Source organism: Gastrolobium bilobum, unplaced genomic scaffold, assembly GCF_033153095.1.
Source record: "Gastrolobium bilobum isolate Gb01-03AN ecotype WA unplaced genomic scaffold, APGP_CSIRO_Gbil_v1 utg21709, whole genome shotgun sequence".
Lineage (NCBI taxonomy): Eukaryota > Viridiplantae > Streptophyta > Magnoliopsida > Fabales > Fabaceae > Gastrolobium > Gastrolobium bilobum.
In genome coordinates this window covers 399,376-470,836 of record NW_026898833.1, presented here as the reverse complement: position 1 = coordinate 470,836, position 71,461 = coordinate 399,376, and the positions used below count along the sequence as shown (strand labels likewise).

Below are 71,461 nucleotides of genomic sequence, written 5' to 3'. Positions count from 1 at the left end.
TCCATGATGCTACTTCTTCAATCCTAGAAGCATCGAGACATCCAATCAGAGATTGATGTGTTTTTATAGAATTTAAGTGCCATTTCTCAAGTACTTATAAGAAAAGTATTTTAGAGAGTAGTAAATCACAGTGCATTATAATAATAGCATAGTCAAAGAATTGGGTGTGTGCAAGTAACAACTTAAAAAGAGAGTCAAGAAGTGTCTCATATCTGTAGACGGTAAGTTTTATTTCTTATTTATAGAATTTACCTAATTTGAACCTTTGATCTGTCGTACAATGATTAATATAATTAAGAAATCTTTCTTTAATTTTTCTTTTAACTGTTTGTCTTTCTTAGATCCTCTAGAATATGACTCTTTAGATCAAGTTCATAACACTCTTGAGATGTGAAGATGTGGTTGCTGGAACTTAATGTCTATTTGCTCTTATTTTTATTTTTTTCTTCTCCTTAAAAGTAGAAGTTTAACCAAACATAAATGCTATTATTATACAAAAAAAAAATATATATATATATAATATGAAAAAAGCTAAAAAAAAAAAAAAGCTTTCAAAAGAAGTTTTTTTAAGATGTATGCTAGCTTTTTGGAATCCTTATATTTATTTATAGTTTTACCCTTATTTAAAACTTGTATTTATAAATTTTATCATTTACTCTAATAATCTATCCTAATAACAAATTATTTTATTTTCCTCCCTCAAAACTATCAGAAACCCATCAAATAGTTTTTACCTTTATTTTTTTTACTTTTTTCCCCTTAACTTTAGCTTAAAAATAGCTTTTAGCATAAAAAATTAGGGAAATGTTATATTTACAAACTTTTTGTTTACAAATTGTACTATGTCTGACCGCTCATACACTAATCAAGAGTGTATGACCGGTCATACTTAATGTAATTTATAAAAAAAAGTTTGTAAACGGATCATTCTGCAAAAAAATTATATATGCCAGACATGTTCTTAATTATTAGCAGGTTTGCTTTTCTTTTCTTTTTGGTTATGTGAGGGTTCAATTAACTGATAAAACCAAATAACTATGACAAATAGGTTTTTGACTTGATTTTTGCCGATTGGCTTGTTGTATGTTCCAATTTTAAAATGGAACAACATCCCCCTATTTCTAAACTTTTTTACAAAAAAAAACATATAAATCCACATTAGTAATAAATGAATATATTTCCAAATATATGTTTTTTTATATTATCCATTGATTTATCGATTACTCGACTAATCCGATTTGAGTCGGGTAAGAACACATGAGAACGTAAATACAAGTTCAATGCGTGAGTTAAATTTGTTTTAAAATAGTTAACTTATAGCAAGTAAATAAATTCAAAATAACTATAAATATTGCATTTGTGATTTAGATGTTTATCTTTTTTCATGTAAAATTTTTATTTTTCGAGTAATGCAAATATTTACTCATTTGATTTAGATACTAATATACCTTCATGTAAAATTTCCTTTCACGTGTAACATAAATATTTATTTATATAATCTAGATATTATTGGGCATAGAATTTATATTTCTTGCTATGCAAATATTTATGCTATAATTTGGATATTAATGTAATTTATATTATAAAGTTTTCATCCTTTATAATCAAATATTTATTCATATTATTTATATATTAATACACTTCATCTAAAATCTTCATCAGTATGTGATGTAAATATTTATCTATGTGATTTAGATATTAATATGATTTTGAATAAAGTTTTTCATTCGCAGTGTGTGATGCAAATATTTGCCCTTGCAATTCGATATTATAATACGCTTCTGTGCAAAGTTTTCATCCTCATTTTATGTATATATATTTAGCCGTAATTTAGATATAAATACGTTTTCATGTAAAGCTTCCATCTTAATTTGTGATACAAATACTTATCCTATGATTTAATTATTAATACAATTTATCTAAAGTTTTCATTCATTTGTTATGGAAATATTTTTCCCCTGAAAATCATATTTTAATACACTTCGGAGTAAAGTTTTCATTCTCATGTGATTGAAACAAAAATTTACACCTGCAATTTAGATATTAAATGCTTTCATGTAAAAGTTTCATCTTAATACAATGCAAATATTTACACATGCAATTAGGGATGGCAAAGTGGGCACCCCGCCGGCCAAAAAATGAGTCAGTCTGCCCCGCTTTTGAAAGTGGGCTGAAAAAATCAGTCTGTTCCGTCCCGTTTGGCGGGTTGGTCCGCCATCCCGAGCTTATTTTACACTGACCTGCCTCGGCTCACCTATGTCCGCCATCAACCCGCCAAAAAATGAGTCTGCTCCGCTTTTCAGATGGGTTGAAAAATTCAGCCCATCCCACCCCGTTTAGCGGGTGGGGCGGGTTGGCCCGCCAAGCCGAGCTCGTTTTGCCATCTCTACATGCAATTTAGATATAAAATGCTTTCATGAAAATAAAATTACCTTAATACGAGGCAAATATTTACCTTTCTGATTTAAATATAATACATTTTCGGTATTCAAAAAAAAAAATATAATACATTTTCATAAAAAGTTTTCATTTTCATGTAATTGATGAAATATTTACCCATGTGATTTAGATATTAACAGGATTTCATATAAAAATATTTGTCCCTAGCTAAATCTCAAGGGGTGGTACAACTGATAAGTGAATTGTGCCTAAGGGAGATGGAAGGGCTCTCGTGTGAAGGGGCGTGTTGAGATATATAATCTCACATTTGTAAAGAATCTTGGGATACACCACCCTAAAAGCTAGCTCAAAAGGTGGGAGTGCCCAAGGCCTTATAAACTCCACATTAGTTGCTCATACAACCAAGATGGGATTATATATCTCAACACGCTCCCTCACACGAGAGCTCATTGGGCTTGAAGAGTGGATGATGCAACAGGCCCAACCTACCTGTGCTAAAAAATTCCACAAGAGAAAGTAGGGGGCGGCGTGGCTCAGATACATGTAAAGAACCTTGGGATACATTATCCCAAAAGCTAGCTCAATGGATGAGAGTGCCCAAGCCGTTATAAACTCCACATTAGTTGCTCATACAACCAATGTGAGATTATATATCTCAACACATGAAATTGTTTTCATCACCATATAATGTATATATTTTGTGGAGATTTAAATATTAATATACTTTCATATAAAAAATTTATTAACATATAATAAAAAAATTTCTTGCTATGATTTAAAGATTAATACTCTTTCCCTTTAATTTAGAGGAAATACGATTTAATGTTATTGTAACATCACTCGTGATGTTCACTTTACTCGTTATGTTCACTTTACTCGTTACGTGAATAATGTGGCCTAACACGTAACAAGTTGTTTAACTCGTTTTGATCCGATATTTAATATGACCATGGGCTCATTATCTAATGGCTCACGAAAACAATATGCCCGTGATTGCGGGTGCGACTATGGGCTGGGTTGCGTAGCCGTACAGGTATCTGTGTGACTTTTAAGTTGCTTTAGTGCAACAAAGTTATGGGTCTAAGTTTGATAATAAAGTTACGGGTCTTAATAATAAGTTATAGCTAGCTGATTTAAAATCAACCTATGCAAGAGAACCTAGCTAGCTGCGCAACCTAAGCAGAATAATAAGTTAAAGTGCCGATTAAAAATAAGTTAAAATGCAAGAGACTCCCTTTAAATTTAAGTCAATCATAGAAAATTTATGTGCTTCAAAATCTAGCAATTCAACTATTTGAATTTATTAAACTATATAGAATAATATAAATTTAACTTCTCCGTTAGAAACCTTGTAGTGAGAGTCAATTTCGAAAAAAAGATTTGTTATCAATTAACTTAAGTTGTAGTACTACTGCCTTGCACCCTAGACACTAATTCTAAAAATACATACAAAAGGTTGGGCTTTAATATTTGATATGGACCCTCTCAGGCCCGGAACCATAGGCCCAACACAGAAAGGCCCAGTTAACATTATTTAATCGGAAAGAAAAATACATCTCATTTGAAGTATCGGCATAAACCTGTTGATCTCCAAGGCTACAAATGACGCTATTGACTGTCATGGGTAGGCATGTTTGAAAGATTAGGAAATATGAAATATCACATTCATATAAGATCTTAGTACCATTGATATTCGTTTCTCAGTATTAATCCATTATTTTCACTTGCATTGAATTCTTGCATCACCATATCAAAAACTCGTCATTTACATTAATTCGCAGGGCTCAATCGTGTGTGATCTAGCCCAATATTTATTGGACTGATCAATATTAGTATAAGGAAAATAGATATGTTAAATTTTTGATAAACTTGTGAAGTACAATTTTTATAATTACCTATATTTTTAAAGACATTAAATGTTGGGGCCAAATAAATAGATGAAATGTAATTTAAAGTAAATAATTTAGAAAAATAAATCAAGACCAACATCAACACAATTGACAAGACTCTTGACATGGAAAATTCAATATTGAAGAAAAACAAGAAACCTATTTAGATTAGAACTCATTTTCATAAAATTTTACCATTGGATTCACTAAAGAATGTTTTCTTTCTTTTTCTCTCTCTTTCCTCTATTTTTTCTTTTTAAATTCTTGCTTCATTCAAAATGAAGCATTAGGACAACTGAAAATAATGGCATGGGCCCAAGAATGGGTCACGCACCCAACATTAAATTGGCGATCCAATCAAATTAAAAGGGCCATGTATTAAAGTTTTTGTTTTTTTAATTTCTATTTACATGACATAGTCTGTTAGGTAAAGCTTGTGTTCTTTGGAATTGCTACAACAAGCTTTTTGTTAAGTGTAAAGAACCACTTCAACCCAAAACCTTAAGGTGTTGGGTGAGGGTCTTTTTAAATGATTTATCTAACACACTCCCTCGCGCAAGAGCCTTTTGGATTTGAAGCGTGGATATGGCACAAGCTCATTATTGGTCTGCCTTGTGCTGCACAAATCTATTTTTTTGGTCTGTCTTGTGCTTTTCGTAATTCCACCTGAAAGTGGGAGGCGGTGAGGATCGAACTCGTGACATCATGGTCACTTAAGCTCTGATACTATGTAAAAGAACCACTTCAACCCAAAACCTTAAGGTGTTGGGTGAGGGCCTTTTTAAATGATTTATATTATATTCTCTAACATTAAGAGTTAAAATATCCAATGCTTTGTTGGTAGAGACAAATCCACTCCGGTGATCTTTATGTCTCGAAGGAATTAGTCTTATGCTGACGATGGGGAGATATCCTGAGTTATACAAAAAATTAAATATATCAAATGCTGCAATGGGGTTTCATTTGATACAAACTGCTAGTTCCAATCAAACTTGTATCTTGATCCATTTCTTCATGACTTCCTGTGGCTGTTGTTGATGCAAGAATTAAAACGGGTCCAGTTGAACCTTATCTAAAGGGAAGCAAACCTGACAACACTCTACTTGGGGAGGATAGCACCTTTATATAACCTCAACTCTCAAGCACTGAAATCTGCATACCTTTTGAAAATTGGAATATGTTCCATTCGGTATTTTTTAGCATTCTAGTTGTTGATTAAATCTTTGGTACTACTGCTGTACCAAAGATTCAGTACATCTCACCAATAAAAATATTACACGTTAGTTAAAATTCTGTTTTTTCTGTCAGAATTTTTCTCTCTCCTCTGATGTGTAATGCTCTCATTGATGAGATGCACTGAATCTAGGTACAACAGTAGTACCAAAGATTTATTCCTGGTTGTTTAGCAAATGGTGATAGTTCAATTGGTGTATAGAAACTGAATAGGTAGTGAAAAGACCTCAGTTTGATCCCCACCAATACCATATTTGGGAGGGACATAAAATCTTAATCTCTAACCTGCTTGACACTCGAGATTAGTTTCATAAAACCGAAGTTATCTTAAAAAAAATTCTTCTTGTTTAATGAAGCTTGCTTTACCTGGGAAAATTCATTAATTAAATCTTTGTTTGAAAGAAAACAGAAACTAACTTTTATTTTTTCTATTTACTTTTTTTTGCTGGTTCTGAACATAAACTATGTTTAAAGTTGAAATCAGGATGCAGGCCAACATCGATTGCAAATTAGTAATGGTGACCAACCATGTTACACTTTCCAAGCTCAATCGTTCAAATGACATTTGGGAGGATGAATCATGCCTTAACATATTATTTATAACATCTAAATTTTACTAAGCTTAGTATAATCAACTGTTGTCATAGACATTTAAGTTTACCAGAATTGGTGACAAAAACAAGGCAAATGGTGTCAATTGCTAGATACCAAATTCAACATTTGTGAAAATACTTGTAACAAACCAATTATAATTAAATAATAAAACTATATAATTAAATACAAAAGTAATAAAGTATATATAAACGCGTGTTTAATGTTTCATAGAACCTAAGAATAGATAATTGCAGTCCAATTAAAAAGGAAATCAGAGACCATTATGAGCATAATTGTCAATGATTGGATTTACTTTGACTCTATGCCTGCATAATTCTCTTCTCCTCTGAATCAACAGAGAAAGGGAGCCTCTTACTGTAATATAACTTTTCAATACAATAATACAAAAACCATGCACTTAACAAACAAGAAAGTAAAATAAAAAAAAGAATCTAAATATGGTAAATTAGAGAAATGAAAAAAAATTCATTTCCTCTCATCTTCCCCTTTGAAGTGCTTTCGCTGCAGTGTCCACCTCTTCCAAAATCCTTGCCTTTCGTTTTGCAGGAATAGGAGCAGTTGGTCCAAAACTAATATAATGCCCCGAAACTGCATTGATTGCAGAGTAAATGTCCCTAAAGGAAGCCCTTCCTAGAAGTGCTTTCTCCCTTCTGTACTTTGCCACCCACGAGTTTGAGGTATCTCTTAACTCAGCCACCGCAGCAGCAACATTGGGGTCATTCTTGTCCATTGTTATTGCTGTCTTAACCTTGTTGATGACTTCCTCAGTGTCTTTTACATATTCTTCGTCTGCAGCAGCCAGTGCAGGGTTCAGAGGAACAAGCCATGTGCTAGAGACAACAGAGGCAGTGATTATGGACAAGAACTCACGGCGGCGTGGGAGTGTGGTTGTGTTAGTGTTAGTGTTAGTGTTAGCGGCGGGTGTGAGGGTGGCAGCAATGGTGGTGATTTTGGTTTTGATGGGTGGAAGTGATTTGGGTGTGGATGTTGGAGTTATTAGTGTTGGGGAGGCCATTGTGTTGGGTGGGATAAGGATGTTGGATTAGGAGAGGAAGAAAAGTTTTGAGATTTTGTTGTGTTTGTATAACAAAGAAAGAAAGAAGCATTGGGTTTTTGCCACGTGGCCTTATCGTCTTATCTTTGTTTTGGTTTTTGGATGAGAAAGCAACCAATGATTTGTGAGATATAGATACACATCATCACGTGTCATCAAAGAATTCCAACTAGAAATTTCAATATAGAAAGATTCTATTTCGTTCACATGTATTGCTTTGTGTAATGTAATGCAACAAATGAATGAACCAAAAGGAGTTGAGCATTGTGAAACAAACGGTGGTAGTTCAGTTGGCGTATAGGAGTTGAGCATGTTGAGGGTGAGAATATGTGTTTGATTTTCTCCATTACTATCTTTGGGAGGAGTTTAAAGTCTTAATCTTGGACCCACCTCGAATCGGACTAATCACGAAGTTATGAATCAATTGAAATATTTTCAATAAAAAGAGAGAGAGGATTATGTATTTATTTATATTTTTTTAATTTTTTCTTACAAAATTTTTAACACAATGTGTATCCAATTTGAGAATCCACTAATTAAGCTAGAATAATTCATTTTTCAGTTGATCGGTGTAATTGGTGGCAAGATGGTAGAGGATTGTGAAACAAACGGTGGTAGTTAAGTTGGCGTATAGGAGTTGAGCATGTTAAGGGTAAGAGTATGTGTTCGATTTTCCTCATTATTATCTTTGGGAGAAGTTTAAAGTCTTAATCTTGGACCCGCCTCGAATCGGACTAATCGCGAAGTTATGAATCAATTGGAATATTTTCAACAAAGAGAGAGAGAGAGAGAGAGGATTATGTATTTATTTATATATTTTTAATTTTTTCTTAAAAAAATTTTAACACAATGTGTATCCAAATTGAGAATCCACTAATTAAGCTAGAATAATTCATTTTTCAGTTGATCGGTGTAATTGGTGGCAAGATGGTGTATTTCTCAAATCATTGATGTCCAAGAAATTTTGTTCAAACCTTTCTCTTTAGCTTTTTTTGGGGGGTCATCTTTCCAAACCAAGGATAAATTTTGGAAGTCAATAATGCATTTCTTCTTATTAGGGCCTGATGATAGGCCAGTGTTCTTTTTTTGGTCCTTGAATTATGGTCAAGTCTGTTAAGATGTTCCCTCGCCCTATATGTTATGGGAGAAACTAAACATGCTATAGGCTGAAGGCCCAAATAGGCTTGTTGCTTCCCCGTTAAACTTGTTGGGTCCATTCTGGAAGCACCACAAGACCCACAAACATCAGCTAAAGGATGGAAGGAGGTGTACTAAAAAAAAAAAAACAGTGGTCATGGTGGAGAAATCATATAAAACAAAATTGATTGTTCGACTATGCCTGCAATTTTTAAAATCGTGCAACTGGAATTATGAAAAAAAATTGAAATAAAGAGATTTTGAATAATTATGAAATTTAGTTTCCTATTATGATAAACAAGTTATTATTGATTTGACATGATTATATTTTGTAAAAAAATTAGTCATATTTTTTAAAAATATAAAGGGATATAATTTATGATGGTTCAAGTACAAGAGATTAGGGTTGTTTTAGCATGTGGTTCTGAATTTGATGTGCATAAAAAATATCCTTAGGAGGAGTTTTCACTAAAAAAAAATTCTACAAACACACCGAATTTTCTTAAATTCAAACTCAAATTATTCAATATGTTTTTTTTTTTTTCCATCGTAAGCAGCTCGCAGATAAGTCCTAACATAATCGATAGTTCCGATTATTTATTTGTTTTTAAGTATAGAAAGCCCTATGGTTAATTAAACTAAGACCTAAACTAGGACTCGTGAGCTCATATTAATTGATATGGCTGACCTGAACGAGACCATCTTAATTTCATTCCCCAATCCCCACTTCTCAAGTTCTATGGAGTATTATATATCACATCACCATTTATCTCATTATAAATATGTAAATGAGGTTGATGACTTCCCTTTTCTGCTACAAGCAATTATAAAAAAAAAAAACTAATTAAGGCTTGGTTTATCGGTAATGGAGCACTAACCGGATAAGGATTGTGACCAAGCAGTGACACACCCAATCTACTTAATTTCATTAAATTTCATGCTTATTTCTACTTTTCCTGATATTAAATAAGTGACGATGTATCATAAGTTCATAACAAATGAAAAGTAGATAAGAAAACATAATAAAGTTATGTGAAATTCTAATATAAAAGTATCCATTATCATATAAGAAGATCCATCATCATACCATTATCGTACGCATAGATAGTATCTCATTTATTCCGTATTCCTTATACGGTGCTAATCCTTTGCTTTTCCACTCTTGAAGTCAATATCTAAAGCTTATAGTATCACACTGGGGGAAAAAAAATTAGTATGTCATTATAAGTTCATCTTTTAGAATTACTAATGTGATTTTTAAATTAATGAATTGAATTGTTGTGTTATTATCCACACTTAAAATATGAAAACTTGAAGAGTTATGGTGGGTTTAACAAAGAAGATCAGAATCCAAATCTACCTTTATCTTTAAATTTTATTCTGAGGTTTTTTTTCAAAAATATATTGTTTATTTTTAATCTTACTATAAGAACTCGCACCGTTAATTAAAAAATTTAATTAATAAATTATGAGAAAATAGGAAATGATTTCATAATTGACTCTAATAATTATTATGAGGCTTTAATAATTATAGTAAGTGAGTAATAATGCTGAAAGTCTCTTTTCGGAAGAAAAGTGCAGATACCGGTTCTGCTAGTCGGTATAAATGCGTACCGAAAAAGTATCCCGGAAAATTAATGCAAGTGCATGATAATTACTAGAATAATATGTAGGACTTGTAAAACGAGTTTCAAGTCCAAATAATGAGAAATGGTGCTAGAAACCGGTACTGGCTTGGAAAAGCGCGTACCGGAAAGGTGCTTAGAAAATTATAAGAAAAATATGATAATTCTTGGAAAAATATGTAGTTTCAGAATCCAAAGTTTGGGATTAAAATGCTAAGCGTAGCAATTAAAGTTAATACTGTGTGTTTAATTGTTAAGTGGCTATATATAGGCTTGTTAGCACAAAGCCCTAGGCCATAACTCATCTCTACGTGAGTCTTGGGGCTGGCTAACTGCTGAGTACTGTTCCATTGTGTTCCTCTTCCATTTCTTGAGCTTCGAGGCAACTTCCTTCACAAATCCTTCTTCTAAACACTTGGTGTGGGGTAAGAGTAGCTTTGGGGCTGTGTTGTTGACCCTGTTCTATGTTGGGGTTGCTGTTTGTAAGTGTTGGAGGGGCTGTCCTCTTGAGTTGAGGTGGTGAGAGTCTTGTTCTTGGCTTGTGAAGCTCCAAGGAGCTTCCTTTGTGTGGAAAGGGCCAAGCTTTGGTAGAATTTTCGAGTACCCTTCAAGTCAGACTTGGAGAGGCAGAGTGTGGAGCTCCTAGAGCCTTTACTTCTGAGTTTTGAGCCTTGGTATGTTGTACCAACTTTTAACTTGAGTTTTAAGGCTTAAAAACGGTACCTTGATGCATCTAATGGCTAAAAGATGATAACTTGTTGTTGGGTAATGTTGAACACACCTAGAAATGCATGTTTAGGTGTTTAAAATTGGTAAAAACCCAACCTTGGAAGGATATCTTCACGAAATGCAGTTTCTGCATTCTGTCGTGAAATATCTGGATATGTGCCCGAACAATATCCGGATTTTGGATATCCGGATATGGGATTTGGACATCCGGATATGGGATTCTGGATATCCGGATATTGCATATGCGGATATGTCCAGTGAGATATCCGGATATGGCATATCCGGATATGGTCCCGAGGAATATCCGGATATTCTGGGATTTCGTAGAACAGTAGCTGTGCTGTGTGTACAGTAGGCTATTGGGGGTTTGTGAACCCTAGATTGATGAAGTTGAACTTCTGTAATTAATGAACTAAGTCAGAATCGTTGTGATTAAGGACTTATGGCTTGGTATGGAGCCTTAAGACGTAAAACGTAAGGAAAGGCGTTGTCTTTAATTTATAGGCTTGTGTTGCATTATTATTGATATAGTATTGGTCCATAACAGATTGTGAATCTACTGTGTTTGAACTTTGAGCTGTGGACTCTTGGCTTTTGGAGTTAGCTTGCAAGGTAAGCTTTCGTGTCCTCGGTTTAGCCATGTTGTGGTTCCACCATGTCTCATGGGGGTATGGTTGTATGCATGCTGTGTTACATGCTTTGTACATTTGAAATGCTGTTGAGCTTTATGTGTGATAGCTTTTAATATGCATGTGTTGTTTCATCTTGACGGTAACCTGAGTATGTAGCGTCATACGAGATGGTGATCCGGGGTGAATGCAAGTAGCGTCTTGCACTAATGTGGGTATTTAGCGTATGTAAATTCTGCATTTCTCTGGCCAGTAGAATAGAATTGACACACATGGCATGATTATCTGCTGCATTGCACTGTTTTAGAACTGATGATGATATCTGCTTTTAAACTTATATTGCACATGTAAGTGAGCTTGGGGTGGAAGATCCTTGAGGACCCCTTATCTTACTGAGATTTCTTGTTTAGAGATCTCACCCCACGTTTGGGGAATGCTTATTTCAGGTTCTGGTAGTTTGGTGACTGATGCCTCTGGTGGCAGGAGGCCAGAGCTTAGTTGATGATAGTATGTTGTTTGCTGCCATAACTGGATATGGATGCTGATTATGTTTTTCGCTATTTATGTTTATATTGTTATTAAGACTGATGTTGGGCATGTTTCCTTATTTGAGTGAGCATGGGGATTGTCCATGACACTGTATGTTAGTGGTTTTGATTTGGAGTTGTATAAACTGTTAGATGGTCCGGTCTATTTTGTTGTAGTTCCGTGACTAGAGCCACACTTTTATTATCTATGATTATGAGGTATTTCAGTTAGCTGTTTTATTGCAATTACATACAGGCGATGTTTTATTAATTGATTAATAAGCAAGTTAGTAATAATAAGGACATCATAATTGAAAAGAAAAAGATATTCCGCAATTTTAATTAAGCGCTGCTTAATACGATAGTATGATAACATTACCGAATATATACGGGGTGTTACATTTATGGTATCAGAGCAATGGTTCGAGGGAAAAGCCTGTATGTATTGCAATAGCTAGGATGTTGGGTTGTGTCTGTCTTGTGTGTTTACTCCGTCGAATTTTATTATGATAATGCATATGTAATCACACTGCGTGGGCCTGATCAACTCATAATTTGTGTAACTTGTGCAGAGTCATGGTAAGGTCCGGGAGAACACGGGAGACTTCTGAGGATCAATCCGATCCTATCCTGACTGCATTGGCTGAGATGCAGGCGGCTAGGTTAGCCAATCAGGAGGCCACTAGATTGGCCAACGCGGCAATGATGGATGTTGTTCGCGAGGAGAACTGGATAGCCGCAGAGGAGGTTCGTGAAGCGAACCGGAGGACCACTGAGGATGTCCTCGAGGCGAACAGTATGGCGAACATGACGATGATGAGAGTCATGTTGGACGAGATGAGGGCTGGTCCTGCTGTAGGCCATGCACCACCGCCACCACCGCCATCGACGCCGCTACCGCCTAGTGTTCAGGATGAGAGCCTGAGTCACATTGGCAGTGCTGCTCATGTCGCTGAGACGAGGGAGACTCTTGTCGAGCCTGCTGAGGATCGTGATGTGATAGACCACCGGTTGAATGCTTTCAGGAAGCATAAGCCACCTGTGTTTGAGGGGTCTTTGGATCCTATTGCTGCTGCTAGATGGCTGGAGTCGCTGGACAAGATATTTCGGGTCATGCAGTGTACAGATCTGCAGAAGCTGATGTTCTCGACTTATATGCTGGAGGGAGATGCCCAGGAGTGGTGGACGAACACCTCTCGTGCTTATGAGATGCAGGGTCGTGTTTTGACATGGCCATTCTTCGAGGAGTGTTTCTTGGGCAGATACTTTCCCTATGATGCGCAGGAGAGGAAGCAGGGGGAGTTTGACAGATTGGTTCAGGGCTCGATGACTGTTGACGAGTACTTGGCCAAGTTTAATGAGCTGGTGAAGTTTGCACACTTCGGGATGGTTCCTTCTACTCCTATGTTTCTGGCTGCTAAGTTCCGCAGAGGACTTAGTGAGGTGATTGCTGAGCATTTTGCTGGAGCTGCTTCGAGAGACTTTGGTACACTGGTTCAGCAGTGTAAGGACATTGAGGATGTCTGCATAGCGAGTAAGGCCAAGAGGGCCAAGGTCGACGAGACCAAGGGGACTGTTGGTTCCACTCCTATTTCTACGTCCTGGAAGGACAAGAGGTTTGTCGGGAAGGGCAAGGGTAAACAGTTGGCGACTAGGCAGGCGCCTGGTCAGTTCAAGAGGACCGCTTCACAGCAGGGGAGCTTTGCTAGGCCTCCTTCCACTCCGAGATGTGCGGGGTGCAGAAAGGAGCATGTGGGACGTTGTGCTTCGGGGCAGTTGGTTTGTTTCCAGTGTGGCAAGGAGGGCCACTTCTCTAGAGACTGTCCGTCGTCGACGGCGAGAGCTGCAGCTGTTCAGGCAGTTCCTTTGCAGATGGTTCCGATGGCTTCTACTTCAGCACCTGCAGTGCCACCTTCTGTTGGGCGTGTGTACACCTTGGGTAGGCAGCAGTCGGACCGCGCTTCGAACCTTGTTAGAGGTACTGTGTCTATTGGTGGTATTGCGGTTGATGCATTGTTTGACTCCGGGGCTACGCATTTGTTTGTTGCTACCCCGATTGCTTTGGGGCTTGAGTTGTCCATGTCTGTGCTTTCTCCACCATTGCGGGTGACTACTGCCACTGGAGAAGTTTGTGATTCTACCACTGTTCATCGCGACGTAGCGTTTCAGTGGGATGACCGTGAGTTCTTGGTAGATCTGATAGGATTGCCGATGGCCAACCTTGAGATTATTCTAGGCATGGATTGGTTGTCTAGAAACTGTGCTTTGATTGATTGTTGTGCAAAGCGCGTGGTGATGTCTCCGTGTGATTCCACAGCTAGTTCCTCGCCATATATTTCATTGCTGCAGGCTAGGAAGGCCTTGAGAGCAGGGGCATTTGGTTATGTCATGTTGGGAGGTTTGGTGAGTGGGACACAGAAGGATATCACTGGCATTCCTGTGGTGGGGGAGTTCCTCGAGGAGTTTCCTGAGGAGATTTCTGAGTTTCCGCCACAGCGGGAGATAGAGTTCTCCATCGATTTGTTGCCTGGTGTGGGGCCAATCTCTTTAGCTCCATACCGGATGTCGCCACCGGAGTTGGCTGAGCTTAAGAAGTATATTGAGGATCTTTCGGCGAAAGATTTCATTAGATCGAGTGTGTCTCCTTGGGGAGCACCGGTTATCTTTGTGAAGAAGAAGGATGGGACAATGCGATTGTGCACCGACTACAGGCAGTTGAACAAGGTGACAATCAAGAACAAGTATCCTCTTCCTCGAATTGATGATCTGTTGGATCAGCTCAGGGGTGCTTATGTGTATTCCAAGATTGATCTTCGGTTCGGATACCATCAGATTCGGGTGAAGCCGGAGGATGTCCCTAAGACCGCGTTTCGTTCGAGATACGGTCACTTTGAGTATTTGGTGATCCCGTTTGGACTCACCAATGCGCCGGCAGTGTTCATGGATTACATGAACAGGATTTTTCAGCCGTATCTGGATCAGTTTGTGATTGTCTTCATTGATGATATTCTGATCTACTCCAAGATTGAGGAGGAGCATGCAGAGCATCTGAGGATAGTTTTGCAAGTGCTAAAGGAGAAAAAGCTTTATGCTAAGCCTTCTAAGTGTGAGTTTTGGCTCAAATCAGTCAAGTTTCTGGGGCATGTGATTTCAGCAGATGGAGTTGCAGTGGATCCCAACAAGATTGAGGCCGTACTGGATTGGGAGAGGCCCAAGACAGTCACGGAGGTGAGGAACTTCTTAGGTTTGGTAGGTTACTATCGGAGGTTCATCAAGGGTTTCTCCACGAGGGTTCTCCCTTTGACTCGCCTTACCCGAAAGGAGACTCCATTTGTGTGGACTCACGAGTGTGAGGCGTGCTTTCAGGAGTCGAAGGAGAGATTGACTTCTTCACCTGTGTTGATCCTTCCTGATCCTGAGGAGCAGTTTGAGCTTTACTGTGATGCTTCTGGAAAGGGGCTGGGCTGTGTGTTGATGCAGTCTGGAAGAGCTTTTGCTTTTGCTTCAAGGCAGTTGAAGCTTCGTGAGGAGAACTACCTGACTCATGATTTGGAGTTGGCTGCGATTGTGTTTGCTTTCAAGATTTGGAGGCATTATCTTTTTGGTTTGAGGTTTGTGGTGTTCAGTGACCACAATAGTTTGAAATACCTGTTCGACCAGAAGGAGTTGAACATGAGGCAGAGGAGATGGATGGAGTTCATTAAGGACTACGACTTCGAGCTAAGGTATCATCCTGGCAAGGCCAATGTGGTAGCTGATGCTTTGAGTCGAAAATCCAGTAGTTCATCCAGTTTGTTACTTGGTAACTTTGATGTGGTTGAGAAGTTCCAAAACTTGGCAGTGACCGCTCCGTGTGAGAGTGTACTTCTCGAGTTGGAAGCAGCAGATGTTGTGAACGAGCTGCTAGAAAAGATCAAAGAGGCACAAGTTCAGAGAGAGTGTCTGGATTATGTGAAGAACCAAGACGGTGTGTCTTGGAATGACGATGGAGTGCTTTTGTTTCAGCAGAGGATTGTATTTCCTCGAGGTCCGTTGACAGAAGAGGTTATGGCAGAAGGCCATAAGGGTCAGTTTTCCGTTCATCCTGGTGCTACGAAGATGTACCAAGACTTGAAGAGAAATTTCTGGTGGCCGGGAATGAAGAAGGACATAGCTGTGTTTGTGTCCAAGTGTTTGATCTGCCAGAAGGTGAAGATTGAACACCAGAAGCCGTCTAGTAAACTTCAACCTCTTGAGATTCCAGAGTGGAAATGGGAGAGCATTTCCATGGACTTCGTTGTGGGTTTGCCGAAGACTCAGGTTGGCTGTGACTCGATATGGGTCATTGTGGACAGATTGACAAAGTCTGCCTATTTTCTTCCAGTGAAGGTGAGCTTCACTACAGAGCAGTTGGCCAAGCTTTATGTTCGCGAGATCGTGAGGCTTCACGGGGTGCCCGAGAGTATCATTAGTGATAGGGACCCGAAGTTCACATCTCGGTTCTGGGAGGCGCTGCAGGGAGCTTTTGGTACGCAGTTGAGACTGAGTACAACCTATCACCCTCAAATTGATGGACAGACTGAGAGGACTATCAAGACCTTGGAGGACATGTTGCGGGCTTGCACGTTGGAGCAGGGCTCGGCATGGGATAGGTACCTTCCATTGGTGGAGTTTTCGTATAACAACAGTTTCCATGCTAGCCTGGGCATGGCACCCTACGAGGCGCTCTACGGTAGGAGATGTCGTACACCTACCTGCTGGTCTGAGGTTGGGGATCGTGAGTTGTTTGGCTTGAACTTTGTCCAAGATACCACCCTGCAGATCCAGATGATCAGGGAAAAGCTGAAGCAGACGCAGAATCGTCAGAAGAGCTACTACGATGTCAAACATCGACCACTGGAGTTCAGTGAGGGTGAGCACGTGTTTGTGAGACTTTCACCTATCACCGGTGTTGGACAGGCACTCGGAGTGAGGAAGCTGAGCCCGCGGTTTATTGGGCCATACCAGATTCTTGGTAGAGTAGGACCTGTTGCCTACCGGCTTGCCTTGCCTCCGAACCTGACTAACATCCATGACGTGTTTCACGTGTCTCAGCTTCGGAGGTACATAGCAGATCTGTCGCATGTGGTGCAACCGGATGATGTGGAGGTTCGGGAGAACCTAAAGACTCCCGTCGGACCACTAAAGATTCTCGATCGTGGCGAGAAGTAGCTGAGGAGCAAGATCATTCTGATGGTCAAAGTGCAGTGGACCGGAAGGACTCCTGAGGAGTGTACTGGGGAGCGTGAGGACGAGCGTCTTCGGCAGTACCCCGAGTTTCAACCAGGTATGTTTCTGATTTTGAGGTCAAAATCCTAAAAAGGTGGGGTGAATGTAAGAACCCGCACCGTTAATTAAGGAATTTAATTAATAAATTATGAGAAGTGCAGTAATAATGCTGAAAGTCGCTAATTGACCCTAATAATTATTATGAGGCTTTAATAATTATTGTAAGTGAGTAATAATGCTGAAAGTCGCTTTTCGGAAGAAAAGTGCAGATACCGGTTCTGCTAGTCGGTATAAATGCGTACCGAAAAAGTATACCAGAAAATTAATGTAAGTGCATGATAATTACTAGAATAATATGTAGGACTTGTAAAACGAGTTTCAAGTCCAAATAATGAGAACTGGTGCTAGAAACCGGTACTGACTTGGAAAAGCGCGTACCGGAAAGATGCTCAGAAAATTATAAGAAAAATATGATAATTTTTGGAAAATTGTGTAGTTTCAGAATTCAAAGTTTGGGATTAAAATGCTAAGCTTAGAAATTAAAGTTAATACTTTTTTTTTTTTTGTAAATTAAAGTTAATACTTTGTGTTTAATTGTTAAGTGGCTATATATAGGCTTGTTAGCACAAAACCCTAGGCCATAACTCATTCTCTACGTGAGTCTTGGGGCTGGCTAACTGCTGAGTACTGTTCCATTGTGTTCCTCTTCCATTTCTTGAGCTTTGAGGCAACTTCCTTCACAAATCCTTCTCCTAAACACTTGGTGTGGGGTGAGAGTAGCTTTGGGGCTGTGTTGTTGACCCTGTTCTGTGTTGGGGTTGCTGTTTGTGAGTGTTGGAGGGGCTGTCCTCTTGAATTGAGGTGGTGAGAGTCTTGTTCTTGGCTTGTGAAGCTCCAAGGAGCTTCCTTTGTGAGGAAATGGCCAAGCTTTGGTAGCATTTTCGAGTACCCTTCAAGTCAGACTTGGAGAGGCAGAGTGTGGAGCTCCTAGAGCCTTTACTTCTGAGTTTTGAGCCTTGGTATGTTGTACCAACCTTTAACTTGAGTTTTAATGCTTAAAAACGGTACCTTGATGCATCTAATGGCTAAAAGATGATAACTTGTTGTTGAGTAATGTTGAACACCCCTAGAAATGCATGTTTAGGTGTTTAAAATCGGTAAAAACCCAACCTTGGAAGGATATATTCACGAAATGCAGTTTCTGCATTCTGTCGTGAAATATCCAGATATGTGCCCGAACAATATCCGGATATTGGATATCCGGATATGGGATTTGGACATCCGGATATTAGATATCCGGATATGGGATTCTGGATATCCAGATATTGCATATCCGGATATGTCCAGTGAGATATCCGGATATGGTCCCGAGGAATATCCAGATATTCTGCGATTTCGTAGAACAGTAGCTGTGCTGTGTGTACAGTAGGCTATTGGGGGTTTGTGGACCCTAGATTGATGAAATTGAACTTCTGTAATTAATGAACTAAGTCAGAATCGTTGTGATTAAGGACTTATGGCTTGGTATGGAGCCTTAAGACGTAAAACGTAAGGAAAGACGTTGTCTTTAATTTATAGGCTTGTGTTGCATTATTATTGATATAGTATTGGTCCATAACAGATTGTGAATCTGCTGTGTTTGGACTTTGAGTTGTGGACTCTTGGCTTTTGGAGTTAGCTTGCAAGGTAAGCTTTCGTGTCCTCGGGTTAGCCATGTTGTCGTTCCACCATGTCCCATGAGGGTATGGTTGTATGCATGCTGTGTTACATGCTTTGTACATTTGAAATGCTGTTGAGATTTATGTGTAATGGCTTTTAATATGCATGTGTTGTTTCATCTTGACGGTAACCTGAGTATGTAGCGTCATACGATATGGTGATCCGGGGTGAATGCAAGTAGCGTCTTGCACTAGTGTGGGTATTTAGCGTATGTAAATCCTGCATTTCTCTGGCCAGTAGAGTAGAATTGACACACATGGCATGATTATCTGCTGCATTGCACTGTTTTAGAACTGATGATGATATCTGCTTTTAAACTTATATTGCACATGTAAGTGAGCTTGGGGTGGAAGATCCTTGAAGACCCCTTGTCTTACTGAGATTTTTTGTTTAGAGATCTCACCCCACGTTTGGGGAATGCTTATTTCAGGTTCTGGTAGTTTGGTGACTGATGCCTCTGGTGGCAGGAGGCCCGAGCTTAGTTGATGATAGTATGTTGTTTGCTGCCATGACTGGATATGAATGCTGTTTATGTTTTCCGCTATTTATGTTTATGTTGTTATTGAGACTGATGTTGGGCATGTTGCCTTATTTGAGTGAGCATGGGGATTGTCCATGTCACTGTATGTTAGTGCTTTTGATTTGGAGTTATATAAACTGTTAGATGGTCCGGTCTACGTTGTTGTAGTTCCGTGACTAGAGCCACACTTTTATTATCTATGATTATGAGGTATTTCAGTTAGTTGTTTTATTGCAATTAAGTAGAGGCGATTTTTTATTAATTGATTAATAAGCAAGTTGGTAATGATAAGGACATCATAATTGGAAAGAAAAAGATATTCTGCAATTTTAATTAAGCGCTGCTTCATACGATAGTATGATAACATTACCAGATATATACGAGGTGTTACACTTACACTCACCTTCCACCTTCCCTTATACTCACCTTCCACCTTCCTTTCTAACTATTCATATTTTTTCTTAATTATTTTTTAATTTAATAATTCTATGTAAGTCATGAAATACTCAATGATTATCGAATATTGTGTACATTCTCTTATACAAAATAAATATTATTTTGTCAACAAAAGGACAGATACCATATTTTTTGTTAGATTCAATTAAAAACAATACGTAGAATCACTCTTTTAAAATCCCGCCCTATCCTTTGGTCAACCATGATCACTCTCTTTAAGGGTTGAGGTCAGTAGTTAGACCATGCATGCACGTTGATCCCTCTAACTCCCAAAACCTGGTCGGGTCTCGATGACTTCCGGTTCAAAAGGGTCAGAGGGGGTCACTGTATTTTTTTTTTAAAAAAAAATTCACACTAGACGACGTCATTTTGTCAGAAAAAAATTGCTGCTAACCTAAATCCCAGACGTCTTCACTTCGATGGTTCCTCCTCCTCTCCTTCGCCGTGGTGGTTACTGCTCTTCTCCCCCTCTTCGTCGCGTCACCGCCTCTCTTGTGCTGTGGTGGTTCTTCTCTTCACTAATGCACTCTTTTTCTTGGTTGGTTTCTATGCTCTGAGCATATCTGGTATTATTGTATTACTGAGCAATATGGTTTAATTGTATTACTGAGCAATATGGTTTAAAGTTTTCTCTAACCCTGATGTATTGACACTCATATATATCAAGAAGACAGTAGATAAAAAGTGCTGTAAATTAAGACTTTTAAATTGTATCACAATAATAGTGAATTGAAAAATTGACAAGGAGGGTCTGAATTTGATGATACAACTTTTTATTAACTCCATTGGAATATGTGTTTTATACTATGATATTTTGATACTTTAATTAACTTGTGGATATAATTGGTTGAATTATGTTAAATATATTTTGAATATTTGATTATTGGTGGTTTAATTTTTTTGAATTTTTCATATATGAGATATATTTATATTTTTTTAATATATAAAATCGAGTCAGTGAAGTGACTCTATAACCTCCGATTGAACCCGTGACCCTTAACCTTAACCGAGTTGATGGTCGGGTCGAATTTTTAAACACTGCTTAAAATCAAACATTAAGGAATTTAATCGATAAAAATAAAAACTCTAGGTAAATTGAAAGAATGCTATGCTTCAAGGCACTTCATAGAAAGTTTTACCTTTAAGTTTATGAACCATAATATGTGACTAGGTTAGCAACATGAATTGCGTGAACAAACTTTACCGAAAGAGTGTAGACAAAACCAAGTGAGTTGTAACCTTTAGGTTTGGGTACGCATCCTGTGAAGTTTTTAAGGTTTGCTTTTGCTACAAACTACAAAGTGTAAAACATTTTTCTATACTTATTAAATGATACTTCATTAAATGAGAAAGGCGTTAGTTAATGAAATCTATTATGTTGTTTCTTAAACTCTCAAATTATTATTTAGCATATATAAGAATTTTTTTAATGGTAGATAAATCATGCCTAATTAAAAATTACATCAATTGAATCTGAATATGGTCAAAACTATTTGAAAAATGAATTTTTTTAATAATATACTATATATATATGACGGGATTTATGTTATAAAATTAATTTTATCTCTTGCACACTTTTACGTGTGAAGTTCATATTATCATTTTCTCTTTCTCCTCTTCACATAGCATTACACACGGCCCACATTTTATATATAGGAAATAAAATTATCGCATACAATACGAAAAACAATAGTTCTATATATAATTTACCTATAATATAAAACTTTACGTTTATATACTGAATCAAACTAATCTTAATTGGTAAAGGTCAAGGATATGCAGATATGCAAACAGATTAAGGAAGTTTAATCCCTTCAAATACTCTCAATCTTATTTTCTATTTCCCTATTCCCCGCGCTCTCCTTACCCAAATTATAGTTAATTTTATATTTAAAAGAAAAATATATTATATAATTTTTTGAAATCTACGTTTGTTTATTGAATTAAAGTACATTTATATAGAAATGACTTAATTTTTTATTTTATCCCCCCTTAAAAAATCAACACGTCATTTTATTTTATTTTTAAAAAATTCAAGTTATATTTTTTATTCTTTTATATATCCCTTTTTTCAATTTTAAACATACTATTTTAATTTATGCCATTTTTAACTTAATTTAGAAAATCTATTGCAATACTCACCATAAGAGAATAGTTGACAGTTGACGCTTGAGCCAATTGACGATGCAAAGCGGTGAATTTTGGACTTTGTTTTGGGAGTGTTTTCCTTTTCTGTTTTTGTTATATTTTTTCAATTGAGCAAACATTTCGTTTTCATTATTCTAAAATAAAATTTATCAGTTTAGTCTTTAATAAAATATCAATTTAATTTAAAAATTAATATTGCAAACTAATTTCTTATATGGATTGATTTTTTCTACGGTCAATGTACATAACTTATCTACATTGAATGCAAATTGACATCATTTTGAGGCGAAAATTAAGGTATTTTGGTAATTATAATTTTTTTTAGGGTTATAATAGTCTTTTTTATTATAATTTTTTAATTTTTTTAACTCAAAATAATATCATTTTGAGAGATAATATAAATAATTTATCTACATTCGCTCTAAAAACGCTAAAGTCTTATTATATTTATTATCAAAGACTAAACCAAACTCATAGTACTTATATTTTTTTTTTTTAAAAATATCTATTTTGTTATAAAAAAAAAAAATATCTATTTCCAAAAAAAATAAAAAAATATATCTATTCTTGGTCAATTCAAAGATAACACAATTATTTAAAAAGAAAGAAAGAAAGAAAGAAAGATAACACATTTAATTTTTTCACGTGTCCCAAAAACGAGCAAGTGCGGAGCGTGCTTTTCTGTGTTGAGAATTAAGAACTAAAAAACAATTCAATTGTAAAACCAATTAAATATTGAACACTAAAGTATTCTAAATGTTATTGATTTACTCTAATTATTATAATAGCTACAGTTTAGAAGTTCTGAGTACAAAAATTATATTATTTCTCAAAAAACGAAAATAATCTATGGAGTAACTAGTACTATTATTTCTTTAGAAAAGATATAAAATTTGGGAATATATTTTTAATATTATATGCGATAAAATTATATAATGCAACAGGAAAAAAAAAAGTAGAACTCCCTAAGTAAAGAGAGAAAAAATAAATAAATAAATTTTATCCACTTTTATATGTACTGAGATAAAATATTTCATGTAACATAAAAGATATATTTTCCATAAAAATTTTGTAACCAAAATAAACGAGTAATTTTGTCTTTTTTAACATAAACCTATATAGTAACATAAATTTAAATCAAATTAGATTGCTCCGTTGGTGCCTGTAAGTTGAATAGATGGAGTGAAAATATTTGTTTGGTTCTTCTCAGTGTTATTTAGGGAAATATTTAAAACGTAAATCATGAATCCACACTCTCCGTAAAAGGTAAGTATGGTTTATCAAAAAATTATTTACAAATTTTTTTCACAAATTTTTGTAAATTACACTATGTATTTTTGGAAAAAACATAATGTAATGAAATGTTCTCCCAAAAGTACGTAATATAGTTTGTAAGAGTTTATAAACGAAAAATTTGTAAATATAATCCTTCCGATTATGTTAATAATAATAAGGAAAAAATATCTATCATTTAAAAGGATGGTCCTTATAAATGAACGTAATGTTTTTTTTTTTCAAATTTTAAATTATACATTTTTTCCTTTACTTTCTCTCCCATAATTTGTTCCATTATCTCTCTTAAAAGAATATAAGTGTGTGTCATTTACACTTTTCCCTAATAATGATAACAAGTTAAACTTAAGATTTGTTTTCCCCCTCTTGCCCATGCTTTATTACTGTCTTTCTCTGTCTATGCTGTCTTCTCTGCTTTTGCAATTAATATTCCTTCCCCGCACCAACACCACCTTCCATCTACAACACCCCTTTCCTTATTATTAACTCTCTCTCTCTCTCTCTCTCTCTCTCTGTGTGTGTGTCTTTCTGCTCCCATTTCGCTAGTCTGATCCTCAACCTCTATTCTACATTGTAAGAAAGGTGATGAATGTACTTCTAACACTTCCACCCTCACCTTAATTTTCCCACTTTCGAAGCATTAAATTGTTTTTTCCCATTGAGATTAAGTGCATGCTTAATTGCCCGGTAACAAGACACTGCTTTCATCTAATACACAGTGGGTATGAATTTGTTTGTTTTTTTATTTTGCTAACAAAAACCGCCAATGCAGTATCTGCATGTTGAGTTTCACTGCCTTCATATACTTTTTTTAAACTGAAATAATTAAAGAGGTTTTTTTTTTATTATTATTTGGGGTTAAACGCTGTTCAGTTTTGATACTTACTTCTGAGTTCTGGCCCATGGTCTTTTGAATGTTTGTAATTGCATTTTTAGGTTTAGTTATTTGGAGTTTCTTAAAAATTTCTGTTCTTTTTCCTTTGTGTTCTTTTGGCATCACACATTTTCTACACCCAAATCAGTTTTTCACTTTAACTCTTTACTTTCTATTTTTGGGGTTGGCGAATCCTCTTGATCTCTTTTGCTATGTTGTTGTTTTTTATGGTTGGTTTGATCCTCATTTTATTGGTTACTCTTTTGTTGTCTGCTATTGCCACTTTTGCTGTTTCCTTTTGCTTGTTATGTTAATTGCGTAATACTTACTTGATTGATCTCGAATGCTTTTTGTTGGGTCTCTCTGCGATTCTTTTGTTGACGAGATCATATCATACCTTTCTTTTGTCTTTTTCTGCTTTTGCGTCTTTCACTTTATCTCTTGTAAGAAGGAAACCAGAGTTTGTACTGATTTTCCTGCTTTATTCTCTCTCTCTCTCTCTCTCTCTCTCTCTCTCTCTCTCTCTCTCTCTCTTTCTCTCTTTCTTTTTCTGAACTGTCCATTTATTTACCAAGTTTGTGCTCTACCTGGTTGCAGAGGTAAAACCAGGAAAAAGCTTAGAAAATCACAGTTTGTAACTAAATGCTTTTGTTCATGGGCATATATTCTCATTCGGGTTAGTTAATTAAAGTATATAATATTACTACTTTTACACAAAAATTTATTCCTCATTTCTTCATTTTACAATTAGATGTTCTTTGTCATGCTTTTGATATTTTCCACCTAAGTTTTTTTTTTTTTTTTTTTTTTCATTTTATTGTTATTATTACTTTTTTTTTTCTTTCTAAATCTGTATTCTTCCTCTTCTCTCTTCCTCCTCCTTGCAAGTGATGAGGCTACAGTGAAGCTCTTCAGATGCTGCTGTGAGGAAACTTGAATACAATATCAAAGGGTGTTTTGGTGTGCAATTGGAGATTCCATGGCCTTGATATCTATTTGATCCTCGATTCTATAAAGATCTATATTCTGTGAAAAGCAAAGACACAAATTTTGGTGGTTAACCAACTGAAGATTGGACACGAAGTCTCGTGTGTTCTCTCTATCCTTGTTTTCTTCAATTTTTATTGCAGAGTTTCTGGATTTAATTATTTCAAACACTCCATTTCGATGCTTTCAATGTGAATCCTGATGGAGGACAAATAATCAGACAGATTTTTAGCATATTCTGTTACCGGTTCACATGTTAGGATTTTTATATTCATATAGCTCAATTAATTGAGTCTTTTCTTTTATATTTTACTTAACTGCAGTCTGCAATGTCTTGATTCTTTCGTACCATATATTAATTATTAAATTCATGTGTCTTCATCTGTTCAGCTGGTTTAGTTATCCAATCATCTAGCTTCTGGCAATTGTGCATTTGACCAAATAAGAAAGACCCCAGTTTGCAACCTCAAGGTGTAAATTGTCTAATACTTTTATACATGGGACAATCTTTGGGGCCAGGATTGTTTACTCGGTTGACTATACTTTGAATCTGAGTTTCATGTGAGATCTATAGTGAGAAAGGAAGGAACTTAACATTATTTTCATCTAATGTCTTCATTCTGGAACTGAGGAAATGGGGTGTTGTGTCTCAACAAGTAGTAAGAGTACTTGTAGTAGCAAGAGCAATGGAGACATGGTCTCTCCATCCTGTCTAGAAATCGGATTCTGTGGTCAAAAGCGTGCAAGGAGAACATTCTCTGATCATGTTGTCTCTCTGCACCAGTTACCATCCTTACCCAACAGAGTTTTCACCAATGGGAAGAGCCGGTCTTCTTGTGTATTTACACAGCAGGGTCGTAAGGGTATTAATCAGGATGCTATGATTGTATGGGAAGTAAGTATGTTCATCTTATGTTTGATGATGTATGATTCTCATTGAATGAAAAGAGACATAGTTAATAGAAATTGACATTCTAGTTTGGATCTTTATTTCTGTAGGATTTCATGTCAGAAGATGTGATCTTTTGTGGTGTTTTTGATGGCCATGGTCCACACGGTCACCTTGTTGCACGCAAAGTCAGGGATGTCTTGCCAATAAAACTGCTTTCATTTCTGCATTCTTCCGAATCGAAGCGAAATGGGTCAGGTAAAGCTTGTTTCAAAGGGAACATAAAGCCTGAAAGTGGAGAGTCTGAGAAGGATTTCTCTACTGAGGATGAACTGAATCCTATGTGGAGAGAAGCTTTCATGAAGGCATACAAGGCTATGGACAAAGAGCTGAGGTCTCATCCAAATTTGGATTGCTTTTGTAGTGGGAGCACAGCTGTTACTATAGTAAAGCAGGTAGCTCAAAGAGCAGCATCTCTCATCTTGTTTCCCTTTCTTTTATACATTTCTTATTTTCTTCACTTCCCAGGGATCAAATTTGTTCATGGGCAATATTGGAGATTCCCGAGCAATCATGGGATCCAAGGACAGCAATGACTCCATGGTGGCAATTCAGTTGACTGTTGATTTGAAGCCTGATTTGCCAAGTGTGTCATATGTCATCATCGTTCATCCTTTCTCTGTCCAATTTATGACTTTTGCTTGATTTTAACTTATTCAAGTTTGGATGTAAATTCTTATAGGGGAAGAGGAAAGAATTAAAAGCTGCAAGGGTAGGGTATTTGCATTGCAAGATGAGCCAGAAGTTCCTAGGGTGTGGTTGCCTTTTGATAATGCACCTGGATTAGCAATGGCTAGAGCATTTGGAGATTTTTGCTTGAAGGAATACGGTGTGATTTCTATTCCTGAATTTTCTCACTGCCTGCTCACAGACAGAGATCAGTTCATTGTTCTTGCCTCAGACGGGGTAGAGTTTTCAATCTCGTATCTATTTTTTATTTCTTCGTTCAATTTGTTTTTGGCTATTTCAGAAACTGTTTCATTAATTTTTCTCCTTGTTTAACTCTAGAGTAAATGTCAAAATGTGATCCATAATTCAAGTCACTTTCTGATGGCTAATAGGGCGTGGTGACTGCATTTTTTTAAGTAGAAATCATTACACCAGATCATGTTGTGAAAAAGTGAAATAAGAACATGTAATAAGCAGAGTCAAATTTATAGATCAGTAATGAATAATGACATTGCATTAACTATATGGTGGTAGTAAGGAAACTGGGAAATGACTTCTGAAAACCGCAGATCAAGTAGATTTGAATTCTTAACACACTTGACAGAACTATTAACAAGTTGGGACATGACCTGGGTTATTTGCAACTCTTTTCAAGCTGCATAAGTCTTTCTTGTTTAGGTCTGTGAAAGGCATCAGAATTGTCAACTATGAATAACTTATTGAGGAAGTTCTTCTCTGCATAATAATTCTATCCCTTATAGTCATTAAAAGTGAATGTAATAAAAGTGAATGTATTGAGTAGGACATAAAATGAGTTTGAATATAAATTTTGGAAAATAGACTCGTAGTTCCTGTTTAGTTTTATGCTATTTATCTTGATGCTACTATCCATCCACCTTTAAGTTTAATGTTAGCTCTGAAAACTAGTATCTTCTCCTGATGCATAGCAAAACCAATTCTCTTGGTGTTTTGTGCAGGTCTGGGATGTTTTGAGCAATGAAGAGGTGGTGGAGATAGTATCTTCAGCACCAACTCGGTCATCAGCAGCGAGAAATGTGGTGGATTCTGCTGCTCGAGAGTGGAAACTGAAATATCCCACTTCAAAAATGGATGACTGTGCTGTTGTGTGCCTTTTCTTGGATGGGAAAATGGACTCGGAATCTGATTGTGATGAACAATGCTTTTCTTCTGCAAACATCCAGAGCAACCCAGTTGAGTCAGATGATGGTCAAAAGTCCGAGCCATCTTTGCTAAGGAACTTTACTTTGAGATCCTCAGAAGAAAATGAGACCATTGGAGGAGAAGTTTCTGTTGATGTTGAAGATCGAACATCATTAGCTGAAGATCAAAACTGGTCAGGTCTAGAGGGTGTCACCCGAGTAAACTCACTGGTTCAACTTCCTAGATTTTCTCAGGAAAAGCCAAACTCTTAAGCTTTAATGTAATAGCTGATGCAACACACCACAGTGAATTCAAGAGAGAAACATCTTTCTGTGGTTTTTATGCTCCTTGTTCGGTTAATTACGTGTAGTAAAGTAAACAACTCTTAATTTGGTTCACCAAACGAAATGGATTCAGCATAATGCAGAGCGTTAATAAACATTAACCTCCCAAGAGGCAATGATATCAAACATGAATGCTGCAAGCCAGCAAGTATTGGCATCCTGTTTTACGCACAAAAATAAACTCCATCTAGGAAATTTGAAGTTCCCTTTAAGTGTGCTAAGAATATGCTGTTATTGTCCATGAGGGATAGAGCGTGACAAATTAAGTATCGTGAGCTTCGTAAACTGAACCATGATCCGATAATAACAGGCCTAAAATATTTAGGTAGTGTTTGGTTCGGGAGAAATTTTTTTTACTAGGGAAATGTAATTGATAGGAAAATGGTTGGAAAATGAGTTTTGTTGGGCTTCCTCTTTCAATGCTAAGCCCAAGCCCATTTGAGGGGTTTCCTAAAAACCCTAACCCTAATTTCCACCTCCTCTATATATACTCATTACTTGTGGGTGGAGACTAGGTCAGATTTTGAGAGAACAAATTTGAGAGAATTATTTGATTGTTTGAGCAAAAGCTTTATGCTTTGCATTTGAGAGATCTCTAGAGAGAGTTTGAGTGAAACATCTCTAGGGTAGTTTGATTATCACCATTGCTGGAGAGGTTGAGTTAACCACCACATTGGTGTATTTGATTATTTGTAACCATTATTTTCATAGTGGATTTCTGATCTGGACTAGGTCCCGTGAGTTTTTACTTCTTCATTGGAGAAGGTTTTCCCACGTTAAATATGGTTGTGTTCTTCTTCTCTCCCTCCTGTTTTCGTTTTGATTTTTCTGCTGCGCTGCCTGACCTGGTGAAGTTCAGGCTGAGGTATTACCGAGATCCGAGATCAGGATCTTGTTGATTGACTTCCGCACAAAGGCCCCTGAGCCGAGCTTGAGGGAACGGAGTTCGACGGGTTCTGAAGGAGACGAGATGGAGACCAGTGGCATAACTCATGATGGAGATATGTTCAAGTTGACCGCACACAACTTCACTTATTGGAGACCGATGATGGAAGATCATCTCTACTGCAAAGATTTGCATGAGCCCATTATCCTTGATGAGAGACCAGCAGGCAAGACAGATAAGGAGTGGGAGATCCTGAGTCGGAAGGCGGTAGCCACGATCAGGAAATATATTGATAAAAGCCTCTTTGAGCACGTGTCCGAATTCACGAACGCGTATGAGTTGTGGACGAAATTAGAGTCCATGATTCAGAAGAAGACTCCCAGAAATAAAGCACATCTGGTTCGCCGACTTGTTAAGCTTGAATACAAGGACGGCATGAGCATGATTGAACACCTGAACACCTACAAAGGTATTGTGAATCAGTTGTCAAAGGCTGATATGAAAATTGATGAAGAATTGCAGGCATTGCTGCTATTGAACTCGCTGCCAGAAAGCTGGGATACTCTGGTGGTGACCCTGAATAACTCGACTCCAGATGGAAAATTGAAGATGGATGTCGTGACAGACAGCCTCCTGGGCGAAGAATCCAGGAGAAGAGAACGAGGTACTTCGAGTACGTCTGAGGCCAACGTTGCTGAGAACAAAGGGAAATCCGACTCCCGCGGTAGAAGCAAAAGTCGAGGTAGAGGTCGTGACAGACGAGACAAGTCCAGAGGTCGGTCAAAGCCGAAATATGAGTTGAAGTGCTTTTACTGTGGAAAGACAGGCCATAAGAAGCCAGACTGTTGGACCCTACAAAATGATGAGAAGAACGGCTCTGTGAAGCCGGATCAGATTATTCCCAAGAAGAGGGAAGATAAGAGCACCACTGCGGTGGCTGCAAATCCTGATGCCGAAATATTCCTCCTAGGTGAGGATAATTATTTGAATGTTACTTATGATGACTGCACCTGGATTGTTGACTCTGGTGCCTTCTTGCACGTTACTCCACACAAAGGTTTTTTCTCCTCTTATCAAGGTGGTGATTTTGGAGTCGTGAAGATGGGAAATCAAGTGACCAGCAAGATTGTTGGTGTCGGTGATGTAACTCTGACCACAGATGTCGGATGCCGACTTGTGTTGAAAGATGTGAGGCATGTACCTGACATGCGTTTGAACCTAATCTCGGTAGGCAAACTTGATGATGCCGGGTTAGTGAACTACTTTGGTAGTGTTAGATGGAAGCTGGCCAAGGGAAACTTGGTCGTGGCCCGAGGTAAGAAAGAAGGCTCCTTGTACGTGATGCAAGGAAATATCAATGGCGGAGAAGCCGATTCTGTTCGAGATGAACCTAGCTTGGAGCTATGGCACAAGCGCTTCGGCCACATGAGCGAGAAAGGGCTACAGATCCTGAACAAGAAAGGATTACTGACCGGGTTGAAAGGCCAAGCGTTGGAGAGTTGCACGCATTGCCTAGCTGGAAAACAGCACCGGGTTTCCTTTGCGAGACCGGATCAACCAAGAAGACGAAGGAATATTCTTGACCTCGTCCATACTGATGTTTGCTCCATGTCGGAGAAATCTCTTGGAGGAGCTCAGTATTTTTGTTTCATTTATTGACGACCATTCCCGCAAAGTGTGGGTATATATGTTGAAGACTAAAGACCAGGTACTCCAATCCTTTAAAGAATTCCATGCTATGGTTGAAAGGGAGACTGGCAAGAAATTGAAGGTGGTCCGATCTGATAATGGTGGTGAGTTTTGCGGCCCATTTGATGCATACTGCAGAGCGGCCGGGATTCGACTTGAGAAGACGCCCCCCAAGACACCTCAGCTGAATGGACTGGCTGAGAGGATGAACAGAACAATTGAAGAGAAGGTACGAAGCATGATATCCAATGTCGGGTTACCAAAATCATTCTGGGGAGAAGCCGTCAAAACTACTGTTGACTTGATCAACCTCTCACCATCACGGCCACTTGAAGGAGAAATTCCAGAAGAAGTCTGGACAGGTCGGAAAGCGGCCTATAATCAACTGAAAGTGTTTGGATGCCGAGCTTTCGTGCATATCCCTAAAAATGAAAGGGCCAAACTTGATGCAAAGACCAAAGAATGCATTTATCTTGGTTCGCCGAGATGTGAGTTCGGGTTCCGACTTTGGGATCCAATCAATAAGAAGATCGTGAGAAGCCGAGATGTGATCTTTCATGAGCATGAGAACATTCATGACATCTCGAAGCCCAAAGTCCGGGTTACTGTCAGACGTGAAGAACCCATCCCTTCTGTCCGAGCTGAAGCAGGGGGAGAAAATCAAGAAAATGATGATCAGCAACAAGCTGAAGATGACCAAGACACTGAGGTCCGAGTTGATGATGAGATCCGGGATGCATTTGATGAACCGGGTTCTCAAGCTGAAGAACAGCCGAGATATCCAACTCGAGAAAGAAGACCCTCTACGAGATACCCATCTGATGAATACACTGTTGTTGCTGAAGACGGTGAGCCTCAGAGTTATGATGAGGCTGTGATGAGCTCAGAGAAAGAAGAATGGAAAAAGGCAATGCAGGACGAGATGAAGTCTCTGCACGAGAATCAGACTTATGAGCTGACCGAGTTGCCTAAAGGTAAACGAGCTTTGAAAAATAAATGGGTCTACAAGATTAAGAATGAAGAGAACGGGCAAAAGCCGAGATACAAAGCCCGGATTGTGGTGAAAGGCTGCAATCAGAAGAAAGGAGTAGATTTTGAGGAGATTTTTTCTCCTGTGGTGAAAATGACCTCGGTCCGAACCGTGTTATCTATGGCGGCTTCAATGGATCTCGAGGTAGAACAAATGGACGTGAAGACGGCATTTCTTCATGGTGACTTAGAAGAAGAAATATATATGGAGCAACCTGAAGGATTCCAAACTCCAGACCAAGAAGACTTAGTATGTCGGTTGAAAAAGAGCCTCTATGGTTTGAAGCAAGCACCTCGGCAGTGGTACTAGAAGTTTGAATCATTCATGACTGATCATAAGTTTGAAAAGACAGATGCCGACCACTGCGTATTTGTGAAGAGGTATGAGGCCGGAGATTTTTTGATTTTGTTGTTATATGTTGACGACATGCTTATTGTAGGGAAAGATAAATCGAGGATAGCCGCCCTGAAAAAGGAGTTGAGCTCGTCCTTCGCAATGAAGGACCTCGGCCCTGCAAAGCAGATTCTCGGAATAAAGATTATCCGAGATAGACAGAAGAAGCTACTGTGGCTGAGTCAAGAGAAATATATTGAGAAGATTTTGAAGAGATTCAGCATGGACAAAGCCAAAACAGTGAGCGCCCCCCTAGCCGGACACATAAAGCTGAACCAAAAGCAATGTCCGAGATCTGATGAAGACAAAGATGAGATGATGAAGGTCCCTTACCAATCTGTCGTCGGAAGCTTGATGTATGCAATGGTTTGCACTAGACCCGACTTGGCGTATGCTGTTGGAATGGTAAGCCGGTATTTGTCAAACCCCGGCAAAGAGCACTGGGAAGCAGTGAAATGGATCTTCAAGTACCTACGAGGTATGACCGACTTATGTCTCCGTTTTGGAGAAGGCAAAGCCGAGTTGCAAGGCTACTCGGATTCTGATTTAGGGGGAGACGCCGACTCGAGGAAGTCGACTACAGGATATTTGATGAGATTTGTCGGAGTAGCTGTCTCTTGGCAATCAAGACTTCAGAAATGTGTTGCACTATCAACAACTGAGGCTGAGTACATTGCCGCTACTGAGGCAAGCAAAGAGATGCTATGGATGAAGAAGTTCCTCATGGAACTCGGCCATGATCAAGACAAGTACGAGCTGGGTTGTGACAATCAAAGCGCAATCCATCTTGCGAAGAATTCAACCTATCACTCCCGCACTAAGCATATTGATGTGAGGTATCACTGGATCCGGGATGTGGTGGAAGGTGGAGAGCTCGAACTCGTCAAGGTGCACACTGACCAAAATTGGTCCGACATGATGACAAAGCCGGTTCCAGCACGAAAATTTGAAGACTGCTGTGAAGGAGCCGGGTTGATGCTGATGCCGACGCATTGAAGTCGGAGGGGGAGATTTGTTGGGCTTCCTCCTTCAATGCTAAGCCCAAGCCCATTTGAGGGGTTTCCTAAAAACCCTAACCCTAATTTCCACCTCCTCTATATATACTCATTACTTGTGGGTGGAGGCTAGGTCAGATTTTGAGAGAACAAATTTGAGAGAATTATTTGATTGTTTGAGCAAAAGCTTTATGCTTTGCATTTAGAGATCTCTAGAGAGAGTTTGAGTGAAACATCTCTAGGGTAGTTTGATTATCACCATTGTTGGAGAGGTTGAGTTAACCACCATATTGGTGTATTTGATTATTTGTAACCATTATTTTCATAGTGGATTTCTGATCTAGACTAGGTCCCGTGGGTTTTTACTTCTTCATTGGAGAAGGTTTTCCCACGTTAAATCTGGTTGTGTTCTTCTTCTCTTTCTCCTGTTTTCGTTTTGATTTTTCCGCTGCGCTGCCTGACCTGGTGAAGTTCAGGCTGAGGTATTACCGAGATCCGAGATCAGGATCTTGTTGATTGACTTCCGCACAAAGGCCCCTGAGCCGAGCTTGAGGGAACCGAGTTTTCCAAACAAGTTTGATAGGAAAATGTAAAAAAAGTTGTTTGGTTAACCCAAATATTACCAGGGAAATTTATTTAAATATGCAAAATCTATGTTTGGGAGAAATTTTGCACCTGTTTTTTCACTTCCCCAGTCATCTCACAATACCACATCTCGAGTGGTATTCTGTAACAGTGAATTTTATCCAAACATCAACACAAAAGTCATTTTCCCATCTATCCTATTTGTCTGGTATTTCTTGAAAAAACCTGAACCAAACGTGGTATTTTTCAATATCCACCTACACTTTCCCATCAATCCTAAAATAAACCTTCAACCAAACACTACCTTAAGCTTTATTGAATTAGCAACTACAAGAAATAAAATTACTTACATGGATTTTTCATTTAAAATTCTGCTCAATTGTGCAGGAGATAACGCAAGTTGTCTTGCGTGTAATTCGCCTAGTATCAATTCAGATTTGAGATTAAGACAGTAACAGGGACATGTGTACAACTTGATGCACCTGGGTGACTCGCTTGGATTGAGCTTTTTCATAATTTATTTTTTTATTTAGGGATTTTAATAATTATTAGTTATTTCCTTTTTGTTATTTAAGATTATGTTGTGCGTTGATTGTGCGTTATCTCCTTTGATTGCGCATTATTATAGTAATTTACTTTTTTTGTTATTTTGTTTTTGCCTATTTAAGGTTTGGAGAACTCTATTGTTATTAGGTTGTTTTTGGTTAAATAAAATTAAGAAAAGAGGAATAGTATTTTCTCGCAATCCTTGTATTCGTTCTTATTTCTGTTTAGCCAATAGGTTACTGCTTCGACATTATTTGGTAATCAGAGCTCTGGTTGTCATTTAAATGGCTGAACAGAACAATGGCAGTCGAGGTCGAGGTTGTGGACGACGGGATCGAGGCGACGGCGGCAGTAGAGGGCGTGGTAACTAGGGATGGCAAAGTGGGCAGCCCGCCCCACATCGCCATCAACCCGCCAAAAAATGAGTCAACCCACCCCGTCCCGCTTTTGAAAGTGGGTTGAAAAACTAAGCCCGCCTCGCCCCGTTTGGCGGGTTAGCCCGAGCCTATTTTACACTGACCCGCCTCGACCTGCCTATGCCCGCCAAAAAATGAGCCTGACCCGCCCCGCCTCGCTTTTCAGATGGGTTGAAAAACTCTGCCCGCCCCGCCCTGTTTAGCGGGTGGGGCGAGTTGGCCCGCTGAGTCGAGCCTGTTTTGCCATCTCTTGTGGTAACACCCTTTATGGCGACGGCGAACAACCACACATCGACGCGTGAGATGCCACAATGGTAGCAATGGCTACTACAATGGCAGAACAAAGTAGACGAATTCAGGAGCTCGAACAACGAATTGCCCAAACACAGTTGGACGAGTTAGATGAAGGAAGGGAATCTGAAAGATCATCTCATAAGGAGGAAATGAGCGAAAACCCATTCTGGGACTGGAACCAGGAGCGATGAGGACGAAGTCGACCTGGAAATCAATCCTTTTTTGCCAATATTGGGGTGAAGATTGAGATCCCGGAATTCGAGGGCACCACTCATCCAGATGAGTTCATCAACTGGTTACACACCGTCGAAAGAGTCTTTGATATCAGAGACTTGACAGAAGATCAGAAGGTCAAACTGGTCGCTATCAAACTGAGGAAGCATGCCTCAATTTGGTGGGAACATATTAAGAAGCAGCGAAACAAAGAAGGGAAGTCAAAGATTAGAAGTTGGGTAAGATGAAGAAACTGTTACAACAAAAATTCTTACCCATTCGCTACCGGCAGGAGGCATTTATTGAGTACCATAATCTCAACAACGAGACCTATCAGTTGAACAGTATACAACTGAGCTTGATCGTTTACGGATGCGCTGTGATATTGCAGAGGAGGACGAACAACTGGTTGCTCGTTACCTAGGAGGACTGCGAACTGAGATCTCAGATGTTGTATACCTACAACAATATTGGTCATATGAGGACGTATGTCGACTAGCTTTAAAGGTAGAGGAGCAGTGTAAGAGAAGAGGAGGTACTTCAAAATTCCAACCCAGATTTTGTGACAAAGGACAGTTATCAAGCTCGACAGCCAACACTAGTGCGGGGATGGAACCTTCTAACCCGAAACTAGTGAGCAAGGGGGGAGCGATCAATGGTGAAGCAAGCAAGACAAGGACTATAGCAAAGAGATGTTTTAAGTGTCAGGGTTTAGGACACTTCGTTGATGATTGTCCAAACCGGCAGTATGTTACTCTTGCGGATTCTCAAGCCTATGATATAGGCCCCACCTATGATGAGTATGAAGAACATGAGGTGGATGGAGGGTCTGAAGAATGTGAGATTATTTTCGGTGATTCAGGCGAAGCCTTGGTTGTCCGAAGGGTGTTGAATGTTGACATCATTAATGATGAGTCGTGGCTTCGACACAATATATTCCGGACCAAGTGCACCAGCGGCAATAAGGTGTGTAATATGATCATTGATGGAGGGAGCTGCGAGAATGTAGTCTCTAATACCATGGTTGAGAAGCTAAGATTGAAAACAGAGGAACACCCACAACAATACAAGCTTGCTTGGCTGAAGAAAGGAATTGAGGTGAAGGTGAACAAGAGGTGTCTCGTACAATTTTCTATCGGCAAAAGGTACATTGATGAGGTGTGGTGCGATGTGATTCCGATGGATGTGTGTCATATCTTGTTGGGGAGGCCGTGGCAATTTGATAGGAAGACGAAGCACGATGGCTTCAAAAATACTTACACTTTCAAGAAGGACGGACTAACTATTACCTTGGGTCCATCTGAATTAAAGGAGGAGGCAAAGAACACTATGTTGTCTAGAGTAGGTTCCCAAGAGGAATCTACCAATGCCGTTGAGATATGTGCTTGTGTGGTGATAGAACAAAATTCTGGTGTTTCTGACATTCCTTTGCAAGTTAAGCCATTGCTAGAGGACTTTGTTGATGTGGTTCCTGAGGAGATGCCATTGGAATTGCCACCTATGATGGACATCCAGTATTGTATTGACCTTGTGCCAGGAGCTGTTATTTCCGACAAAGCTACATATAGGATGAGCACTGAGGAGCAAAAGGAGTCACATTCACAGGTTCATGATCATATTCAGAAGCAAAATGTGAAATATAAACAGCAAGCTGACAATCATAGAGATCAAGCCATTTTCAATGAAGGCGATGTGGTATGGATACACCTTAGGAAGGAACATTTTCTGGCTAGCAGGATTGTTAAACTACCTAGAGCTAATGGTCCCTTCAGGGTGCTCGGGAAGATCAATAACAATGCTTACAAGATTGAACTTCTTGAGGAATACAATATTTCTAGTACTTTCAATGTTGTTGACTTGTCTCCTTATCATGATGATGAAGAGGGCATAACGTGCGAGAATAACCATGAAGATCCGTTAGATTTGAGGACGAATCTTCTTTTGGCAGGGGAGAATGATGCACCTGGGTGACTCGCTTGGATTGAGCTTTTTCATAATTTATTTCTTTATTTAGGGATTTTAATAATTATTAGTTATTTCCTTTTTTTTTATTTAAGATTATGTTTGAGTGTGCGTTGATTGTGCGTTATCTCCTTTGATTGCGCATGATTATAGTTATTTTTTTTTTGTTATTTTGCTTTTGCCTATTTAAGGTTTAGAGAACTCTATTGTTATTAGGTTGTTTTTGGTTGAATAAAATTAAAAAAAGAGAAATAGTATCAATTGAGATTTGAGATTCAGACAGTAACAGGGACAAGTGTACAACTTGTCTTCGTTGAATTAATACGTGTGGTGTCAACAATGCAACTCCAACAAATGTAACTGTAAAGAACCTTGGGATACACCACCCCAAAAGCTAGCTCAAAGGTTGGGAGTGCTCAAGGCCTTATAAACTCCACATTAGTTGCACATACAACCAATGTGAGACTAAATATCTCAACACGCCCCCTCACACAAGAGCCCATTGGGCTTGAAGAGTGGACAATGCAACAGGCCCAGCCTACCTGTGCGAAGAAACACCACAAGAGAAAGTGGGGGGCAGCGAGGCTCTGATACCATATAAAGAACCTTGGGATACACCACCCCAAAAGCTAGCTCAAAGGTTGGGAGTGCTCAAGGCCTTATAAACTCCACATTAGTTGCACATACAACTAATGTGGGACTATATATCTGAACAGTTACTATAGATTTGTTTTTTTTTTGTTAAAAGTTGTTCCTGCTTAAATAAATGATTTCAAGGTATTTTATTAGCGCATTAAAATTAATTACATAATTTTTACACCCATAAATTGATTCACATCTCAAAAATCATAGGTCATAAAGAATGAAGCTATAGGTAATTCCAAGTTTTCTTGACATGACAGTGCATAACTCAGCCATGTGAAGGCTCCATTTAGTAGCCGCTATGACATTGGTGACTATTTTCCACAAATAGCAGCAATAAAAGAGAAGCCGAATAACACAATAACCATTTTAACTCATGAAAGTGTCCTTGCTGTTCACAAAGCCACAGATTATCAACTACCAAAAAGGGCTTCATTCATACGAGTCATTGCTAATGCCCTGCCAGTGGCAATTGTACTAGAAACACTTAACTCACCGCCACAGTTCACACCCAACTCAGCAGAAACTTGAACTATAAAACACAGCCACACCCTTCCAGTTTCAACACAAACCATATCTCAAATCAAAATTTAACCAGATAATGGCTTATAAAGCTTCCTCTTTCCTTGCATTTCTTCTCATCTCAAACATCATGCTTGCCACTACTTGGCAAGCGGTTGCTGGACGCCACATTATTCCAAAGATCTCAAACACTCAAGACAAGAAGGAACCCCAGTTTTTCTTTAAGTCTGATGGTAGTGTATATATTCCAGGCATTGGGCGAGTAGGATTGCCACCACCACTGTTTGGTGTAACACCTCAAAATCCATACACTGGTGGCAGCGGAGGAGCTGGATCAGGATCAGCACCAGCTGGTCATAGTTATGTTCCAGGTGGTGATGACACTTTTGTCCCAAACCCCGGTTTTGAGGTTCCAAATCCTGGCAATGGTGGTGGTGTTCCAAATGCAGTTCATCCATGAGTATGCTCAGTTATGAGCCATCATGCATGATTGCACTAGTTAGGTGTAGTTTCTTAGCCCCTGGGACATTGACCAATATGCCATTCTTATCAATAGTATTTACATGTATGCCACGTTCCAATCAAATTTTGTCAAACTATCACGTCACATTCTTGCTACGCTACCCAGCGAGAATGGACTGGACCCGTGGCAGCGTCTGCATGGGCAGCCATTCTCGCTGAGCAGCCCAGGCGAGAATGGCAGGATGCTGACACGTGGCAAAAGTACAAACATTCTCTGTAAAAAGCTGTTCAGGTGGCTAATCTCACTGGACTGCCATGCGAGAATGCCTGTACTTTTGCCACATGTCAGCACCCTGCCATTCTCGCTAGGCTACTCAGTGAGAATGACTGCCTATACAGACGTTGTCACGTGTCTAATCCATTCTCGCTGGGTGGCGTAGTGAGAATGTGACATGACATTTTGACAAAATTTGATTGGAACGTGACATACCGGTATTTTTTAGTCACAAGTGTGTCATTATGGTCAATGTCCCAAGCCTGTTATGCTTTTGATGAATTGAGGTACCCGTCTATTAACCTTTTGTAACCATTAATAAGTGCTCAGTGTACATTATCTGCTACTTGGTATGCAGAGCCTTTCTGCTTTTTCCTTGTTTAAGGTGAATTAAGTATGCTGTAAGCTCAATTGTTTGGAACCCCATCGTTCTCAAAGTAGCTGCTGATTGTATTTGTTGGCCCTCAATCACATATCATAATTCTTCAGTTTTAATTGCTAGTTCCTCCTCTAATAGAAAAGTAATGATGTTTAAATTTATGAACATTGGCTCATACTAATAATTCTTCTAGTTGCACTAATATTACACAGAATTTGTTAAGGTAATAATATCATTCACCAATACCCCACAAGTCATTGCAGGAATATGCCTTTAAACGACATAAATATCATGTAGCCTGCAGAAAAAAAACATCGAGTAGGGAAATAGAGCATCCCTCCATTTATTGAAAAGATGCTAATCATGATGTAGAGGTTCCAGTATTACAGGGAAGAGAATCATTGAATTTCACACTTCAAGTAATTAAATCAACCGTTCTCAATTCATATGAATAAATCCATTTAGTTTCCTCAACATCTCACATCACAATGAACGATAGAAATGCTGCACATAAATGCACAGTTGGTTTGCCATCAATATGCAAGCGACAACACCAAACTACTACAAGTCTATCACATGTAAAATAGTAGTTTCGGGTCTTCATCCCTTCTGCCCCACCCAACCCACCAACCCAAAAAGAGAGAGTAGAAAATAAAAAACACAATCAGTCTATATCCCCAAGTCCCCTCCGGGAAGCATTTAATTGAGTAACTAAACAGTTGACAAAGAAAAAGGAAAATCACTATGCTATAACTATCAGCTTTTAGTCTCAACTCAACAATGTATTTTGATCTTGATTTTAGCTGTTATCCTTCTTTATCACATATTCAAAGAAAAAGGTGATGATAGTAGAAAGGGATACGTTAAGAAAAGATCAAACGTAACACACAAGAAACAAATGATCCGGGTAGTGCAGAGTTTGGAATTCAAGAGAAAAATGATAGATTCAAGTATTACAATTTACATCATAGGATTTGATACAAAATGACAGTTGCCAGTTGCAACTAGCTTGGAGCTTGGAACTAGATCTGTAATGGAAGCCTAGCTATGTAGACGAGTATCCTGCCAAAAGAAGTAAGGTGAAGAAAAAGTAAATTAAAAGAAATGGTAATATTAGTTGACAAAAGTTATAGAGAAGAAGGAAAAAGCATACAACTTTTGTATACAGCTATTAAATTTCACATGAATTTGTGTTGAAAGCATAAATAAAGTAAAAGTAGTAGCAGACACACCTACATACAAACTCTTATGCTGAGATTTAGTAACAATGTTAGAAGAAATAAGTGTCTTCCAAGAACTTAAAATGTATGGAAAAAGTATTGAGAAAAATTTATTACTTTACTCAATAGCCCTATCTTTTAAAACATGGATACTCAATACTTGCACTTCTAACACGTTCTTCACCATCTATTTAGTCATGGGTGATTCGTTCAAATATGGTTCTATGGTACAAAAACATAAGCAAACAGATTGTGGTATTAAAGTATCAACAATAACATATTTATATTCAATAAAAGGGAAAAAGAAGTATCATTTAAAAGGACACAAGTTGTCTCCTTTTAGATGATTTACATAAAGTATGACCAGTCATATTTTGTGTAAATCTGAAAAGTTACTTTTTTTTTCTCTCCTCAGTCACATAGCTGACGTGTAAAGTAAAAAAAAAAAAATTTTTTTAGAATTACAGAATAGAACCGGTCATACTTTGTGTAAGTCACTAAAATAACACAACTTGTGTCCTTTTAAATAACATACACTAAACCATCAATAAAATTATTGCAAATGACATGGTTGAATTCCAATGAAGTAAACCTTTTTTTTTTCTTGGATAAAAATGATGAGGAACAAATTACAATATGATTGATCAAAATATAAGCAAACATCACAAAAGTTATTGTATTCTTTTCCATTTATATTGACAGGCAAACAGTAAATAAAAAATCAACCAGGTTACCATTATAGAAAATTGATAACAATAATAAGAGTAGAAACCAAAATTTCATCGTCTAAGGATTTGTCTGTCACCATATTACTATAAAGATTTTTATTATTAAATTAATCTCTCAAAATTTTAAAATATCACCAAATTCATCATTTTATGACTAAAGTGGTGATAAAAAATCAAATTTGTTGAAATAAAATATATTAAAATACTTATGCACAACGCACCTACCTAGTTCAGAACAAAGTGTGGGTTCAGTAATTTGAAGAAATCAAATGCCAACAATCTTGAAAATGATGAAGCAGGCGAATCCCATGAAGATCAAGAGGAAAAGGTAATCAACGAAGACAAAGAATTTCGTCGACCCATGATTCCTCTTCCTCCTCACTTTGGCCACGGACTCGTCCAGTTCTTCGATCTTTGCCATTGCAGAAGAGAGAGAGAGGTTTACGATCTTCACCGCAGAGACAGAAAGAGATGCAATAATTATTAAAAACTACAACACCAAAAATCCAAAACAACCCAACACTTGGATGTTGATTCGGGATTCATTATATTTATAGAAAGATGATTTCTTTCATTAAAGTTTCTTTTTTTAATCTTGCTGATAACAGTTTCGATTCATTTATAGATTATGCTTTCCATTATACGTGAATTACCGCTGCCATGCTCGGTGAAAAAAGAACAAAATATTTATCGTCAGTCGTGGGTGGTTGATTAATCGCATTGCAAACTTTATACTTACAAAAACCTGTGTTATTATCTTATTTTATATTTCAGGTGAAAAAAATTACAGCATTGACACAGAACATTGCAAATATCAATCATAAACAAAAATCTGCTATCAAAAGTGATCAATATTATGCAAATCAAATACAGTTATCTACTCGATGAGTTATGTAAAAAATAAATATGCCACATTAGACTATGTTAAAATGAGGATGGGTAAAAAAAGAAAAATGCATACAACTTATTGCTAACTATAACAGCACTAATAAAATCAAGGTAACAAACAGACCAAGCAAATATGGAATTAAAAGATCAGTTTGTACCTATAATAAGAAAACACTATTAATTCAGTGTCATTCTGTAGCAATCATTGGAGAAATGAGTTCAACACATATCAAACATGTGATTTCCTATGTTTATGCATTACCAGAGACATCCTCTTCTACCATCATATTTATGCCTACGATACAGAGTGCAAATACTTATTAAATAAATTACGCTAATATGTTAACACCCAGAAGTAATAATCTTAGGAAAAAAATGAGTTATTTTTTTTTAGAACCCAAAAAACGTTGTCAGAGAGGGATTTGAAAGCAAATTAACCAAATAATCATGTATGAGTCATATTTTGTGCTTACATTGGAACAAATGTGTCTAAACAGCATCAAATCAATACACATGTTAAAAACTTGTAACAATATAAAGAACCCACAATGATAAATTTTTAAAAAACAATAACATACATTTGGATCCACCAAAGACTTAAAGAATGAGGTGACAATAGCTTCGCTGCTTCAAACACTTGAATCTTAATATCTTGGCTCATTATATGACTCCAAAATATTTTTTTTACGTTGACCTTAAATAACATGGAATTTTCATTAAGAACGTTAAGTTTTCCTGGATAATGTTCCAAATCAGAACCATACATAAAAAAACTCCTTCAAAATTAAGTATAACTCGTACGATGCACGGGAAAAAAGAAATTTGTTTGTCTGTCTCGTAAAAGTTAATGTAAATCATAAAAATATATCTCTGCATTTTATGAAAACAGTCAGTATAAAATTTATGAATCCTTCCATCCTGAAAAATGAATAAATCAGTCAATATAAAATTTATGAAAATGAATTCATAGGGTTTGTTCATAAAGAAACAGAAAATTATACCAATAGAACAATCCCTACACACATGAACGAAAAAAAAAAAAATGCAAGCAAGACAAAAAAGAAGAAGCAACACTTCCCTATTTATAGACAAAGTCGTAATTTATTTATTTAAAAAAAAAATTAGCTTGTAGAATACACTTCACCATTACCAATGCAGAAAATAGTGGAGGGAACTTAATTGTTACGTGACTGATTTCAATTTCAATTAATACACTTCTCACCCATTTCAAATTTCAATTTTGAATTTTGAATTGAGAACATCATTAATACAACTGTTTGCCACCAAGTATTTTATAATGATTTAAAAGAAACTCTCTCTCCTTTGTAGAATTTTTTTATTTACGAAATAAAAAATATTTCTAAAAGATGTAACTTTTCAAACTACCTCCAGTGTGAACACAAAGCTGAGAATTAAGGAGGAAGTGACACGTTAGCACATTTTTCAAAGTTTGGTTCTCCTTTCTATATATTAAGATATTTAATTGATTTTCTATTGGAATCATTCAGCATAGTTTTTTTTTTCCCAAAATTTATTTCGATTTTAAAAAATTGAACGACATCACAAGCATACAATCTCTCTCTAGAGAGAGATTTCTAATAGCTTACACATGTTGTTATATATGATTATTTACTAATGTTTTTTTTTTTTTTGGAGTTACTCAACTCTAATTATCTCTTTGAGACGAGTTGGCTCCCCCCGGTATCCTCACGAGCTTCGACTCTTTGAGTCGGCTATGAGACTAATTCGGAGTGCGGGGGAATAGTGATGGCTAAAGGTTTAGCCCCCTTCCCAAGAGTGCATTCAGCGAGAATCGAACACATATCCAACCCCACTAACTCAGCGCCAAGTTTCTTGATGCATTAGTAATGTTTCTTGATGCATAGAAAACAGAAAGTTTTAATCCAAAAATGATTTATCTAAAATTAATTATGTTCGCTTATAGATCGATTTCACAAAAATCCTATCACATTTCTCAACAACAATAAATGATCGAGCAGTGGCGCGGATCTAGCAAAAAAAATTTTATGTCTGCGCATTTAGTGGTGGAGGTTCGGGGGCAGCGCCCCCGAATATTTTTTTATAAAAAAAAATTAAATTAACGCTTGAACCCGCTCATAATCTAGTTGCTTCCATAACAAAGAATGAAGAACTCATGAGAATGGGTATGTGACAGGGGAGGAAGAAAAGTTTTCTCTCTAATCAATTTGTGTTGCTATCTTATTTTAATCATCTCTGTACGTTGCTAACTAATATAAGAAAAAATATCATTTTTGGTCTCTAACAAAAAATCCAGTCCCCACTTTAGTCCATTATAAAAAAAGAAAGTCACTTGGTCCCTATAAAATTTAAAGTGGACCTATTTTAGTCTTTTTAAGACTAATGTAAGTTTTTTTTGAATTTGTGAGGAATCACAATTTTAATTAAATTATCCACTATAAATTTTTTAGGGACCTTTTCGAGACTAATTTTTGGTAAGGGACTAAAATAGGGACCATATTTTTTGTTAGGGATTTAAAATGATATTTACACCTACTATAAATATTGAACCAAGAGACAAATAATAACTTATGACTACAAAAAAAAATTAAAATCTAAAATCTCATGTCCGCACTTGCGGACATGTGACCAAACCTGGATCCGCCAGCGTGATCAAGTATAACATAAAGCACAAAAATGTAGATAAATCAAAATCATGTTATTATGATTTTAAGGACGGCTATTTCAGCATGTTTTAAGTAGCAAGAGTGAGGTGGAGTAATATAGATCATAGGTTATATCATAGAATGGGGTTCTGCGCGCCTCTATATATATATATGTATATGTATATATATATGGACTCTCGTCTCGTCCTATTACAGTAAAAAAAACAATTTCTGCGACAAAAAATGACAAGTTAAAAAATAATAAAAAATTTGGAACAAACACTATATTCAATTATTTTGTTTTGTTCGTAGCTTCACATGACAAGAATCTTGTTCATGTAACATGATTGTTATTTATCTATATATATATATATATATATATATATGGAGTTTGTATCTATCATGTCACATGAACACAAAAATTTTTTCTACACACACAATATTTTGTGGGGTCCGCACTTTTTGAAGTAAAAAAAGAAGAAAAAAACTAAGGCACGCAAAACGAATCTCTATAACATTACACAATCACTTTTCCTACAACATAACTCTTATAAAACCCTATATATATAATTTATAGGGAGAGAGATCTTTTGACTTTAGAGTAAAATTTAAAAGTATTATTTCTCATCCCAGCCGTTGATTTCTGTTCATCTAACGGCTGGGATTTAATAATTTATAATAATTATTTAATTATTAATTTCAAATAAATAATAATCGTTATATGAACGAAAATCAGCGGTTAAGATTTTTAAATTAATAAGTATGACACAATAAATTATAAACGTTAATGTATCAAAAAACATTTATAACCGTTAGATTCACAATATCAACGGTTAGGATTTGGTGTCAATCCTTTTTTTTCTCTGACGAAGGAATACAGAATTTGATGTATTTATAGTCTCAACATTTGGATGTATATGAGTTTGAAAAAAATACTTTTTGCAATTATAAATGGGGAAAGGATATTGTAACAACCAAGTTGTGTTACTACTAAGTTACTACCAATCAATCTCACCGTTAGATCGATTGTGTTAATCCAACGGTTATATTTATTTTCATCTTTGTATGGTCATGATTTCTCAAATTTAATACTTTATATTTATTTCCACCTTTGTATGGTTATGATTCCCCATATTTAATGCTTTTACTTTAAATATGGGGAATCATAACCATACAAAGATGAAAATAAATATAACCGTTGGATCAACATAATCGATCTTACGGTGAGATTCATTGATAGTAACATGATAGTAACATAACTTGATTGTTACAATATCCTTCCCCTTTTAAAAATCAGTTCAAGAACCGAATCGATTTTTAAAGAACCAGTTCATGAACCAAACTGCATTTCAAGAACCAAATTGGTTTTTAAAACTAGTTCAAGAACCACATTGTTTTCGAACCGAATCGAATTAATTTTTATTACTTTAGTTTTTTAATTTTTTTCAGAATAGGGTCGGCCCGAACTTAACCATTTTCGAACTGAATCTTTTACATTAATTCGGTTTGATTTTTTTAAAAATTCAATTAAATTCGATGGATGCACACCCCTAATTACAAGTTGTTAGTCTTACTCTTATGAAGGAGTTGTGAAGAGCTTATTTTTGAAGGCAAGGTTACGGTTAATGGTCTATCTGTAATACACCTCAGGTTGGAAATTTTTCTCCAAATTACGTTATTTAATAGCATAAGAAGCATGTTTATATCATTATTTCATTGATCACAATTCATGAATTCTAGTTTTGATTCTTTGAATAGAATTGTTTGTGTGTGAAGTGTCACGTGTTGCATATCGATATTGATGCTGCAACACGAGTATCCATACATTGAATATATTTAACTCTTACATATAATTTTAATTTTTTTGTTTTTTTTAAAATTTATTATTATTATTATTTAAATTTCAAATTTTGTGTCGTGATAAGATAAGTGGGTCGTGTCCGTATTGTGTGTTGTTGCTAGTTGCTACAACACGGGTACCCATACTTCGAATATATTTAACTGTTGCATATAACTTTAGGTTTTTTTTTTTGTTGTTTTTAATATATTTTTTTAAAAAAAATCTTAATTTTTTTTTTTTTTAAATTTCAAATTTTCATATAATGTCACGAAGTAATAGTGGGAACAGTGACCAAAGTGTCACATTTGGACAAAAAATTTACCAAACTGCCACGCCAACAGTAAATTTTGTCAAAATGCCACGCGGCATAATTCGCTACACAATGTAGCGAATTATGTATGCAAGTAATTCGCTACACAGTGTAACGAAATATGCCACGTCAGAATGCACAGAACCAAAAATGCCACATGTCAAATTTTACAAAATTCGCTACATAGGGTAAAATTTGACATATGGCATTTTTGGCTCTGTGCATTCTGACGTGGCATATTTCGCTACACTGTGTAGCGAATTACTTGCATACATAATTTGCTACACTGTGTAGCAAATTATGTCGCGTGGCATTTTGGCAAATTTTACTATTGGCGTGGTAGTCTGATAATTTTTTTGTTCAAACGTGACAAAACGATCACTCTCCCTAATAGTGTCCACGTATTTGACCCGTCAACAAATAGGTAGTGCTCAACTTCTCTTCCCCCAAAGCCTAAAACCCTTGACTCCTCACTCAGTGCTTTGCTGTGACTCACAAACAAACAAACAATGCAGTCTTCTCTCTTCTCAGCCAACTCTCCGGTGGCTATCTCCACTTTATCTCACACTCACAGTCACAGATCTAATTCTCGTGGCGGTTCCTTCCCCTTATCCTTCTCAGTGAGAGCTTCCGTCAACGTCGAGTCTCCATCGTCAGAAAAAACAACACAGCATAAGCTCAACAAGTACAGTTCCCGCATCACAGAGCCAAAGTCTCAGGGCGCCTCACAGGCTGTCCTCTATGGCGTCGGACTCTCCGAAGACGACATGGCTAAGCCGCAGGTTGGTGTCTCCTCCGTGTGGTATGAGGGAAACACTTGCAACATGCATCTCCTCCGTCTCTCCGAAGCCGTTAAGGAAGGCGTTGCCGATGCCGGCATGATTCCCTTCAGGTTCAACACCGTTGGTGTCAGTGACGCTATCTCAATGGGCACCAGAGGCATGTCTTATAGCCTTCAATCTAGGGATCTCATTGCTGATAGCATTGAAACTGTCATGGCTGCACAGTGGTATGATGCGAATATCTCAATCCCTGGTTGTGACAAAAATGTAAGAATCTTCTTCTTCTTCTTCTTTTACATTCCTCATTTTCTACAATTTTACCTTTCCCTCTCAATTTTTTTTTTGCTCTGCATGTTTGTGCTCACTGTTTTACAGATGCCAGGTACAATAATTGCAATGGGCAGGCTCAACAGACCAAGTATTATGATTTATGGTGGCACTATAAAGGTACCAGACTCAACATTGTTCAAATGTTTGTGAAGCCAGTTTTGAAATTGCAAAACTAAAGGGGTAATTCATTTTTGTCTTGTCAATCTGTAGTATACAACTTTTGCCACTTCCGGCCAAATGAGGGAGAAAAAAAATTCGCTCTTCAAGAATCACTTATGCACTATGTAGCACCGACACGTGACACGATACTAACAGTCCCACACGTTGATTTTAAAAAATGTTAGATTTCGACATGTTAGGATACGTTTTGATATTAAATAATATTTTTAATTTATGTAGTGTATATTATATTTAATATTCAATAATTTAACAAAAAAATGAAACTAAACTTATAATATTCATCAATTTTGCAAAGAAACATAAGATATCCTAAATATTTATATTAAACTCAATAAAATGGTAATCGTAATCCAACGAATCTAATAGTTGAAACTAAAAATTTAACGCAATGCAACCTTTGAATCTTTTTTTGAATTTCTATAATGAGTGTTGGAGTGTCGGAGTATCGGAGTATCGAAGAGTGTCGGACACGACACGTCATGGTTTTTGAAGTGTCGTTGCTTCATAGCTTATGCATGCCTTTATTTGTTGTTAAAGTTATATGATAAATGTGTAGTCAGTGTAGATATTAAGGATTATTTTATGGTGAGCAGTAGTTTTGTCTATGATATCTAACATCGCCAAGCTTAGGATAATCATATTTGGATAATTGTTGTACGTCAGAGGATACTTGGATGGTGGAGAGATTGAAATACTGCCATTATTTTTTGTTCACTGTAAGCTGTGTGTGCAACTTGTTTAATATTTATACAGTTATTATCAGCTACTGATTGTTTATTTCCTTATTGGAAATGATATATATTTTTTTTAAATGTGGTTCTCATTCAGATGTCTTTGTTAATCTTCATTCTAATTTTTATAAATTTTTTTTCAGCCTGGTCATTTTCAGGGTAATACGTTTGACATAGTGTCTGCTTTTCAGGTATGAGATATCATTGTTGTTTAAATCTCATCCTATCTCTTATTGTGGTTATTAATTTTTCCTTCTTTTATTTGAGACTCATTCAAACAGAGGTAAATTTTGTTAAATAAAAGGTTATTTCAAGAGAAGGGAAATAAATATAATGGAGGAATGTAAGAAACCCTCTTTGAACAATTAAAAAATGAAAAGGAAAACTTAACTTAAAGGAACTCTCCAAGCCATTTACCCTCATGAGAAATTTCTCTTATTATTATTTTTTGAAGATATTATAAGAGAAGCTTTTCCAGGGATCATTTCGATTCCATTAGGAATGACGATTCGAGATATCACACATTGATCAATCAAAGAGAGATTCAGTATTGTCAAGGAGGATGCTCTATCCTGTGTGTTTTTGTATCCTCTTCCTGAAGTAATAATTTTTGTTCTTAAACTAATAAAAAAGAGACTTTTGTTATTGTTAGTCTATAATATAAATTTGTTTTCCCTGAATATCAAAAGTTGGACATCTATTCTCGAGGTAATGCAACTCTTGTTAATATTGTTTCATTAATTTTTGGTTTTGCTGTAGTGCTATGGAGAATATGTGAGTGGATCAATTAGCGATGACTACAGACAAAATGTTATCCGCAACTCTTGCCCTGGAGCTGGGGCTTGTGGTGGAATGTATACAGCCAATACTATGGCCTCTGCAATAGAAGCTATGGGAATGTCTCTTCCCTATAGGTAAGTATATGTGTAGGTTCTTGTGGTTGGATTCTTTTTTGAATGTGCTTACCTTTATTTGCTGATTTTGTAGCTCATCTACACCTGCTGAGGATCCACTAAAGTTGGATGAGTGTCGATTAGCTGGGAAATATCTTCTTGAGTTATTAAAGATGGACTTGAAACCCCGAGACATCATCACTCGTAAATCACTACGTAATGCAATGGTTATAGTTATGGCGCTTGGTGGATCTACCAATGCTGTGTTACATTTAATTGCTATTGCCAAGTGAGTGAAAGTTTGGTGCCAGAAATCCTATTGATATACAATAATCCTCAAAGGAAAGCTCATGTAATGATTTTGGCAGGTCTGTTGGCATTGATTTGACTCTTAATGATTTTCAAAAGGTTAGCGATGAGGTTCCTTTTCTTGCAGATCTTAAGCCTAGTGGGAAATATGTCATGGAAGATATTCACAAGGTATGCATTTAATATTTTTGTTAATTGATGGACCTGAGCAGAAGAATGTGACAAAAGTCTTCAAACGTAAGAGCAAAGGAGAAGCCCATGCCCATGCCACGAGAGAAAGTTCATCATTGTCATTGGCTGCCTTATATTCCCCTTTTTTCCATTCTCCCATTCCACTATCATCCCACTCGTTCTCTCCATTCATTGTTTGCCACGAAGCATCCCCATTAATTAACTCTTTTCCTTTATCATCTTTAGTCCTCTGATTGTTATTTTCTCTCGTGGCATGGGCTTGGGCTTCTCCTTTGCTCTTACATTTGTAGAATTTTTTCACATTCTTCTGCTCAGGCCCATCATTAACTAATTGAACAAACATTGCTTCTGTTATTCATTTTTCCTGGTCACGCATTCAGTGTTTATGCTATATTATCGTTATTAGTCTTTCTTGAAATTCCTTTTTATTTTAATAGATAGGAGGGATCCCTGCAGTTATCCGCTACCTTCTTGAGCAAGGCTTTTTAGATGGTGACTGTATAACTGGTATGTCTACTTGCTTTTGTGTGTTAAGAACAGAAGATTCATTTCCAATTACATTTCGCTAACATATCTCCTCTCTAGTCACTGGAAAGACCTTATCTGAAAATGCAGAGCTTTTCCCTCCTTTGCCCAAAGTGCAGGTATCCGTATAATGTTATTTCTGTTCAATTTTATCATACTCTAATACTCCCATGTTCCCATGGGTTGACTGTTAATAAATTGATCTCTCGACAAGCTGCACATTTTCTATGATTTGTGATTCAGGAAATAATAAGGCCGATAGAAAATCCCATAAAAAAGACGGCGCATATTCAAATATTATATGGGAACCTTGCCCCGCAGGGTTCTGTTGCTAAAATTACTGGAAAAGAGGGGCTGTACTTCTCTGGTGAACTTTCTTGCTGTGTTTTCTTAAGTTCTAAAAAAAAGTTGTTTTCCTCAAATTATATTTGTCCATATAACAATTTATTAATAACAGGGATTATTTAACAGGTCCCGCATTTGTTTTTGAAGGAGAGGAGGCAATGGTTGCTGCCATTTCAGAGGATCCTTTGAGTTTTAAGGTATTTCTTTCTATTTTTCCTAGAACTCAAGGCATAAGGACAGTGCTGATTGTGTAGGGTTTTCAAGAGATTTAAAACTGTTTGAATGAAGTATCAAAAATTGAGATTTTGGAAACGTTTACCAGTTCATATATGTTAGAATATTAGATATGATATGATTAGATTTGATTAGATATGATTGGATTCTGTCTTATCCGTAAATAGTCTGACTGTATTCTGACTGTATTAGGATTAAGTTTGGATTAGGTTTGGGCCTTACACTTAAGCCCATTAGGGTCTCTATATATTGTAACTCCTTGACACAGATCAATATATAACGTATTCTTTTACATTTAACTTGGTATCAGAGCTCTTTCGTTCTAGGAACCCTCGCTTCCGCTCAGAAACCTTGTTCTTTGCTTTAAAAACCTAAGCCCACTGCTTAGGAGTCCTCTTTCTTGCCGTGCGTCCTTCCGGCAAGCCTTCTAGGGCTGTAAACAGCCTCTGAGTGATTTTTCCAAACGCGTCAGCACCTCCGATGGCCACCGGAACCACCGCCCGCCGTCAGAATCACTGTTCAGGCAACCGGAGACTTTTTCCGGCAACTTTTCCGACCAAACTTCACGCGATCAGGACCCTTTCTTCCCGGCGACCAGGTCTGTGGTGGTCCGGTCAGCAACGCATCTCCCACGCGCCGTCACGCGCCACCTGTCTTCACTGCGCGTGGGCTTCACGCGCCACCTTCTGCCGGCGCGTGAGCACTATTCCGGCGGTTTTTTCCGGCCGGTCTTGGACAGAGAAGCTCGCCTTCTCCTCCCCTTTCTGGATCTGTGATTGTTTCTCTGTGGGTCTGACCTTAGACGCGTGGTTCTTCTTGATTGGATATCGTTTGCCTTCGTTTACGGCTTTTATATTTTATCTTTAAATGGCAGCAGCATCTCCTGATCTCTCGGAGGTTAACTCTCCTTCTATTGTTGCAAATATAGCTCAGTCAGACAAAGCATCATTTGGTTCAGGTTCGGACTGTGCTGTACTCCAAACCCCTCTCAGGAAGGCTTCTCCTCAGTCTCAGCCTTATACTGGTAATCCCGTTGCTTGTGTTTCTCATTCTACATCACTTGGCACTTAGATATTTGACTCCGGTGCTACCGATCATCTCTGTGGTAATAAGGAACTCTTTACATCCCTTACTTATTCTGATCATTTACCGTCTTTTACCCTTGCGGATGGAACCAAAGCCCCAGTTTGTGGGATTGAACAAGCTCGTCCGACCTCTACCTTGGCCCTGACATCTGTCTATTACATTCCTGGCATCCCTTATAACTTCATTTCTATTAGTAAGTTGATCCACTCCCTCACTTGCACCATTACTTTCTCTAACCATTCTGTTTCTGTGCAGGATCCGGGTACGGGGAAAATGATCGGAGTGGGTCGTGAGTCACGGGGGCTTTATTATCTGGATGTGCCTCGTCCTTCAGTAGCATGCTCTCTCACAGAATCTCCACAACTTATCCACAGTCGCCTTGGTCATCCAAGTCTTTCAAAGTTGCAGAAAATGGTTCCTCTTTTGTCCGGTCTTCAGTCTTTAGATTGTGTGTCATGTCAACAAGGGAAGCATACACGCTCCTCTTTTGCCAGTCGAGTCAATAAACGAGCTGATGCCCCTTTCTCTCTTGTTCATTTAGATATCTGGGGTCCAAGTCGTACCTTGTCTGTCTTAGGTTTTCGGTATTTCATTACCTTTATTGATGATTTTTCCCGTTGCACTTGGACCTATTTAATGAAAAATCGTTCTGAGTTATTTTCCATTTATAAAAAGTTTTCTACTGAGATCCATACTCAATTTGGTGTTTCTATTCGTATTCTACGTAGTGATAATGCTAAGGAATATGTTTCTATTGATTTTTCTAATTTCTTGGCCACACAAGGTACTTTACATCAAACTACTTGTCCTCACACTCCACAACAAAATGGGGTGGCTGAACGTAAAAATAGACATCTCATTGAAACTGCCCGTACCCTTCTTATTCATATGCAGGTTCCTCTTCACTTCTGGGCAGATGCTGTACTCATCTCTTGTTTTCTCATCAATCGCATGCCTTCATCTGTGCTCCACAATGACATTCCTCATAATCTATTGCTTCCAGATGTTCCTCTTTATCCTCTAACTCCACATGTCTTTGGTTGTACTTGTTTTGTTCATGATCTCACTCCTGGTAAGGATAAGTTAACATCCAAAGCCTTTCAGTGTATCTTTCTTGGTTATTCTCGTCTTCAAAAGGGTTATCGTTGTTATTCTCCCGACCTTAAGCGTTACTTAGTTTCCGCTGATGTCACTTTTCTTGATCAACAACCCTTTAATTCTATCCCATCTCAGATGTCACAGGTTGATCATGTACTTCCTGTCCTTTTTCTTGACTTGTCTTTGCCAGCTGCAGGTGCTTCTATTCCAGATGAGCAACCTATTGCTTCTATACCTGAGGACCGTCCACTTCTCACTTATCAGCGTCGCAAAACTGTGCCTCCTGTCGACTCGACTCTTGCTGACTCATCGCCCACTGCTGTTGCTTCTTCCCCTCCGGATCCTTCATCAGAGACTCTTCCCATTGCTCAAAGAAAAGGTACACGTACTACTCGTAACCCTTATCCTCTTTATACCTTTTTGAGTTATGACCGTCTTTCTTCACCTCATTTCACCTTTGTTTCTAGTCTTTCTTCTATTTCTATTCCTAAGACCACAGGTGAAGCACTTTCCCATCCAGGGTGGCGCCAAGCAATGCTTGATGAGATGACTGCACTTCATTCCAATGGCACTTGGGACCTTGTTTCTGCTCCTCCAGAGAAGTCTATAGTTGGTTGTCGCTGGGTTTTTACTGTGAAAGTTGGACCTGATGGCCATATTGATCGTCTCAAGGCACGTTTAGTTGCCAAGGGTTTTACTCAAATCTTTGGCCTTGATTATAGCGATACATTTTCTCCGGTCGCTAAGATGGCGTCAGTCCGCCTCTTTCATGCCCTTGCTGCTGTTCGTCACTGGCCACTCCTTCAACTTGACATCAAAAATGCCTTTCTTCATGGTGATTTACAAGAAGAAGTTTACATGGAGCAACCACCTGGTTTTGTTGCTCAGGGAGAGTCTGGAAAGGTGTGTCGTCTTCGGAAATCCTTATATGGTCTCAAGCAGTCTCCTCGAGCATGGTTCAGTCGTTTCAGTTCTGTTGTTCAGGCGTTTGGCTTAATCCGCAGTAAAGTTGACCATTCTGTGTTTTATAGGATTACATCTCCTGATAAGTGTATCTATTTGTTAGTCTATGTTGACGACATCATTCTCACCGAAAGTGATCAAGACGGAATTCGTCAGTTAAAACAGCATTTGTTTAGTACATTTCAAACAAAGGACCTTGGGAAGCTGCGTTACTTCTTGGGAATTGAGGTGGCGCAATCAAGACAGGGCATTTCTATCTGTCAAAGGAAATATGCCTTGGATATCCTAGAAGAAACTGGTATGTTGGGGAGTAAACCAGTTGATACACCTATGGATCCTAATGTCAAGTTATTACCCGGACAGGGGGAGCCGTTATCTGATCCTAGACGTTATCAGAGGCTAATTGGGAAGCTCAATTATCTTACTGTGACTAGGCCAGATATTTCTTTCGCTGTCAGTACGGCCAGTCAGTTCCTTGATTCCCCTTGTGATTCACATTGGGATGCTGCTGTGAGGATCCTCCGATACATCAAAGGAGCACCAGGAAAAGGTTTGTTGTATTCGGATCAGGGAAATACAGAAATTTGTGGTTACTCAGATGCCGATTGGGCAGGATCACCCTCGGACAGACGCTCTACTTCTGGTTATTGTGTCTTCTTCGGAGGAAACTTAATCTCATGGAAAAGCAAGAAACAACCTGTTGTTTCCCGATCTAGTGCAGAAGCTGAGTATCGTGCAATGGCAAATACTACCTGTGAGTTGATCTGGTTAAAGCAGTTGATTCAGGAGCTTCATCTTTGTGAACAGAAACAACCCATGACACTCATCTGTGATAATCAAGCTGCGCTACATATATCCTCTAATCCTGTTTTTCATGAGAGGACCAAACATATAGAGATTGATTGTCACTTCATTCGGGAAAAGATTCAGTCAGGAGAAATCAAGACAGCTTTTGTCAACTCGTCTAATCAACTAGCAGATGTTTTCACTAAAGCTCTTAGAGGTCCTCGGGTTGAATACATTTGTAACAAGCTTGGTGCTCATAATATATACGCACCAGCTTGAGGGGGAGTGTTAGAATATTAGATATGATATGATTAGATTTGATTAGATATGATTGGATTCTGTCTTATCCGTAAATAGTCTGACTGTATTCTGACTGTATTAGGATTAAGTTTGGATTAGGTTTGGGCCTTACACTTAAGCCCATTAGGGTCTCTATATATTGTAACTCCTTGACACAGATCAATATATAACGTATTCTTTTACATTTAACTATATATGCTAATCAACCTATATTAAATTCAAATTATTAGATCTAAGTTAATCACATTCTTGATGACACTGGATGGAAACACAAAGGGAATGACAAAGGGGATTGGGTATAGTTGCAGCAAAACGGCCTAGAAAGCACTGGGTAGAGCAGAGACCTTGGAATTTAGGAGAGCAGAACGAAAATTCCTTGAGATAATATTTTTGAGTTCTGCTGTATGTGTCTCGGTTTTACCCATAGCAAATATGTTGATTGGCTAGTAAGCAATCATCTAGGACTTTATTAAACCATTTAGTATCCTTTAATTCTATCATATTTACTTTAAATTCACCTAAAATAACTAAATAAAATCCCTAAAAATAATTCCTACAAAGGTCAAAGGCTGCCATAAAATTATCAAAATTCAAAATATCAGTATAATTGAACCCTTTTCTTGTGCTTAACACAGCATAGCTTCGGACCTATCTTCTTAGTCACTAGACATTAAAGTTTCTTTATTAGATATACAGAGTTTCTCTTTTTAAAATAAATGATGACTTTAGAGTATTAACATTTTGCAACATTTTTCTGAATTGAAACTACAGAATGTTTCAATTAAAAACTAAAAATTCAATTTAGTTGAGCAGCAACAACAACAACGACAACCAAGTTATTGCATACATTTTTTCTGTTAGAGTCGCAGTGATTTGCTTTTGCTCTATCTCTGGCGCTTGTTGCACCAAATGTTTCTTTGGAGCTGCACTAATTATGAATTTGATTCAAATTGCTGCATTTCACTGCCTTGTCAGTTGTCACAGTATTGATTTAGTTTTTCTCAGGTATAACCCCAGTCAGTTGCAGCTAATATGAAAATCTTATCTGGTTTCCTCCCTATGATATTCACCTTTTCAGGGGAAAGTGGTTGTAATTAGGGGAGAGGGACCTAAGGGTGGTCCTGGCATGCCTGAGATGTTAACACCAACGAGTGCAATAATGGGTGCTGGGCTTGGAAAGGTCAGTCCTGTGTCTCCTTGTTTATTCTATTTACTTAGTTTGTAATAGTGCTCTGTCCATTATGACTATCGACTAACGTGAACAATTTTTCATTTTATTTTGTTTTCCCCATACTTTTATCGAACTCAATAAAACAGGAACCCATATTTTTATATTTTTGTTTAGCCAAATGCTTGTATAATGATGCTTTAGCCATTATTTTTTTAGTAGAAACTGAAATTCCTTTTTTTCAAATTTTTTGAACCTTGATACTGGACCTGTACTGGTGTGACATTTCTTAAGGATATTGTCTTTCGATGCTGCAGGATGTTGCATTGTTGACTGACGGGAGATTTTCAGGAGGTTCACACGGGTTCGTGGTTGGCCATATTTGCCCCGAAGCACAGGTGAATTGACTATGCTTTATAATGATTTTAATACTGCTATAATAAACTAAAAAAATTCAGATGCATCCTATGTGAACTGTAATCTCTAAGATATTTGATTAAATGATTTTGGGCCTGCATTTAATTATTCGAATGTAAGGAATGTGTAGCAATAGCATGTCTTTCTTTTTAGTTAATTACAATATTCTTGTAAAACTTTCCTCAGCTCATGGAGTACTGTTGATGCCAGTGTTGTAAGAACCAACTAGTTTGGTTTTCTTTTAATAACCTAGAGTGGTCAAAATAGCTACATGTTCATGAAATTCTGAGCAATAGTGTTAGAGTGCGAACTTAATGTTTATGGGAAATGGTATTGTGGAGTGATGATAAGCTGATGACTTGACATGCTTTTATTTTATATTTCTTCTGGGACATGTTCATGTATTTACTCTATGAAGATGAAGAAAATCTTAATTATTGTTTCTTGTAGCTAACCAATAATATTCTTCCTGGCTTCATTTATTTTATAGGAAGGCGGTCCAATTGGCTTGATTCAAAATGGAGACATTATCAACGTTGATGTCCAGAAGAAGAGAATTGATGTTTTGGTAACAGATGAGGAGATGGAGGCCCGCAGGAAGAAATGGACTGCTCCTCCATACAAGGCTAACCAAGGAGTTTTGTACAAGGTATGAGACACGAAACTCCTTCCTGACAAGAACTATATATATATATATATATATATATATATATATATATATATATGAGGTAGGATCCTTTGACACCGGTGTCAAATTTGAAATTTGACACCTCATCTGATAGCCGTTAGATCAAAAAAGATCAATGGAGTCACATGCTTACAAATCAGAGTCGTTGATTTTTTTTGATCTAACGGCTATCAGATGAGGTGTCAAATTTGACACCTCATCTGATAGCCGTTAGATCAAAAAAAATCAACATATAGAGGTAGGATCCTTTGACACCGGTGTCAAATTTCAAATTTGACACCTCATCTGATAGTTGTTAGATAAAAAAAAATCAACGACTCTGATTTGTAAGCATGTGACTCTATTGATCTTTTTTGATCTAACGGCTATCAGATGAGGTGTCAAATTTCAAATTTGACACCGGTGTCAAAGGATCCTACCTATATATATATATATATATATATATATATATATATATATATATATATAGTTCTTGTTACTTTCTGGTTCATATAGTGTATATGAATACTACCTACTCTGGTCCCTCTATTTTCAATTGTTACAATTTAGTTGTCCTCTTCCCTTTAGACATTCTGAATATAGAGAGGTTTTAATGATGTGTTTGATGGAAAGGATAACAGCATTCTAAGCTGGTGTTGCTGTGGTCAAACACTAGTAAAATTTATAAAATATCTAAAGAATCTTCGAAGGATGGATGTGATTGAACAACTTGCAGGACTAAAGTATAGCAACTGAAAATATAGGGATGGAAATGAATTTTTATTGAAATTAGAGGAGCGAAAGTGTAAATATGTAAAAATGCACACACACCTTGTGGATAATGAAACCTGATTTACAAATTGTTGGTAATTTTTTCTTCCCGTATTTTGAGCTTATATAGTGTTTTTTCTGCATCCAGTATATTAAAAATGTGAAACCTGCTTCTAGCGGATGTGTGACAGACGAGTAGAGAGGACACATTTTTGGTGGCCTTAGTAGCGTTTTGATGAGGTATTGCTATTTTGGCTTAAACAGTGTATGTCTATGTAGCTCGATGTATCTCTTGTTGGATTTCATTAATTTTTTGGTATATTATTCTAGATTTGAACCCTACCACCTCTCTTTGCTCTGTCATTGTCTTTGATCTTCTCAACTGTAAGTTTTTTTTAATTGTTATTAAATGTTGTATCAGTTAGTGATGATATTTAGATTGATGCCTTGGCAAAATTTCACTTGTGTTTCCCAGAACAAGTTGGCAAAAAATTCAACGGTGATAAACAAATGGCCACAGCTTGAAAAGAAAAACGTCTGTATAATTATAACAATAATAATTCATTAACGTTGTGTTTGAGTGGAGTATTTTTTAAATTTCAGATCATTTGAAATGCTGTGTAATTGAATTGCAGCAATTCTATACACATCATTTTTTTTTTTAAAAAAAACTTATGTTAAATTAGATTTTCTAGAGCCATCCCCATCTTTGTTTTCAGATTCCAACATAGCTACTGTCTTTATTTCTTTCAATGCTTATTTTATTAAATTGGGAATACAAATTAGGAACAGGGTTTGCAATCAAACTGCCCTGCCGATGGGAAGCTTGAGTAATTTGCTGTTACAGTGATGTTGGTAATAGTGGTTTTGGTGGCTATGAGGGTGCTGAAAGTTTTTGCTATTTTGTGTCTACAAGCTCAGTTGAAATGGCAATTCCTCAAGCACAACGGTGATTATTATATCTCACTTTTTCAGCACCTTAACAAGATTTGTATACATATTCCATGCCAGAAAACAATATTCACAACGGCATCCGATTTGAAAAAGAAAATATCAAATAATTATACAAATTTTTTACAATGATTGTATTAAATATCCAAAAGAATTATGATAAGTCATTTTAAATTCTCTGTATTTTCAAAAGCACCTAAATTTATAAATAAAAACACGTATCTACAATGAGAAAGCCAAGACCATGAAATCCAAATCATTAGCCAAATATCCTCTTCACCCAAATTGGAAGTCTCTTGTACTTGCGTGGAGTGAGGTACCCAAATCATACACTGTGACATTAAGCCTCGAAACGCTTTGCTTGATGACAGTTGCACTTTAAAGATATCTGACTTTAGCCAAGCTGTTGGAGGATAAGGATAAGCTGTTATTATTATCAAATCTAGTCATTGATGAGGCTGGTGAGGAGAGCATAAGGATAAACTGCTATTATTATATTATTATCAAATGTGGTCATTGATGAAGCTGTTATGATAGGATTATGCTTGTTTGTATTTAAAATTCAAATTGTAGATAAGTCTTCTGTTTTACCTTTTGTAATATTCACGTCTATATATGATGTTCCTTTATACCGTGAAAAATCAATGAATAGCAAATACCATTTCTAATATAGTATTAGAGAGAACTATACCTACACTTTCAGTGTTACAAATACCATTTCTAATATGGTATCACGGAGAACGATACCTATACTTTCCGTGTTATACTCGGATTTACTTTTATTTAGTACAAAACCATGTCCTTCAGCTCTTTCTCAGCAATGGCAAAAGATAGCACCAGCAACGGGACAATTGCCATGAAAAACGCACTCAAACCAAAAGATAGCTCCAACAACGACTATTACTGATTCTATGTTTGATTGATTGTTAAATATTATTGAGAATATGTGATATTTTACAAAATTAATCTTACAATTAACATTCAGCCAATTTTATTTTTACAATCCATTATTGTCGAAAAGCACTCCAGAAAACAACTGAGACTTATGTTCTAGATACAGCCAAAGAATCCAGATTAGACAGTGGTGCTACAGCCAGGAAAGGCCTTCACCTGTGTTTGCAATTGTTGGGAGTTTGCCCAAAACCAGTAGCAAACATAGCAACATTTCTCTTCAATAAAGACTTCATGGAAGGAGAAAGATTAAACCTCTTGAGGAATTCAATATCTCTTTGCAACTGCAAATTCTTTTCTCCACCACAAGAGAAGAACTCAGTCACCGAAGAATCCAAGCCTCCCTATTTCCATATTCCCAACCCCCATGAAAGCTACACAAAGCTGGATATGGCATCCCTGTCGCATGAATCTGAATCTATTTTCGCCGATCGAGATTGATTTTTAAATTCTTTTCTATGATTTTGTTGATTTTCATGTGAAGATGAATAAAGGGGTAGAGAGAAGAGAGGTTAGAAATCGAAAAAGAAGATCAAAATCGAAACGTGATGGAAGGAAGTAAAGAGAGAATACTCACATATGGTGGATGAAGATTGAATCAAATATTGAGACCAACGAACGAACCAAATAGAAGAGAAAGAGAGATTTGGTCCGAAAATATTTTGAAAATTTCCCATCACCTGGGAATTTAAGAATACCATCCCCTAGTGATATTCTTGGATTGCATTTTGGCATATAAATGGTTCACAAATCAAAATCATGGGAAAATTAAATTTTCGAAATTTTTTTCAGAAACCTTGTACCAAAAATGGGTAAATAAAATTTTCAAAAACCTTGTAAATAAAATGGGTAAATTTTCCATTCTTAATTCTCTACTCATCTTTTAATTGTTTGAATCCTTTTCTTGCATTTAATTGTTTGACATTTGTTCTTTTAATTGGCTTTCCATCAATTAAACATTACTCTTCCCAACCAACTTTTGATTTGTCCAAATTAAGTGAAATACTAAAAAACAGTGATTGAAACACTTAGAGCTTGTTTGGATCCTTTTTTTTTTAAGCTAAAGCTAAAAAAGAGCTTTAAAAAGAAAGCTAAAAGCTGTTTGAAAATTAAATAAAGATTTTAGCTTAAAAATTACTGAAAAGCACATATTTCAAAAAAATTATCTCTTTATCACTCTTCATTTTAAAAAAAAAATACAATTCAAGAAAAACAGATAAGAGCTTAAAAAAAGCTCCTTCTATGAGCTTTTAGTTTTCAGCTTTTTTCTTCATTATAAAAAAAAAACTTTTCATTATAAGAGCTTTACTCAAAACCTGTTTGGCCTAGCTTATGCTTATAGGTAACTTCTTAGAGTTGGCAAAAAAGCCCTAAGCCCAGCCCATTCAGCCCTAATAAAGCCCCATCTGTTTTCAGCCCCTTGTGTGGTAGGGCCATCTTAGCCCTAACCCATAAGATCCATTCATTTATTGGGCTGGGTTAGGGTTGGCCCATGGATCAAAAATATTTAATTCATTTTCTATCCTATCACATAATTTTCTCGGGAAAACTGTGTTCTCCTTTTCGTGAAACCCTAATTTTATTTTGTTCCGGCATAGAGCCTATCACACACGCACCCATGTTCGCTTTTTCATCGCTCTTCGCACCCATCTCGCTTTGAAGTCGAACAACCCTAACCTAAGAAGGAAGCAGGAGCGGGAACTGCAAAGCAAACACTTCATATGTAGCGTTGCTTTCTCAGTAGTCTTAGCAGGTACTTTCTTGGATTCTTCTTCCGTCTCTTCAGAAATTAATGCCAACTAAAGGACAGTAATAATCACGGATCTTCTATTGTTTTCCTTCGATTGGACAAAATTAACTTTACCCAATGCAATTTCGCTAGGTTACCCTTACTTCGCCCTGTCAATTTCTCAATGGGATGATGGGACTATTATGTTTATGGCTTCACTTTTGTGTTACCCCTAAGACTGTTTCAAGGAATTTGACCTTTCGGATAGGCATAGAGATTTGCAAGAATTGATGCATTCTTGATTTTTCCTTATGTTCTTTGTTATTAGACTTTTGTTGTTTTAGAGCAGATCTTGTTTTGATGCAATAACCGGATATTTCAATCTCTTGGATTTCAGTGACAGGAACTCTGAAAGGATATGACCAATTACTTAACCTTGTCTTGGACAAAGCTGTAGAGTTTCTAAGAGGTAAATACTAAATAGTACCAGCATTTTGTTTGACATCTAGTGACTCAATGATATATATGTTTTAGCATTTATGAATTTTGAAGACTAATATATCTATAGTGGTAGCTTTCTGTGAGAGAGGTGAACGAATTCATTTATGTGTTTAAGAGAGAAACAATTTATGGAGGGCTAGCATGAGTATTAGTCTGTTCAACACAGGGCAAATATTTATATAAAGACTGTTTCATATGGAACATAATGAATTTATCAATGGTTTATTCTTTTAAATAGTATATTGCTTGAACTTTATATATATCTAATAGAGTATGTCTGACTTCTGACGTTTGGACAGCATCTAACAGCGAGAGTTACATCTGTTTAACTGTCCATTTTGTTGATGAAAAATGGAAATTAATTAGCAAGATTCTTAATTTTTCTCGACTGAAACCTCCACACACTGGGATTGAATTGGAAGCCGCTATATTTGATTGCTTAAAGCAATGGGGAATTGAGAAGAAAGTATTTTCTATTACTTTGGACAATGCTGCAAATGATAACATGCAGCTTATATTGTTAAACCATCTCCGTTTGCAGAATACTTTGTTGTGTGATGGTGAATATTTTCATATACGTTGCTCTGCACATATACTTAATTTAATTGTTCAAGAAGGTTTGAAAGTGGCTGCTGAAGCACTTTATAAAATCAGAGAAAGTGTTAAGTATGTGAGAGGATCAGATGGGAGGATGATTAAGTTTCAAGATTGTGTGGAACAAGCAGGCATAGACACGAGCATTGGTTTGAGATTAGATGTGTCAACTAGGTGGAATTCTACATATTTAATGCTAGAAAGTGCACTTAAGTATGAAAAGGCATTTGATATTCTCCAAGTGATAGATAGGAATTACAAATATTGTCCGTCATGTGAAGAATGGAGAATAGGAGATAAAATATGTGAATTCCTAGAACCCTTTTACGAGACTACAAACATGATTTCAGGTTCATCTTATCCAACCTCTAACTTATACTTTGTACAAGTTTGGAAGATTGAGTGCATACTGAACGAAAACTTGTATAATGATGATTATACTTTAAGTGATATGTCACTGAGGATGAAAGAGAAGTTTGACAAATATTGGAAGGAATATAGTACAGTTTTAGCTTTTGGAGCTATTCTTGACCCGCGTTTGAAGCTTGTTTTCTTAGACTTTTGTTACACAAAAATTGATCCATTTACCTCCCAAAATAAGGTTAAAAATATAAGAGAAAAGTTTGAGAAGCTATATGAAGAATATGCGAGCAATCTCAAAGGATCAAGTACTTCTAATTCTCATTCATCCATCAAATCCAATCTCTTGCACAAGTCAAGTGGTGAAAGCAATAGGTGAAAAAAATCAAAATTATACATAAGTGTAAGTTCTTTCGTGCTAATTTAGTCATTTTTTTTCATTGTTGTTTCGTTTATATAATTGATATATCAAATTTTGCAGGAGTTTGAAAGGTTTGAGAATGAAAGTATGTTTGTTGGTGGTAAGAGTGAATTAAATCTTTATTTAGATGAACCAAAAGCTAAATATGGTGATGGGGAGGATTTTGACGTGCTTAATTATTGGAAGCACAGTGAGAATAGATTTTCCACACTCTCTATTATGGCCCGAGATGTGCTAAGTATTCCAATTACTTCAGTGGCATCAGAATCGGCTTTTAGTATCGGTGGGCGTGTTCTTACCAAATATAGAAGTTCCATTCTTCCTGAAAATGTCCAAATGTTGATTTGCACTAGGAATTGGTTGCATGGTTTTCTCGAGAATCTTAATGGTAATGCTTTGAGTTATTATGCTTAATATTTTAATATTGCTTGGTTATGTAGGGATTGATTGTCTAATTTAGTAGTTTTGTTTCAATTGGTTATGAGTTTTAGATGAAGATGATTCTAATACTAGTGATCATGAAACATCAACATCACAAGCCAATGTGCATCAAGAAGTTAAAATTGAAGATTAGAGAGGCATTTCTGTTAGTAGCTAGTTGAAATTTATAGTTTAGATCCATTGATTATGTGTAGGTTGAGCTTAATTGATTTAATTGTGATGATATTTAGTATTTACATTAATTTTGTGCAGAATTGATCCCGCGAAGTTGAGGCCACTGCTGCTGCTGTATATTTGGCATCCATTCTTGAGTATATGACAGCAGAATTTCTTGAACTTTTTGACAGCAATGCTAGGAATTTACATTGATAGCAATGCCTCCATTCTTGAATATTTACATTGAGAGCAATGCTGGAAATGCATGTAATTAGAATATTTTGTTGCCTTGATTCAGTTTGTAGGAAAGTATGCTAACTTTTTTCACTTAATGCTTGGTATTCTGAAGATTTAGTCATTTAATTTCTTTGTTACAATGTTGACATCTTATTGTAATCTGCTGCCCCATATGGATCACACAAGTCATTTTATATAAGATTAGTTTCCTCTGCATTACTATAAAATCTGTTTTCATTAGTGATACTGTCACTTTTTTTTTATATGAGAAAATGTTGCTCCTTAATCTATTTTTAATGCAGGTAAGGACTTTTGAGATACATTGCTATATCAAATATGATTTTTTTTTTTAAACAAAAAAATACATATTAAATTTTTGGAAGGCCCATGGGCTAGCCCTAACCCTTAGGGCTTTTGGCCCATGTGGGCCTATACCATTGTGGGCTTTTTGGCCCTAACCCATGCGGGCTAGGGCTAAATGGGCCGGGCTGGCCCATTTTGACAACTCTAAACTTCTAACTTAAAAAAGAGAGCATTCAAACAAGCACATAATCCACACTCTACTCACTTCTTTATTACTTGTATAATCGATATACTTGTCGTGATCCCAACATCAGCCCCCCGCTTATCCCCACAAACTTCAACTCTTTGAACCAGCTATGAAACTAATCCCGAATTAGAGCTTAATCATAAAGCACAAAAATGTAGATAAATCGAAATCATGTTATTATGATTTTAAGCACGGCCATTTCAGCATGTTTTAAGTAGCAAAAGTGAGGTGGAGTAATATAGATCATAGGTTATATCATAGATTGGGGTTATATATAAAAAGTCACTAGGATTGGTCTAGTGGTAAAGGATTTTGGTAGTTTGTATTAGATTAAATGTTCAATTCCCACCAATGCATAAAAAATAAAATAAAAATAGATTAGGGTTCTGCATGATAGAATTTACTTACAAATGAATATATATGATCAACTTACACCAAATCTTGTCCGTTGATTTTCATGCATCTAACGATTGTTATTTATATATACAATCATCTATGTATCACATCAGAGCAACCCGAACAGTTCATCATAGCAGAAGGATGCACAACCTGTATAATTGTATCCTGTATGTGCAGCAGATAACAAACTCACGTTTCTAAGGTCGTTCAATTGGACCTTCAACTTATACATTTTTCGATATTTAAGTCAAGATATCGAAAGCTTTTGCATGATTGATGACCCTTGTAACTGCCATGAACCTTAGATAGTTTTGTCTTCCTATTTTCAACTCGTTTATTCCTGGCAGTACACAAGATATTATAGACAAAATAAAACACAAAAAAGCAGTAATTAGCTCAATATATGTTGTAGAACATTGATGGAAGACTCAATTAATTGGAACATAAGACTTCGTGAGTCTTAGAGATGATATAGAATGGTGCATGTTATGGGTCTCAATTTGGAACGATTTACCAAATCTTGCCCAGCAATCAAGAATCATAGGTATGCACACATATATCAGAAACAGTAATCATTCAAGTTAAAATTTGCAGAACAGTTTTTCTTTTCATTTAATGATAAGGATCATGAGCCCTGACCCTGGAACCTTTTAAACACACCAGATGAAGGATAAAGTCTTCTTACCTTAGAATTCTGGTTTGAAGCAGATGAACTTGTTTCTGATACTGCCTCAGATATTCGGGCTTCTGATTTCTCATTTGAATAGCTAAAAACAAAAACAAGATTGTGTAAGGACAAGAATCCTATTGACAATTTAATGATTATATGTAAGGCAATTTTAATGCTATTCATAGAACGTGCATCCGAGCATAAAATGTCATGGTTAAACATCCATCCTGAAATGGGCATTACTCTTGTGACCATTATTAGATACTTAAGCATCCAAAAGGACACTAAAATACTGCTGCTCATGTGTGTGTGTGTGTGTTTTGGGGGGGGGGGGGGGGGGGGGAATTAATTTGTAATAATTCAATATAATATGACAAATAATCTTAGAAAACCTACGTTGAAAGTATTGTGACCCAGATGAGCTCCACACAGTCCACCCAAAGAAGCCTTTGCTCCACAGGAACCACACCATAGGTAATCAGATGGGCAAAAGGCCAAAGCTTCCACCCTGCCTGTGAAGCATATTATAGTTAAAGTATAGTCATCCAACCAGAAGAAAATATGCTAATCATACAATTATATGGGGAGAAGAATACACATTTTATTCATCATACTATTCTTCATCCTTGAATTGTTAGTTGTATCAGTGTAAACAGAATTCCTCTTTGACCCCTTTCTTCCTTCAATGCTGCATATAGGAAGGGGGAATCCTATTTGTTTGCAGGAACATATTGCAGGAACATCACCTTCTCTAGATCCTATTTGTTTGCTTTGGCATATGCAAGCAGAGGCATTGGATCATTTGTTATTGTTATGCCCACTTGCCGGGGCCCTTTGATTTGCTACAGATCTATCAGTTAGGAGTTTAGGACTGAGAACATTTCACAGCCTTCCATTCAGGACTGGCTTCAAACATGGTTGCATTATACTCAGTTCATGAGCAAGACATACAGGCACACACGATACCACTGTTGTGACACTTGAAACAATTGGCATCAGAAATAAGGCAAGGTTTGAGGATTAGTTACCAAAACCAATTCAAGTAAATTATAGTTTGAGAGCAAGATACAGAGATTATACCCAGGCTTAGAATGAGGATAGGATGGAGCTACCTGAAAATTTGAATCCTAGGCTCACTATAGTTCCTACTTCCCTACTATATCCCAATACTACTATCATGCTCCAAATTTGTGCCTTAAGTTATGACATACTCCAAGTGGATATAGCTAAGTTTTTAGCTTGGTACAATTGTCAATATGTTTTTGATATATCTCCAAGACTTTACAATGACACTAAAGTCATGTGAACAAAAAGGCAAGTAATTACAGATAACATCTGAAAATAGCACAAAGAAACAGATAAAATAGACTCTTACAGTAAGCATGGGCAAAAATGTTGACTTGAGTTCAGCATATATGTTTGTCAGAGGTTCTAAACGCAACAATCCCAAAACCACAAAGTAGATACTGTTCCAAATTGCTGCCCATACAGTTTGGTCAAAAGCAACTTTAGCAGGGACAACCCACCACTCTTTGAAAGGAAAAAGAGCCTGTGAAATAATGCAAACAATTTCAGCCCTTCACAGAATATCACCTTAATATTCCAACCCAAACAGGCACAATAATTACCTCACAAAGTTGATAGTAATAGTGAGACAGAGATCCGTGGAGAGTAAACCCAACAAGACCTGATCTGAATAATCGTGTCCGATCAAACTCAAAAATAGGCTTTCCTTCATAGCACTGTATATTATGGTTACAAATAGCAGAAAATTTGATAAAAACTTTATGATCAAGATAAGTATTTCATTTTTATTTTTTTTGTGAGTCAAAAACATACCTGAGCAATCCAATCTCCAATTGAGTAGACAACCCCACTTATTGCCATTTTAGCTAAAACCGGGTTTGCTTTCAGAGCTTGCTCATAGGCAATCCAGTTGTGTTCAGGTGCATACCTTAGTATCTCATAAAGGGTCCAACCCTGAATAATAAGACCCTAATTAGTTGTCAGGTTCTTCCATATATTACACAGAAAATGCATTGCAAATTCCTTTCTGAATTACTCTCATAGTAGTTAATTGCACCGCAATAGCGCCGCGAGCCGCGCCGTATGGGCGTTGCGGTGCCTCGCCACAAGAAACCGCGTTGCGTCATATCGAAACACAACAGCGGCCATTGCGATCGCATTTGCGGCCATATTGCTTTCATAAGGCAAAATGTCAATTTTGTCCTAAATTTAAACGTGTAACCGAAAAAATTTAAGGGTTTTTTAACCTATTCGCATCTCTCTGTCACTTCTGCTATCCCTTTAAAAAATGTTTCTTTCTGTCATTATTTATGTCATATATCTATTCCGCTGTTTCCGCAACCGCAACCCATTATAATGCTATAGCGTTTTCCGGGGTTGGCCGCGACATGCCGCAATCCGCATTTGATAACTATGATTACTCTATTATTAACCATCTTCCCCCTATTTATTTATTATTATTATTATTTGTAAAAAGAGAATTGTGCAACCAACAAGATTATTGCTGTTAAGCTTGGAACTAAGTGTTTTTAAAAAAAGAAGAAGCAAAATTTGTATTGAAATTGAAGATACTGACATGCCAGTAATCATGGTCAATCGTGAGCAATTTGGTGACAACAAAAGTCCCAAACCCCAAAACGATGATGGCATTGATGGTACTGCTTGTGAAGGTGACACGATCAGAATCACGAGCAACATCTGTGTCAACCTTGGAAGGTGAAAGCCCTTCAAGTTCGTGTAAACGTGCTCCTCTGTCTTCTGAAACAGGAACTACCTCACGATCCTCTGCAACGGAGCTGATTATATGACTTCGTTTATGGGTTCGGGAAGAGAGGGGAACTATGGAGAAGAGGGGCTTCGAGAAAGTTGAGGTGAGGAGGGGAAGAACACTACTCGGAGTGTTAACGCTGCAATGAGAAGCAACAGCCATAGGAGGCAGAGAGAGAGAGAGAGAGAGGTTCAGAGGATTGTGTTTGTGTCGTGTGGGATGGTTACAGAGAAAGAAAGAAGGGTGCGAGAGTCATTAGTTGATTGGTCGGTCACGTGTTTCGTGGCATCACCATTTTCCTGCTACGCCGACCGTGTTATATTATATAGTCAAAGTACGAATCAATCTTACGTGGGAACTGGGATCCAAGTCCAACTCCACTTTCACTTGCAATGCAAAATACCACGTTGAAAATGTATAACCAAGAAAATATATAAGACTAATATTGTGCCGTGTTTCCGCCTCCAAACCACATTTTTAGTTATAACTTATAAATCTTATTTATGTTTAACTATTTTAATTTATTAATTATGTAATTGATTAAATATAAATAAAATTAATATCTAAAATTGAGTGTAAAACTTATTTTTTTTGCATGAGTTATATACTATGATACACCGACACGAGACACAACATGATACGACACACTGATGCATTAATTTTAAAAAATGTATTTTTCGACACGTTAAGACACGTTTTGATATTAAATAATATTTTTAATATATATAATATATTTATATTTATTACATAAAATAGCCACAATAAGACATATAACCAATCAAATATTTAAATTTCATAACATAAATATAAAGCAAAAAGTTTTTCATACCTTATTAATTTTTTATGTCAAATTCCATAATAGAAAAAAATTGACTTATAAATTAATTTTTTATTTTTAATTAATAAAAAAAATTTAGACCTTAAAAAAAATGTGTTGGATGCGTGTCGGAGCGTTAACCGTGTGTCGGTGTCATGTCAGAACGTGTCGGTCTCTGATTCGCAATTTTTTTTTTTTGAAATCACGTGTATATATTTCATTAGTTCTCTCAACTCCCTAAACGCTGTAATTTTCGGTTGCTGGTATATAAAATAAAATTAAGTTTTATTTTTTAAAAAAATAACCTTTTTACACAAACAGGTAATTAATAACTGAATATGATATTCGCATTAAAAGGTAACATTAATGAAGCAATAAAATTAAAAAAATTTAGTTAAAAAAAATTAAGAAAATTGGATTGAGTGGAAATGTGGGATTCTGGTCGACCCATGATTTCGGCTATGGACTTGTTCAGTTCTTTGTTTTGAGATTGTTTCGGCCCAACCCATTTCCTTAGTTGCTTTTTTTTTTTTTTTTTTGATAACATTAAGGGGCGAAGCCCCAAACAAAAACAAACTAACAACCAGAAACAAAAAATAACTATCCAGGGTCTATACCCCTACAAGAGGAGATTCCCTGAAGATCGTGATCAAATAACTGAGCAAGGTGAAACGACATAACTCTATGACTCCAGAATCCAGTATCTTTGTGAAGAGCAGACTTGGCTAACCAATCGGCACATGAATTAGCTTCCCTTGGAATATGAGAAAGCGTTACCTCCCAATCCTGACCGATGAGTGCTTGTATCTTAGCCACTATACGAGGCTGACAAGCTGCATTGCAATCAGCAAGCAAAGAGAATACTTCAGAAGCATCTCCTTCTAGTTCCACCTTCTTAAATCCCAGTTGCCAAACCAATTCCAGACCTTTTAGAGTCCCCCAAAGCTCCGCCATTAAAGGAGTGCAAGCACCAATATGATACTCAAAGC

General features: G+C 37.0%; 6 protein-coding genes across 9 annotated transcripts; 4 read left to right on the top strand and 2 right to left on the bottom strand.

The window, feature by feature from the left end:
* Positions 1–6,370: 6,370 nt before the first annotated feature.
* LOC133284590 (photosystem II repair protein PSB27-H1, chloroplastic) lies at positions 6,371–7,202 on the bottom strand. The gene has a single exon (XM_061481649.1). The coding sequence runs from the start codon at positions 7,150–7,152 to the stop codon at positions 6,613–6,615; it is 540 nt and encodes a 179-aa protein (XP_061337633.1). The 5' UTR covers positions 7,153–7,202; the 3' UTR covers positions 6,371–6,612.
* A 17,442-nt stretch (positions 7,203–24,644) lies between these two features.
* Positions 24,645–28,255, top strand: LOC133284556 (probable protein phosphatase 2C 52). 3 transcript variants are annotated; one of them, XM_061481598.1, is made up of 6 exons: positions 24,645–24,771; positions 25,473–25,977; positions 26,082–26,426; positions 26,500–26,617; positions 26,714–26,937; positions 27,678–28,255. In XM_061481598.1, exons 2-6 carry the CDS (start codon positions 25,717–25,719, stop codon positions 28,131–28,133), a joined length of 1,404 nt encoding a protein of 467 aa, XP_061337582.1. In that variant the 5' UTR covers positions 24,645–24,771; positions 25,473–25,716; the 3' UTR covers positions 28,134–28,255. The 3 variants fall into 3 exon arrangements, with proteins under 3 accessions (XP_061337582.1, XP_061337580.1, XP_061337581.1); XM_061481596.1 differs by having other exon boundaries at positions 24,646–24,771; positions 24,984–25,977; XM_061481597.1 differs by lacking the exon at positions 24,645–24,771 and adding an exon at positions 24,925–25,183.
* A 10,202-nt stretch (positions 28,256–38,457) lies between these two features.
* LOC133284551 (putative cell wall protein) lies at positions 38,458–38,838 on the top strand. Its single transcript, XM_061481588.1, has one exon. The coding sequence runs from the start codon at positions 38,458–38,460 to the stop codon at positions 38,836–38,838; it is 381 nt and encodes a 126-aa protein (XP_061337572.1).
* Positions 38,839–47,589: 8,751 nt separating this feature from the next.
* LOC133284559 (dihydroxy-acid dehydratase, chloroplastic) lies at positions 47,590–59,543 on the top strand. Of its 2 annotated transcripts, none has more exons than XM_061481602.1 (15): positions 47,590–48,173; positions 48,282–48,353; positions 49,291–49,338; positions 49,907–50,061; positions 50,135–50,329; positions 50,409–50,520; positions 50,979–51,048; positions 51,127–51,185; positions 51,310–51,433; positions 51,538–51,608; positions 56,957–57,058; positions 57,364–57,444; positions 57,954–58,112; positions 59,050–59,285; positions 59,377–59,543. In XM_061481602.1, the coding sequence occupies exons 1-14, from the start codon at positions 47,634–47,636 to the stop codon at positions 59,098–59,100; spliced, it is 1,839 nt and encodes a 612-aa protein (XP_061337586.1). In that variant the 5' UTR covers positions 47,590–47,633; the 3' UTR covers positions 59,101–59,285; positions 59,377–59,543. The 2 variants fall into 2 exon arrangements, with proteins under 2 accessions (XP_061337586.1, XP_061337587.1); XM_061481603.1 differs by having other exon boundaries at positions 48,058–48,173; positions 48,289–48,353.
* A 3,995-nt stretch (positions 59,544–63,538) lies between these two features.
* On the top strand, positions 63,539–64,366 carry LOC133284569 (zinc finger BED domain-containing protein RICESLEEPER 2-like). Its single transcript, XM_061481613.1, has one exon. It carries the CDS (start codon positions 63,539–63,541, stop codon positions 64,364–64,366), a length of 828 nt encoding a protein of 275 aa, XP_061337597.1.
* A 1,812-nt stretch (positions 64,367–66,178) lies between these two features.
* On the bottom strand, positions 66,179–69,947 carry LOC133284586 (protein SYM1-like). The gene is made up of 7 exons (XM_061481643.1): positions 69,464–69,947; positions 68,701–68,841; positions 68,490–68,603; positions 68,237–68,410; positions 67,258–67,373; positions 66,877–66,958; positions 66,179–66,531 (listed from the first exon to the last, which is right to left on the bottom strand). The coding sequence occupies exons 1-7, from the start codon at positions 69,815–69,817 to the stop codon at positions 66,526–66,528; spliced, it is 987 nt and encodes a 328-aa protein (XP_061337627.1). The 5' UTR covers positions 69,818–69,947; the 3' UTR covers positions 66,179–66,525.
* Positions 69,948–71,461: the final 1,514 nt, after the last annotated feature.

Bases quoted from the DNA above. Each gene is read 5' to 3' on its own strand.
- LOC133284590 (XM_061481649.1), bottom strand. From the start codon at position 7,152: ATGGCCTCCCCAACACTAATAACTCCAACATCCACACCCAAATCACTT.
- LOC133284556 (XM_061481598.1), top strand. From the start codon at position 25,717: ATGGGGTGTTGTGTCTCAACAAGTAGTAAGAGTACTTGTAGTAGCAAG. The intron at 25,978-26,081 runs GTAAGTATGTTC...TTATTTCTGTAG, and splicing joins ATGCTATGATTGTATGGGAA to GATTTCATGTCAGAAGATGT. The intron at 26,427-26,499 runs GTAGCTCAAAGA...TTCACTTCCCAG, and splicing joins CTGTTACTATAGTAAAGCAG to GGATCAAATTTGTTCATGGG.
- LOC133284551 (XM_061481588.1), top strand. From the start codon at position 38,458: ATGGCTTATAAAGCTTCCTCTTTCCTTGCATTTCTTCTCATCTCAAAC.
- LOC133284559 (XM_061481602.1), top strand. From the start codon at position 47,634: ATGCAGTCTTCTCTCTTCTCAGCCAACTCTCCGGTGGCTATCTCCACT. The intron at 49,339-49,906 runs GTATGAGATATC...GTTTTGCTGTAG, and splicing joins ACATAGTGTCTGCTTTTCAG to TGCTATGGAGAATATGTGAG. The intron at 57,445-57,953 runs GTGAATTGACTA...TTTATTTTATAG, and splicing joins ATATTTGCCCCGAAGCACAG to GAAGGCGGTCCAATTGGCTT.
- LOC133284569 (XM_061481613.1), top strand. From the start codon at position 63,539: ATGCAGCTTATATTGTTAAACCATCTCCGTTTGCAGAATACTTTGTTG.
- LOC133284586 (XM_061481643.1), bottom strand. From the start codon at position 69,817: ATGGCTGTTGCTTCTCATTGCAGCGTTAACACTCCGAGTAGTGTTCTT. The intron at 68,604-68,700 runs GTATGTTTTTGA...CATAATATACAG, and splicing joins TTGGAGATTGGATTGCTCAG to TGCTATGAAGGAAAGCCTAT. The intron at 68,411-68,489 runs GTAATTATTGTG...ATTATTTCACAG, and splicing joins ATTACTATCAACTTTGTGAG to GCTCTTTTTCCTTTCAAAGA.